General features: G+C 37.9%; 5 protein-coding genes, 1 long non-coding RNA gene, 1 other non-coding gene and 3 pseudogenes across 14 annotated transcripts; 9 read left to right on the forward strand and 1 right to left on the reverse strand.

Moving 5' to 3' along the window:
* The first annotated feature begins 1317 nt into the window (after positions 1–1317).
* Positions 1318–5122, forward strand: LOC137708658 (frataxin, mitochondrial). Of its 3 annotated transcripts, none has more exons than XM_068447780.2 (6): positions 1318–1612; positions 2023–2095; positions 2225–2272; positions 2361–2455; positions 3665–3811; positions 4715–5122. In XM_068447780.2, exons 1-5 carry the CDS (start codon positions 1371–1373, stop codon positions 3792–3794), a joined length of 588 nt encoding a protein of 195 aa, XP_068303881.2. In that variant the 5' UTR covers positions 1318–1370; the 3' UTR covers positions 3795–3811; positions 4715–5122. The 3 variants fall into 3 exon arrangements, with proteins under 3 accessions (XP_068303881.2, XP_088544757.1, XP_068303880.2); XM_088688631.1 differs by lacking the exon at positions 4715–5122 and adding an exon at positions 3952–3987; XM_068447779.2 differs by lacking the exon at positions 4715–5122 and having other exon boundaries at positions 1319–1612; positions 3665–3987.
* A 3721-nt stretch (positions 5123–8843) lies between these two features.
* Positions 8844–10115, reverse strand: LOC137708386 (uncharacterized). Its single transcript, XM_068447443.2, has 2 exons — positions 9421–10115; positions 8844–9338 (listed from the first exon to the last, which is right to left on the reverse strand). Exons 1-2 carry the CDS (start codon positions 9955–9957, stop codon positions 9129–9131), a joined length of 747 nt encoding a protein of 248 aa, XP_068303544.2. The 5' UTR covers positions 9958–10115; the 3' UTR covers positions 8844–9128.
* Positions 10116–18262: 8147 nt separating this feature from the next.
* On the forward strand, positions 18263–22451 carry LOC137708099 (G-type lectin S-receptor-like Serine/Threonine-kinase). 2 transcript variants are annotated; one of them, XM_088688817.1, is made up of 9 exons: positions 18349–18490; positions 18570–19753; positions 19890–20384; positions 20469–20621; positions 20708–20919; positions 21006–21216; positions 21333–21570; positions 21653–21803; positions 21891–22451. In XM_088688817.1, the coding sequence occupies exons 2-9, from the start codon at positions 18808–18810 to the stop codon at positions 22203–22205; spliced, it is 2721 nt and encodes a 906-aa protein (XP_088544943.1). In that variant the 5' UTR covers positions 18349–18490; positions 18570–18807; the 3' UTR covers positions 22206–22451. The 2 variants fall into 2 exon arrangements, with proteins under 2 accessions (XP_068303192.2, XP_088544943.1); XM_068447091.2 differs by having other exon boundaries at positions 18263–19753.
* A 7944-nt stretch (positions 22452–30395) lies between these two features.
* On the forward strand, positions 30396–30488 carry TRNAY-GUA (transfer RNA tyrosine (anticodon GUA)). The gene is made up of 2 exons: positions 30396–30432; positions 30453–30488. It is a non-coding gene; the product is annotated as a tRNA-Tyr (tRNA).
* A 623-nt stretch (positions 30489–31111) lies between these two features.
* On the forward strand, positions 31112–36864 carry LOC137709194 (G-type lectin S-receptor-like serine/threonine-protein kinase B120; annotated as a pseudogene). The gene is made up of 9 exons (XR_015958303.1): positions 31112–32638; positions 32758–32915; positions 32957–33007; positions 33038–33128; positions 33259–33450; positions 33567–33682; positions 35913–36033; positions 36113–36263; positions 36348–36864. The product of XR_015958303.1 is annotated as a G-type lectin S-receptor-like serine/threonine-protein kinase B120 (transcript).
* Positions 33802–35601, forward strand: LOC148689322 (uncharacterized). The gene is made up of 3 exons (XR_015958304.1): positions 33802–34080; positions 34161–34270; positions 34818–35601. It is a non-coding gene; the product is annotated as an uncharacterized LOC148689322 (long non-coding RNA).
* A 1432-nt stretch (positions 36865–38296) lies between the features above and the next one.
* Positions 38297–41770, forward strand: LOC137709193 (receptor-like serine/threonine-protein kinase SD1-8). 2 transcript variants are annotated; one of them, XM_088688818.1, is made up of 7 exons: positions 38297–39664; positions 39773–39889; positions 39989–40155; positions 40304–40514; positions 40631–40868; positions 40942–41092; positions 41183–41770. In XM_088688818.1, exons 1-7 carry the CDS (start codon positions 38410–38412, stop codon positions 41492–41494), a joined length of 2451 nt encoding a protein of 816 aa, XP_088544944.1. In that variant the 5' UTR covers positions 38297–38409; the 3' UTR covers positions 41495–41770. The 2 variants fall into 2 exon arrangements, 1 of the variants encoding a protein (XP_088544944.1); XR_015958302.1 differs by having other exon boundaries at positions 38308–39664; positions 40986–41092; positions 41183–41323.
* Positions 41771–44247: 2477 nt separating this feature from the next.
* LOC148689323 (uncharacterized) lies at positions 44248–48175 on the forward strand. Its single transcript, XM_088689455.1, has 2 exons — positions 44248–45483; positions 46574–48175. The coding sequence occupies exons 1-2, from the start codon at positions 44248–44250 to the stop codon at positions 48173–48175; spliced, it is 2838 nt and encodes a 945-aa protein (XP_088545581.1).
* Positions 48176–51741: 3566 nt separating this feature from the next.
* On the forward strand, positions 51742–59362 carry LOC137709191 (G-type lectin S-receptor-like serine/threonine-protein kinase At2g19130; annotated as a pseudogene). Its single transcript, XR_015958604.1, has 8 exons — positions 51742–51980; positions 55928–57240; positions 57337–57454; positions 57607–57778; positions 57916–58126; positions 58252–58489; positions 58581–58731; positions 59156–59362. The product of XR_015958604.1 is annotated as a G-type lectin S-receptor-like serine/threonine-protein kinase At2g19130 (transcript).
* Positions 59363–64320: 4958 nt separating this feature from the next.
* LOC137709481 (calcium-binding protein PBP1 pseudogene) lies at positions 64321–65265 on the forward strand (annotated as a pseudogene). Its single transcript, XR_015958292.1, has one exon. The product of XR_015958292.1 is annotated as a calcium-binding protein PBP1 pseudogene (transcript).
* Positions 65266–70302: the final 5037 nt, after the last annotated feature.

A 70302-nucleotide genomic window follows, 5' to 3' on the forward strand; every position in this document is an offset into this window, starting at 1 on the left:
AGACATAGCATGTGATTAACTTTTGCTTGTGTTTTCTAATGGTGATTCTAGCTTTTCCAGAAACATCTGTATATTAAATAAATAAATAAAAAGATAAATGCAGATACATTTTTTCGGCTTTCACGCATTCTTGTTTTTTAACGATCATAAATAAAAAATATGTGTAAGAAGTTAAAAATAGTGTGCGAAAATCATCTTTCAATGAATAAAGCCACATTGTAATCTCTTATTACATAGAAGTAAGTAGATGGAATGGGACATGGAAGGTGATGCTTCCAATTCATTCTTTAATATGATATGGTTGTTCTCTCATTTTCGGTAGTTGATGTCGCCGGCCTTAGGTTTATGGCCATTGAATCTTATGTTGCCAGCAGAAATTCAATTGGAATTTGGAATTTTAAACCAGACGGGTGCAATGTGGCAGCTCTTACTCCGCACAAACGGGTTGGATTAGAGAGGCGGTGGGAGCGGGCGTACAATACATGTGATTCATAGACTCATATCTAAAATTTTCTTTGAGTATAGGAAAAATTCTTCAGTGTGCATGGCATTTACACACTAACACGTAACATCTATGTTTAATAATATTATGTCATAAAGAGATAAACTTACCGCATAACAATATGTTATTGAATCAAAATATTATGTTGTTGGTAAACTCATTCTATATATATATATATATATATATATATATATTTATACTTTTTTGTTCAAATATAATCTTCATTGATAAAAGAAATTGTTACAAGAAATAAACTTAAAGAAAATGTGCTAGTAGGCCAAGTGGACAAAGAAGTCCAAGCAAAGCACACAATGGCCAATTAGACTCTATCTGCTAACACAAGTCATCTTCACCACAACCACCATGTACCTTACCAATCTTTTGTTCGGGTTAGCCGATACCCGGTCATCACCAACAAAACACAAGGGCCATAAAACAAAGCGCACATGCAAATAAGTCCCAAATGAAGAACAATCTAATCATTAATCTCACAACAACAAAAATGTACAAATTTTCCTCTAAAAAACTCAGCAAAAAAAAAAAGCACTCAACACCGGCAACTATATCCACCATCCGAGGACTAACAAGGGAAAACTTTCGATGCAACAAAGCAAGAAGATAGGATACCATCCAACCGTACAAAGAGGCAGCACACAAACCCACACCAGCTGCAAAGCAAATTGGTGCACCTCTACCTAAGAACATCAGATATTATCCACAAACCCAAGCAATACAATATATCGAGGCCCACAATAAGCCCAATAAACCGGGCCCACGTAATTAAGGAAGGTAGCGTTGTTCTGGGCCCATCGTTGTCCTCAACCTCGAGCTCGAGTTCGAGCTCGAGAGAGGCTGTCGGCTTTCCGCTATGGCTTCAAAGCTGCTTCCGCTGCGACGCCTCTCGAAGAGGCTTCTCAAACCTCCATCTTCTCCTTCTTCTTCTTCCACCGCCTCCAGGTCGTGCTTGCATATTCTAGAAGCTTCAAAATCTCCACATCTCTCCCAGAACAGCCACGACGGACCTTGTCATTGGATAGCTTCCAGAAGCTTCTGTTCTAGCCCTTTGAATCTCAACGACGATACTCAAATTCCCGCCGCCATCGATTACCAGTAAGTCCCAATTTTCCATCAAAATTTTGTCTTCTGTTTGGCTACTGAGGAAATAAGGAAACAAAGTTTTGATCTTTCTCTCTAAGGCGTTGTTGTAGGAAGTATAAATGTTGCTTTAACTAAGTTCAAATATACAAACTTTATTGGGAACATGCGCTAAACAGACAATAAGTCGTACATATGTCACGGTTTATCACCCCTTATGACTGTTAGTGTCCCGCCAGTTCTATTTTTTATTGAAAGATTGTAACCGGTTCTATTTGCGCATATTTTCTGTATTTATTTAAGTTGTTCATCAACTGAGAAACTCTAAAGCTATTGATTTTGTGTTGGAAATGGAGTTTTAGTTGAAATTGTTGTTTGCTTCAAGGCGTAAAATGAATGTTGCTAATGAGTTGATGTGCATACAGTTCTGTACTGCCGGAGGATGAATTTCACAGGCTAGCTGATTCTACAATACAAGACCTTCAGGAGAAATTTGAGGTACCTCTTTCGTTCCGTTCCTTTTCATGCCGTGTAATATGAGTAAAAAACCTCGTTACGCATTGTTTTCTTGTTTTGGAACGTAACACATTAAGTATTATCTTTTCATTGATGGTTCTACTTGGACAGGAATATGGAGATTCTGTTCAAGTTGATGACTTTGACATAGACTATGGGGTGAGAATGGCTGATTGTTGTTTGAAATTGATTAACTAATTAGGATAGTAATGAATTTTTGGTGAATAATTGGGTTTGCATTTGGCAGAATGAGGTGCTGACCTTAAAACTCGGGGATCATGGCACCTATGTTTTGAATAAACAAACACCAAACAGACAAATTTGGTTGTCTTCCCCAGTGAGGTATGTTGTCCGCTGTTGCTCTTACTGGCTTCAGGTTTGCTTGTGTGTTTGTGTCTCAACGCTTTTGTGAGACCATATATAGGCTTTCCAAATGTCTGTGTGTCTTGTTGATACCTTTGCTTCACGCCATTGTTTGGACTGCATGTTAACTAAATGTACAATATCTGAATGAGTAGTTCTGTAACGTGGGAAACTCTTTCATTGTGTACTATGAATGAAACTGGATGTATCCTCAACAGTCAACACCAGACGAGCTGATCTGTCACTCTATACCATAGTGCACGCGTACATATTGAAATGTTTGAATGAACATATTTTTTATTGTCAAATGATGTATTACTGCATGTCCATGAGTTTGCTTTTGTGTCCATGGCTTCTTCATATTTCCTTGATAGCGGCGTTATTTTTGAGCAATATGCAGACAGCTTAGCACGTCCTTATGATCAGAAATTAATCCCTCAAACTTATGGATGGATTATAAATTAAAGAAATTTGAATACAATCTTACAATTTTCTAATACTGTCTAGGTTCTTAGTTGAAGCAAGAACAGGTATCAAATGACGCAGGCTTGAATTAAAAAGGTTCCCTTGAATGAAAATTCTCCTACAAGATTTTGGAATGGAAGCGCAAAGAATGAAATTGAAATTAATTCTTTTAGGAAATATAATCTGATTAATGACTAGAACCTTGAACGGTAGCCCTTCAACTGGAACCTATGCCCTTCCTTCTCCCATGTGGATGAATGTCTTGATGCCCTTAAACTCATGAAAGGAAGAGAGTTTAATGGGGCGGGGGGTCTTTATTTTTTACGCATCATGCACGTGCCCGTTATTGTTGGCACGTCGTTGATGTATATCATGTTTCCAATCTGTTGGCTATTGACATGTCTTTATGGAAGCTAATTACATTCATTGTTGTTTCGAGCCTCGTGTTCACAGAACTGGAATGCTTTATTATACTGCCCATCTCTTTCATGTAGAATGCCATGTTAAGTGTGATGTCAACATGGTCTCACGCACTCACCATCTTGACAAATACCTGTACTGATACTGTAAAACCAAGATAGACATTTTCGTGCTCATTCTCCTACCCCTGCATCTATCTTATGTAAAGTGTTAGATATTCACGGTCGCATTTGATCCTCACTATTTTGCATGACTTATTAATTTTTCTTTCGTTCTGCTAAAAGATCTATGTTCTTGATGCAGTGGTCCTCAGAGATTTGACTGGGATCGGAGTTCTCAAGCATGGGTTTATAGGAGGACCAAAGCTCATTTATTGAAAATTCTAGAGAGTGAGTTGGAGGAACTGTGTGGTGAACCCATCAGCCTCTCGTAAACCGCCTCAAAAGTTAGGTAATATAGTTTCACTTGGAAATTAATTTGCAGCACTCGTAGTTTTTCTTCCAGAACACATATTTGGTGTCCTCCACAGCTGAATATAATCTTATCTTGACTAGTTATTGTCTGAAAATTTGTTTTTTTGTGTGAATAAGCAACATGCTTAATGGGAAGGCAAGAACTTCATTTCATTTCGCCAATTTTCTTTCAATGCAATTGTCTTGTAATTTCCTTTTGTGTTCTTTAGTCTCGCTAGGAAAAATTTCACTGTGCAACTTATGACCTACTTTCGATTTGTCCACTCGACTTTTAATTTGTTATGAGCCCCTCTAAGCCTCTAAACCATGCCAATTTGCTTATTTTCTCTTGGTAATCATAACTGTTTTTATTATAAATAACTTTGTAAAGATTTTCTGCGAAAAGTTAATTAAAACTAAAATCATTTAGTCAATTGTAATAAATAAATAGATGGTTAGTAATGTTTTTATCGAATCCGTCCATTTGTTTTTATGCAGTTCAACAACTAAATGATCTTAGTTTTAAGGAGTTTTTTTGTAGAGATGATCTATATATAGTGACATATAATATAAATTTCGTAGAGATGATATTTAATATAGTGACTTATATATAACGGTTCTGATTATAAGCATGAAGTTCTGTGAATAATTTATTATGTATTTTAAGTAGGAGTTCGTACTCAATCTTTGAGGAGCCAAGTCTTTTTCATTTAGAAATCTTGCGGCAAATCAGAATAGAATACTAAAAATCGCTTTGCAAAAAATCAATTAAAATTAAGGTAATTTAGTCATCAAACTGTTTAAAAACAAACGAACAATATTGGTAAAAGTATTACGAACCGTTTCTGTATTTGCTGCAATAAATTGACTAAACAATCTTAGTTTTAATTTATTTTTGCATAGATGATCTTTACAGTGTGATTCATAGTATGAATGGTCCTGATCGTAAGCACAAAGTTCTGTGATTAAAACACTAAGAATTTTAAGTAGGAGTTCCTGCTCATCTTTGAGTAGCCAAGTATTATTCATACTAATAAGTTCAATGGCATTGTTAAAAGTAGGGTGGTGTTCTCCACACATTCATGTTTATCTCCCACGCTTCTTGTTAATTTTTGTCATTTGATTTTTTTTTAATTCATTCGATTCGACGGCCGAAAATTAAGAGAAGTGTGTACAAGGTAAAACAATGGTGGGTTGTATGTCCTTGAGGTACTAGGGCACTTTATACACCCCAACTCTATGGATGCGGATCCTTTGGATCTTCTTTGTAGAGATATGGATGATCAATCAATCGTGTTTGTTTATCGTACATTGTGCGGTTAGTTTTCATTAGAAACTGTTTGTGCTCAATTTTAAATAAATAATTTCAAAATAATTTCTTACAACACGATATATGATGAACGAATGCAATTGATTGTTCATTCGGATTCCTACAAAGAGGATCCAGATAGAATTATAATCCCAACTCTATGATCACAGCCACAAAACTTTAATTCGACTTCTAGGTACAAGTGCTTTTCCGCATGGTGCCTGGCTAGCACCAGCTGGTTTTATGTATTAAACAAATAATGGATATTTTACGGAAAAATAAACGCTGTGCGGTGTCTCTTCCGAGTTCCAAGGGATTAAGGATAGAATTAAGATTGAATAATCCTCGGATTGGTACTAATAAAATATTTTGGTTGACATAAAAGTCTCGATTCCCACTAGAATTGCGATCAGATGATCCCTCTCAATTTTTTACTCATTATATGACCCAACATACGTCACGTTTGAAACTACTTCTAAAATAATTAAAATACTTTTGAGTTAAAAGAAGCATTTGAAATATTTTTGGACAGAAGCACTTGTTGTGTGTTTTTTTCAAGAAGTACTTCAAGTTCTTTTTCAAAAAGTACTTACATCTTTATTAAAATTTTGACATGCTTCTAATAGAAGCACTTTTGGTGGAAGCATAATCATCTCCAATTGGGCAACATATCTATCTACAGCCTATAAAATTTACAAATTTGTACTATTATATCCACCTCAAATAATGACTGAAAATTGAGGATATAATATCCAGTTGTATACAAGAATATTCCGTTAGAATCAGATAAAAGCAGCAGTGCATGAGTTGCACTGATCTATTAGACAACTGATTTTGCATTGTTGAACTATTGCAATTTTAATCTAGCCTTTTAAACACTTGTGTATCGTAGAAAAACCAAATAATTCAACGAATTTCAACATAACACGTGTATTTTAGAAAGAAAAAAAACCCAAATAATTGAGCGGATTACAACGTGTTTATTATGCTTAGTTGCCATCAATGTCACACTCGTAGTGTTTAAGATCAACGGTCCCTGTTGATCCATTTAATTTTGGATACCAACTTAGTGGTTGCTATTAAACCATGGCACTATTAAGTTTCTGTCTGCAAGCTAAAAAGGGCAAGCATAATGCAAGTGTACTGATTCAGTACAAAGCTACTTTCGTAAACAGCTTACTTTCTGCAGTTGGTTTGTTCTCTCAAATATCCCCTCTACCAATTTGGGTGGCCAGAAACCAAGTGAAAATTTAGACGAACCTCCATCGTTCAAGGTGGGAAGGAAACAAACATTTCGCCAAAAATCATGTGAGAGTAAATTCTAATGGAGGAAGTTTATCTGCAAGTGATCGATTGTACCGGTGGATATGATTTCTCTTGTCAACCAACTGCATCAAGGGTTCGAATTTTCTGCATGCCTCTGTCCTTGATCTAATTTAGAGTAAACATATTATTTGTAATAGAATACAAAATGGAGGAAGTTTATAGAAAACATATTTCAGAAATGTTTGTGTTTGTAATTTAGTTGGAACATTGATTGGCTTCTTACATTACAGTCGCCCAAGCACGTGTTTAGCGATTGTTAATCATTAATGAATGTAAATTCCATAATCTGTCAATTTAGAAAATCTTAGATAGGATTGTCTGATTAGTTAAATGATCGTACTCTCACAAAGAATCGGATTCACTATATAACTAGGTACCATCAACTCCTTCAATGCATACAAGCCCATTTTTTGCGAGAGTGATCGAACCAGCTGGCCGATCTGGCTCTCTTACTAAAAATTTCCTTCGGTGAACAACTGATAATCGTCCATGCTAGTATCATTTATCCTCCAGTTTAAATAACATTTTACAAAGAATGGGATGAGACACAATCCTTTTGTCAATCCAAGTGCCAGGATCATAAAGCCTCATTTGTCACCATCATGGTGTCATATTTCATCAAGTCATGGTCGGTAGAAAAACCTAAGATAAATAAAAGCACCTACCATGCTTTTGCTTTGGCTGGCAGCAAACTCGTAGTACAATATCTTCCTGGTGGTTTAGAATTTTCAGGAAAGTACAACTGCAAACCACCACCACACACATACAACCATTCAAACCCTAAAAACTTTAAAACAAATTAATATCCACCACAAGAACCAAACTGCTCGATCGAGTTCAGATCTTTTGTGATATAAAAAATGTTAACGGGACTCTTTTAAAATGAGATTTTTTAAGAATTTTTTATTACAATTTAACGTTAATTTTCGTATTAATATTATAAAATATTATACCAAAAACAAGAATAATAAAGAGTTAACGGAGAATCTGGTTTTTGAGAAATTATTCTTAACAGTTCTCGCATGGTAATTTGCAAAGGTTATTATTATTCCTTCTTAACAATTAACCACCCTTAAAAACGAACCAAAACAAAAGTGATTAAGTAAATTAAGAAAATATGATTGGTTGATGAACTTGTGGTGTCTGCTGAGAGCCTCTCTCAACCACAACCTGGTTACGTGGGAGATTTATTCGTATTATTTTATGAGAATCTCTGATTAATGATTTGATGGCCGACCGAGGACCTTACAGTAATCAACAAATAAAGAGTACGGATAAGATGCTAATCTCATGTTCTTCGTTAATCAACTTTGTTTTAAGGGTCTTAAGCTAGATATTTGTTGAGAGAAAAGAATAAACAAACATACACAGATATCCAAACCAGACAATGTTAACAACAAAGAAAGATTAGAACAAATTAAAGTAAAGTACGTAACCTTCGACCTACTAACAAATAAAGGTATGACATGGGATGGGAGGGTGTCTTATATTATCATGCTTAAGCAATATTGTTGCTAAAACCCACTAGCAATATTGTTTCTTAGAGTGACGTAATTTGGGTGCTCCTACATAAGGGTGCATGAAAATGTCTAGGATATTAATCAAAGGTTGAGAATTTGGAGAACAGTTGCTATGCCTTGATTGTTGGTGCATATGATACCTACATGAGTGATCAAAATTTGTCTGATTGTCGATATGCACAAAAAATTAGAATTTGACAATGATATGATACAAACAACATATAAACGGTTAAATTTAACTGATTGTGATTCCAACACCAACAATATATCAACGATGAGAATTCTCCCACATGTGTGGTGCTTGTGACTTGCGTGAGGTTGTCATGGGTCATGACACAACGTTGGCTTTAAATCACAACACAATGTGTTCAAAGGACAAATAAATCATAGCACAAAGAGGTCCCAATCTAGTGTGTTGAACGATGACTTGATATGTATGGACTAGGGTTTACTTGCGCGCCACAGAAATTGGCCATGGCATATTCTGACAACTGCCACGACCATTCACGCCACCTTTAACTTCAATCCATCAACTCCACTCCTCTGAGGACTCGGTCGTTTCATCTCCACCGCACATTATGCGCTCCCTTCTACTGGAGTCTGGCGCCATGCCATTTCAGCACACTAAAATATACTAGAGTCGGGCGAAAGGCGTCTAAATAAATTCGACGTCAAAATATTCTAACATGTTATGTTCGATTATTATTCTATCATGTTATGTTGTCAGATTATTAATTCAGATCGTGCCGGATCATCCATGAACAAAGTTTTACTTGATTAATAATTCAGATTAACAGCCGGACTAAGATCATCCAACCCTACTTTAAAAAGGAAAAACATGATAAGGTACTTCAATTCAAGAAAAGAAAAAAAAAAAAAAGGAAAAAGCTACTCTTTCAAATTACAAAATAGTATTTTTACAAAATAATGGCACGACATAAACATGAAGAATCGGAGTTTTAAATTAGTAAAATAAAAAGAAAAAAATTTAAACAAATTGCGTGACTAATACGAAATTAACTACCGATCTAATCAGGAACTGCTGAGTTGAGACGGCTGTAAGTAAAAAGAAGTAAAAAGAATTATCCATCATCCCCACATCAGACGGCTACAAGCCTCCGAAGCGTAAAGATCGACGGCTTCAGAGCCTTCATTAAAGTTCACCGATTGTCTTGCCGGCGAAATCTCCTCGTGGACTCAATAACGGGCGAGGACGGGGAACCCGGCCGGTTTAGATCGATTCTCCGGTCTTTTCGAGGTCTCGATGAGTCAACCAAAGTTGCTCCGTCGTCGGGTTCGGTCCGACCCGCTCGAGCTGCCTTAGCCGAGCCACACCTCCGGTGAGGACATGAACGGTGGAGATCGTCGACCTGTGATACAAAACGCACGAATCTTAGCCGTTGAAAAACGAAAGACGATTCTGAAATCAACGGAAACAGATAAGTAACGTACCTGAGAGCGAAGATCCGACGCGGTTTCTCTGAATCGCTTCAACGACACGGCGGTGGCGTCTTCGGAACCATCTCCATCGCCATTGTTGGACGCAGTCGCAGACTGCTCGCTGCTCGATGCGCTCGAAGTCGGCGGAGGCGGCGTCGCCGTCGAAGACAACGGCACCACCTGCTTATCTCCGCCCTCATCGAAACCAACACCCTCATCATCATCGGCGTCATCGTCGTCGTCAATCTCATCGATGTCGGAATCGAATTCATCATCATTACCGTCCTGGCTCACCTCCTCCTCCTCCTCGTCTCTGCTTCCGTCTCGTACAACGCAGCTCTCGCAAACCGAAAAAGTGTGGCCGAGCTTTTCGCCGCAGGCATTCCACGGCGTCGGAGACTGGCACCCGTGGCAGAGGAGGCTCCTGGAGTGGCGAGCCACCAGAAAATTGGCGCCGTGTACCTTGGCGTCGCAGTCCCAGCACAGCATCGCCTGGTCCGATTCGCAGACGATTCTCGCGGGAAGCCGGCAGAGCTCGCAGTTCTTCATCTCTCTCTTGATTGCAAAGGACGCAGAGTCCGCCTTCAGTTTCTGGGAATTTTCTTTTCTCGCAGCTTCTTTGTGTTTCCTCGGAAAAAATTATTCTCTCTCTTCTGCAAGTTCGGGATGGGATGGGAAAGAAGGGAAAAGAAAGGAATTGGCCACTTGCAGTTATTTATAGCAACAACCCTGCATTTTATTTCATTTACGATTTTACCATTCTTGGAACTTGTTTTTGACACATCAACTACTCAAATAATTTATAATTTCAAGAGCAACCAATTGGCTACTCATGATTAAATAGGAACTCTTATTTAAAATTTTTGTGTTCGAGTACCAAGTTTTATGCTTATAACAATAATTGTTTGTATTATGAATCATTATATAAAAATTATTTTTATAAACATAAATTAAAATTAAAGTTGTTAAGTCAATTATTTTAACAAATATATAGACGGTTAGTAATGCTCACTGTTCTAAAAATCTCCACTTAGCGCCGCCTAGGCCTTGCCTAGGTGCTAGACGGTTGATCACCGTCCCGATTAAGAGTTTGAAAATTAAGAAATGACGTCTAAACATGCTGAGGTGACCGCCTAGGCACATGCCTAGCCCACCTAGACCTGCCTAGGTTGTGACTCACTTAAACATAAAATAGATAACTTTCATTTTGTATTTTATTTTTTTCCAATAAATTGTAAGAGACTTGTTGAATACTTGAATGAATACACATTATGTGCGTATGTTCCCATGTTTTCATTATGTTCTAATACTTCACAATAAATATGTCATTCTATTTTGTAGTTTATAATGAAATTATATATATTTTAAATATAAATAGCCATTTATTTACATGAAATAATAATAGATTTACTTAAATCTGCCTAAACCCACCTAGGCATTAAGCTCCAACTCGCCGCCCGACTAACATTTAGTGTCTTTTAGAACCTTGATAATGCTTTTACCAAAAGACATTAAATTTAATTAATTTTTTGCAGATACGATCTTTGTATAATGATTTATAATATAAAAGGTTCTATAGAGCAATAAATATAACAACCTATGTTCGTATTACTTTCACCTGTACCTATTATTTGTAATTGATGGTATATACTACGGTCTAATAGCATTCATTTTCACTTATAATGAGAAATTTTGAATTCTATTATCATTAAATATGAGTTTAAACAATATTATTGCTAATTCATGCTAATGCTAAATCTACACGTAATATCATATTTTAAAGAAAAAAAAAAGTTACTGACGAAGAAATCGGACCAAGTAAACAAAGGGCACGGAGGTCATTTCCAAGTGCAAAACGGTGCAGAAATTCTTTGGATGGCGTGTGAGGACAGCACCAAAGTAGTCCAAGGGTTTCAAGGGGAGGAGGACCAAGAGTTCGAGGCTGTGGTACTCCGCGGCGCCAGGTGTCGCCTTGTCAGGGAACAAAACCTATGTGTGGTCTGTATAGGAAGAGGGTCGTCTTCTGAGTTCAGGATAGGAATCATCCTAATCAGTTTATTTGGACCGTTTAAATTTAATACAACGACCCTAAACAGGGCAATCTTTTAAAATTATAATAATTACAATTATTGAATTAAATTTAAACGGTCCAGATAAGCTGGTTACGAGGATTTCCATTTATAAGCTGGTTAGGAGGATTTCCATTTATAAGCTTAGGAAAGGATCCTCTTCCGTCTGTATATATCTACGGGGGGCCCTTCAGTCTTTTGCCTCCTTGGTTGGTGCAGACTTGCGAGGATATTTTTAAAAATCTGGCGGAAAATGTCGTCCAGGTGGCATATTTTCAATGCAAGGGAGATTGTAGTGTGGCTTACGTGGCGGAATTTGAGCCAACGGACCACGTGGGTCTGCACCTGCAAACTGATTTGATTATCAATTACGTGTACTGTGGGCCCGCGCTCCTGCAATTTTCAGCCTTGCATTTCGCGGCTCCGAATCTTGTTCTCCGATCCCTCGAGTCTTGAGTCTTCCCACACGCGTTTATTAAATATTTTAATATTAAAATAATAATATAGAAAGATTTTTTTATTTATATTTTTATTTTGTAATAAAAAAATAGAAATCAACTATAAATAAACTGCCCACTATCTTAGAAAATAAATTATTTAAAACTTCAGGAAAATAATAACAAAAACAGGGGAGCACAAACTATCTTTATACTAATTGTTTTTTTATTAAAATATATGTAAACACTGCCATGATTTGCCTTCCGAGAATGTAAACACTCTCATAGCTTATAAGAGCAAGTCCAGCCTACTCCAGCCCCTCGGTCATGCGCAACCCAATTTCCCTTCCCTCCTCCCCCCACCCCCCACCCCCCACCCCCCAAAGATTGGGTGGAGTGACGTCTGGCTGACATCATGGTAGCGTCAGTAATGGTTTAATTTTTTTTCTTTTTGCTAGGCGTATGAAAAATGCGCGAGTGGAAACGTATCCCTGACAAGATTTCAGAAGGTAGAGCCTGCGTGCAGGCGCACTAGAAAGGCTCTGGATTTAGCTGCTACGTGGCTCTTTTTCAGCCGTTGGTCTAAGGTCCACCTAGTTTTAATCGGAACGTCCATCTTGTAACTAATGAGTAATGGTTTTCAAGTGTGTTTGCTAACAAATCACAAGTAACTTCACCGGTACAAAAATGCTGGGCCAAGCCCAAAGGAGATTTGCACACTTCCTTTTCCCTAAACAGCAGGATGGCGTTATCTGCGGCAACCAAATCCCAATACCAAACCCAGAGTTCCACCCTTTTTTTTTTTTTTTTTTTCAGAAAAGGGGACCCCATGGTGGCTTGCCACAACAGCTCATCATTATAGAGACTGGAAAGACCGATAGAGACATTTTAGTCTTTCTTTACTTGACATTGTGCGATTCACCAGCGTCAGGAATCGAAGCCAACGCCGATAAATACTTCCATTTCACTAACGCCTTTTTGAAACTGTGAATTACCCTATTGATGCTCACTGTATGAAAATGTTCTCAGCCCAGATCCCTAATTTCCTTTTCAGAGTTATAGGATGAAATTGGTGCGCACAGTCGAAATCGGAGTACTACATTTATCATCAATTTGTATCATTTTTGGTACCTTCTCTTTAATAGAGATAGAATCTTTCAACATATGTAGGTCACATCTTTATTAGAAAAATGATACAAATAGATTGTAAGAACATCATTTTTGATAAATAAATGAAATAAATAGATTATGTAACTGTTAATCGAATTGCATACTAAGCGGGGTTAATGTCAGCCATATGTAGGTCTATTATGTACTTCTACGCTTAAACGTAAATGTATATTATGCTCTAATAAGTTATAGTATTTAGTATAATTTGCATCAAAATACCTCAATTAGAAACCTAGATGGTGGCCAAACATCATTAATCAAGTTTATAAACACGGTGATTAAGAATCCAATATCAAAAGGCAATCGCAAAATAGGCAAAATAGGAAAACTAAATCATCATATTAGGGTTTCTTCATGCCCTTGCAAAGGTGTTTAGTTATGCATATCATAATAATAACAATAAAGGTCAACGATGGTGTGCTCCTAAGCTCTTTCTTAATTGACAAAAAAAAAAAAAAAAACCGTCTTTCTTTTGGACGAATTTATGCTTATGGTGACATGTAGAGAGCTTAATTAGAACATTTTATTTATACTAGAAAAACTTTAAAAAATCGGGTAAAAATTCTCATAAAAAGAAACAAAATCGACCACAAAATAAGAAAGAATCCTTCTTGATTTGAGAAACACATCACATTTTGCATGCCAAATTGGGGCCTTTCCACCATCTAGAAAATTCTGTAAAATACAAAACCTGGAGACCAATCTCTTAGATTACCAAGCACATATGGCACGACAATTGAAAAATGGGAAAGGCCTTTAAATCTTCATTCTTCCACAATTACGTGTTTTATTGAGAATTTAATTTTTGTGAGATTGATTTGCAAAACTGAAACGTCTGAATCCATTAAAAAATATGAAATTCGGACACAACGATCCTTCACATCTTAGCTTCCTTCTTGAGTTGGTCTTGCATCAAACACCTTCAGAAAGTCGATTTATCATAAGAAACGTCCCAAGTCCACAAATTGGCTGAAAGTAAAATAATAATAATAATAATAAGGCTCTTTTAAGAACCTTTCTTTAACAAAATATAGGGATAATTGACATGACAATACATGAAATAATGCACTTATCATACAGGAAAATGGCTTGTGGAACTGAAGTAGCAGTGTTAAAGAAAGCTAAATAAATACTGATGAAAAAGATCATGATCGGAAGAACAAGCTGCATGCATGGTAACATGGTTTGCAAATCCCACGCTATCTTCTGTTTCTTGGCGTATGCAATACTGCTGCTGTTGCTCTGCTAGGGATACACTAACATATGAGAATCTAATCAGCGATGGATCAGAAACTCCTGTTTCGGCCAAAGGAAAATTTGAACTTGGATTCTTTAATTACCCCCTTCAGCTTCACCTACAGGAAGCGCTGGCGCTGATAGCAGATATGTTGGCATAAGGAACCGCAAGCTGAGTCCGAGGACAGTGGTATCTGGTATGGGTTGCCAACAGAGAAAGAAACTCTCTTACAATTAATATATTTTCTATGTGGCATTACTGATGATATATATTTGTCGTAGACGTAAATAATACATCATTCGTCCATTATATAGTTGTCATGTAGGATTGCGCTACATGACATTGCATGTGCGTGTCAGAGCATTTTTAATCGATTGGGTGACGAAATGATCTTAGGTTAATAATGCATGGTAACATAGTTATTAAATTAGCTAAATTTTTTGTTCAGAAAACTTATCCTCCATTCGGGAATCGTTTTATGATTTACCCCTCTCGCTCTAATGCCACTTTGTACTAGAACAAAAGATGTTAAAACTGATAACATGTTTACTTACTTGAAATGAGAGAAGTCATGAATAAGGAAAGTCACGAAATAGCAGTTGGAGTAACTACTCTCTCTCTCTCATCAATCATATCTCTACTTATTCAGGTATTATATTATGAATTATAATGTCGGCATACAAATTCCAAAAAAAATTCAGATCTCATCATCATTCAAGTACGTAAACATGCTTAATCCAATGATGGCCAAATACTTGTAATTCTCATATATCAGATCAACTGAAGGTTCTCAATTCTCACGGATTTCAGGTTAGGTTTTATATGTGGCTGTAGCTGCCGCTGACTGGTTGCGCTGCGACCGCTGTCATTGGCAATTTCAGAGCACTTGGTTCGTCTTCACGAATGAGAGCATCCTCCAAATTAAAAAAAAAAAAAAGTAAATAAAAAAAACCCTCTAGTAAGCTTCTCTCTTTTCCCAAAATTAAAGGTTTTGGATGGATTCCTAAGAGCAACTCCAGCGTTGGAGCCCTCTCCCTGGCAATGCACTATTCAATCCACCTAATGAACAATAACTGCCCTTAATGAACAATAACTGCCCTTAATGAACAGTAAATAGCCCTGACAATAGAATTTGCATCTCCACCGTTACACTTCAATAGCCCTGGCAATAGGCAATAAAATATTAGTATTTTTTTTATTTATAAAATAATACAAAATAATTTTAATTGTAATATCGGATAAGATTTTTAATCGTTCTCGTTGCGCCACGTGTCATTATCCGAAGTATTATTAAATAATACAAAATAATACAATTATTGGTGATGGATTTCTGATAAGATTATTAACCAATCACGTCGCGCCACGTGTCATAATCTGTTCACAATCTTTGAGGATAGATTTCCATCAGATTTTTAACGAATGACGGCATGCCACGTGTCATAATCTGTTCACAATCTTTGAGGATAGATTTCCATCAGATTTGTAACGAATGACGGCATGCCACGTGGCATTATGCACAACCTAATCCTTTCTGAATCCTCTATATAATCCACCATCCATTAATTAATCTCTGCCGTTGGATATAAATTTTTTTTTTTAATCCACCATCCATAAATTTTTTTGAATTTTTTACAATTTTTTTAAAATTTTTATTCAATTAATTAATCTCTGCCGTTGGATATCAAAAATTTTGAATTCCAACACTCCAGATTGTGCCACGTGTCACAACGGTAACTTTTCAGATTTTTAAAACTATTTTTTCATTTATTTTTTTTATTTATAAAGCATTTTAATATCCACCGTTGATCTCAGATCGAACGGTGGATATTAAATCTGACTTAATTATTTTTTTTTTACCGTTGAGATTGAACGGTCCAAATTAAGTGACCGTTGAGATCTAACGCACCGTGGGAAGCCACGTGGCTTCCCAACGGTAACTGACAGCCTTTTTTTTTCTTCTGATTTTTGTGTCGGTGACGCGCCCCCACGCGCGGGTGGGGTGCATGCGCCTGACACAAAAAAAATTAAATATTGCGCTGACGCCACCCTGGCGTCAGCCTGACGTCACGCCCACCTCGGGCTGGCAATCCCCCACGGGCCCGGAGCTCGGGCCTCCACCTTCGGTCGGGCTAGCCCACGTTGGAGCCCTCCCACCGGCCCTCGGGCCCTTGTTTTCGAGCCTGTCCCCCAAGCCAAACCCAACGCTGGGCTTGCTCTAAAGCTTCACCTTTTTGTGTCATAATATTATTAAAATAACTAAGCGTAAACAGGAAAATGGATTTGGATCCTCGCCAGATTCCCTTTATGGGGATCATAGAGATCAACAAACACGGACCGTTAATAAAAAATCATGCGGCCATAATTTTTTCTTTTTTTATATTTTTCACGCAAAATGATGGTATTTTACTTTTAAAAATATAAAATACATTTAAATGGAACCACACGATTTTTATTTAACGATACGGGTTCGTTGATCCCTAAAATCTCCAAGGAGAGGTTCCGGCAAGTATTCAAATCCGAAGAAAATAATGCAGGTTGATTTTGGTCTTCATGGGTCTCTATCATCATATTATTATTAAAGTATAATTGGGAGAAAAACGAAAAAGTGGCAATCGTTTGTTTCTATAAAAAAAATCCTAGGTCCGGGCATCGAATACTCCGACCAGTATCGAGGTCAGGAAAAGGCATAAAATTTGAAAAAGTAAAAGGTTCTAGAAAAATGTTGACAATCATTCAAGGTCTATGTCTACAGTATGCAGAAAAATTAGACAATAATTCATTTAACTAAGTGACTTCGCTTTATGGAAAACTATCGAAATTATTCGGATTTTTACTAACCGGAATGTTCGAATGAGGATTTGGACCATCCGAAATATTCGAATGAGGATTTGAACTAAAAGAAATATTTGAAGGTGGATATAAGCATAATTTTTTTATAGTATAATTCTTTTACGGGATTGTATGATGAGCAAAGTTCTAAAAGACACAAGGTTCTGACATATAATATATAAAAAAAATTGATAGACTTTCCTTAATATTTTGGTGAATATGATAGTATGAGATAAATGTTCAATGATTACAAGCTTGTAGTACTTTATGAAATGCTTTTTTGAAACTTGTATTTATTTATAGTGAATTTTAAGAGGAATAATTGTGTCCAACATGTGACCTAAAAATTTAAAATAACCAAGCTGAAATATGAATATAGTGTGTGCAGTAGCAGCCCCAACAACCTTCATTCAAGCATTTTGTTGAACAACTTTCATACATGTTTAGAAGGGCGGATTCTCGATTTTCATGGGGATTTCGGACGACCGTAGGGCAACCGCCCCTCTTTGCTCCAGTGTAGCTTCGTCTATGACTCAAATGTATTAATATTTAAATTTAAATTTTTATATTTTTAAATAAAAACGATTTAAACATCAAGAACATCGAATACTTCAAAGCACTCAAAAAAATTCCTTGTTTTCATATTTCATACATAGAAACCCGCGTAAGCACATGTCTTAATTCTTCCTCACAAAAGGACGAAGAAAAAGTGAGGGTAAGGGGGCCAAATGAAAAAGAAGAAGATGACATGAGTGGGATTATACAATTTCTTTCTTACCCTCCTCCCTTGACTTTGCTTTTGCTTTCCCAATAATTCAATCTGGTCTCTGATTAAGAGCCTTTCAAATTACATTTTACTGTAGCACTGTGCTCTTAGTTACAGCAAAAACATTGTATTTTGCAGAGAAACTTACTTATAGCAGGATCTTGTTGTGCCAGATTGCCAGTATTCTAAGAAAATCTTACGTTGTTAGACATTTTAACTTTCTCACATGACAGTGAATGATTATCTCAAATACAAGCAAAATAATTTCCATTGCATGGAAGTCTCCTTAGAAATTTTCACTCAAATCAACCAATAATTTATTGGCACACTGCTCACAGCTTGCAAAGGTAACATGTAGCTATCTAGGGGTACTTTTGAGAATATGGAGAACAGCATCAGGACATGTGAATATCTAGAGCCAGACACTAATTAACTTAATCACTAGTTTTTCCACTGTATGCCTCCTAGAATTATGACAAATGATCTAGCTTAGGTACTTGTATCATTATGGTGATCCAAAGCAAGATCAGGAAGTTAATCATCATTAGCTGGTCTGCTAATCACATGTTCTTCTGTATGTTCTTTCTCTACTCTTTCTTGTTATGCACTTGTTTTCTGTGTTGCATTGCTAAAGATACCATGACAATTGGCAGCTTGATTAGTGATGATCAAGGTGATACTATAGTTTCATCAAGAGAGAAATTCGAACTCGGGTTTTTTACTCCTAATGGAAGCTCTCAGAGTAGAAGATATGTTGGAATATGGTACTATGGATCGAATCCGAAAACAGTTGTGTGGATTGCCAATAGGGACAAGCCGCTTTCAGATGCTCATGGTGTTTTTGGTATTGCAGAAGATGGAAACCTTAAGGTTTTGGATGGCGGCGGTAAAATGTACTGGTCTACAAGTCTTGAGAGATCATCTTCAGACAGGGCTGCGAAGCTCATGGACTCTGGGAATCTTGTTGTTGTGAGCAATGAAGATCAAGGGAGAATTCTTTGGCAGAGTTTCGAAAATCCAACCGACACATTTCTTCCTGGCATGAAAATGAATGAAAATTTAGTACTTACTTCATGGACAAGTAATGTTGATCCTGCAACCGGGAATTTCACATTTCAGCAGGATAAAGAGGGAACGAACCAATTTGTTATCTGGAAAAGATCGGTGAGGTACTGGAAAAGCGAAGTTTCTGGAAACTTCATTAGTTCAGATGAGATGGCTCCTGCAGTTCTTTATATGCTATCAAATTTCACCTCTACCCCGGTCCGTAATGACTTTTTGCCACATCTCAAGCCATCTCTATACAATGCTACGAGAGTAGTTATGAGTTCTTCGGGCCAAATTCGGTATCTGTTGTGGGATTATGAGAAGGTTTGGTCTTTGATCTGGTCAGATCCTAGAGATGGTTGCAGCGTGTATAATACATGCGGTAATTTTGGGAGTTGCAATAGCCAAAATGGTTTGGTTTGCAAGTGCTTACCTGGTTTTAAGCCTACTTCGCCGGATAATTGGAACAATGGAGATTATTCAGCTGGTTGTGTCAGGAAATCAACAATTTGCGGCAACAATGCTGTGAGTGACACGTTCTTGAGTTTAAAGATGATGAAGGTGGGAAACCCCGATTCGCAATTTAATGCCAAAAGTGAGATGGAATGCAAAATAGAGTGCCTTAACAACTGCCAGTGCCAAGCTTATTCATATGAGGAGGTTGACATCACACGAAAGGGTGGGAGTAGTGGTTCTACATGCTGGATTTGGTCAGAGGATGTTAGAAATCTTCAGGAGGAGTATGACACTGGCCAGAACCTCCAGGTTCGTGTAGCAGTTTCGGATATAGGTATGATTCTTATACAAAAATGCTGGAATTTCTATATGTTCATCTAGCAGTTCCAAAAGTTCTTTGTTAGACAATCATGAAAGCTCAACATTTTCTCTGTACTGTTTTTAAATTTCAAGGAATTATACTTTTGCAGAATCAACATCAAGGAATTGCGAAACTTGTGGTACAAACCTGATCCCTTATCCCCTGAGCACTGGACCAAAATGTGGTGATCTTGCATACTATAGTTTTAAATGCAACACCGCCGTGGGCCAGGTTAGCTTTGAGGCACCCAGTGGCACCTACAAAGTCACAAGCATCAATCCGGATACACGAAAATTTGTCATCCAAGCCAAAAATGCAGATAACTGCAGAAATCAAAATTTCCTACAGCTCAATCAATCATCTCCCTTTCATGTGATCAACAAGTGCAATGCTGAATCGTCCGAATTAAGTTCTGATTTCTCATTTAAAGGAGGACATGAAGTTGAAATTTCTTGGGATCCACCATTAGAACCACTTTGTTCTTCATATACTGACTGCAAGGACTGGCCCCGGTCTACTTGTAACACTACCAAAGAGGGGATGAAAAGGTGCCTCTGCACTGCGAACTCTAAATGGGATAGCTTGAGCTTGAATTGTACTCAAGGTAAAATATTTACATAATGTTTGATTGCAAGTTTTTAAATTTCAGAAGATAGCGATTTACCTTTTCTTGTCTATTTTTTCGCAGAAGTTGGTAACGGTAAGAAAATTGGTGAGCAACGAAAAAAGACCTTGGCTCTAATAGTTGTAGTATCTTTTATAAGTGTAGCTGTTCTGGCTATTCTCTCAAGTACCTTCATTTATGCTTACTTATGGAGAAGAAGACAGTTCAAGCGACAAGGTAACTAGAATATATCCACCACATGATTTACGTTATTTTCATTAGTATGAATTTTTGGATTTTGATGGAGTTGTGTTTGAATTCAGAAAGCAGGGAAAGCGTTCAAAAGAATTCGGTGCTTCACTTTTATGACAGTGGGAGAAAAGTTAAAAGTTTTATCGAATCAGGCCGATCTAAAGATGATGATACAGAAGGCTTTGATGTACCATTTTTTGATTTGGAAAGTATACTGGTTGCTACAAATTACTTCTCCAATGCGAACAAACTTGGACAAGGCGGCTTTGGCCCTGTTTACAAGGTACCATCCCTTTATTAGATACATGTCATGGTTTAAATCAACTGGTTTTTGGTAAACACTGGACTTTATCTGGATTGTACTATCAGGGTAATCTTCCCGGGGGACAAGAAATCGCGGTCAAGAGGCTCTCAAGATGTTCGGGACAAGGCTTAGAGGAATTCAAGAATGAGGTTTTGTTGATTGCCAAACTCCAACATCGAAACCTGGTTCAACTTTTGGGCTATTGTGTCGAGGGAGATGAAAAGATGTTAGTCTATGAATATATGGCTAACAAAAGCTTGGACTCATTCATATTTGGTTAGCCTCTAATTTTAATTCTCAGAGTTTTTCTTTTGCAAATCTCTATCTATACTGATTGACCGAAACTAACTTACATGTAATGCTTCTTGGATGGAAAATAATACCACGCAAAGATCGAAAACTATGTGTGTCGTTAAACTGGGATATGCGCTTCAATATCATTTTGGGAATTGCTCGGGGTCTGCTTTATCTTCACCAAGATTCTAGGTTAAGGATTATTCATAGAGACCTGAAAACCAGCAACATTCTTCTGGGCGAGGAGATGAATCCCAAAATCTCTGACTTTGGTTTGGCTAGGATCTTCGGAGGCAACGAAACTTCAGCAAACACCAACAGAGTAGTTGGAACATAGTAAGTTTAAGTATATGCTATTTAACCTTTTCATCACAAGTATATGAGTTCACTAAATCAATTTATATTTCTTGTATTGCAGTGGCTATATGTCTCCAGAGTATGCATTAGATGGATTATTTTCAGTAAAATCCGATGTTTTCAGCTTCGGTGTAGTTGTAATTGAGGTCATCAGTGGGAAAAGGAACACCGGGTTTTTTCAGCAGGAAAAATCTTTGAGTCTTCTAGGCTATGTGAGTGCTTGAAACATTTCATACACCAAATCTTATATTATCATCCTCAAAATATTACGCCTTACATTTTGTTAATTGATACACCAGGCATGGCACTTGTGGAAAGAAGAGAAGGCATTGGATTTACTCGAGCAGACACTGAGTCAAAGCTGCAACCAGGACGAGTACTTAAAATGTGTCAACGTAGGGCTCTTATGCGTACAAGAAGACCCGGGTGATCGCCCAACCATGTCACAAGTAGTTTTCATGCTAGGCAGTGAAACTGCAACGATTCCAATCCCTAAACAACCTGCCTTTATTGTTAGGCGGTGCCCTTCTAGAAGTAGCCCACCTTCTTCCTCAAGCAAACCAGAAACATTTTCTAACAATGAGTTAACCATCACTTTAGAAGATGGTCGGTAGCCAAAGCAGTTTCTGTGCGTCTTCTCTTTATGTTACGTTGTTATCATGTTATGACGAGTGCATCAACATTGGAATTCATGATGTTTTTCTTTTTGCCATCTTCAATGTATTCTTTGCTTATAATCCGGTTATGTGTATGTTGTCTGTGCTGTAATATCTATAAATTACAGCAATAACTTTTGGAGCTCCCAAACATTTGGTGATCTCAGATGTGTCGATATAAATAGCAGCGACTCATTATTTCAATGTGGAATCAGGTGGTAGAAGGGAGGCATTTATCCTTTCTCAGTTTCTGAATGGAGTGCCTCTTTCTCTGTCTAGTTTTGTTACTCATATATGTTGTCTTGCCACTTTGTACCAGCAAAGAAAATTTAGTACCCGGAAAATATATCGGTGCAAACCAGACCTTGGTTTCTCCCATGGGGACCTTTTCATTAGGCTTCTTCAGTCCTGAAAATTCTACCAAACACCTCCTTGGTATATGGTACAACAAAATCCCAAAGGCACCGATGGTATGGGTTGCTAACAGAGAATTCCCACTTAATTCACTGAGATTTTTCATGCTCCGCGGTGATGGGAATCTCGTGGTGTTGGATTCCATGGTGGGACTAGAAAATTTTTCTGGTCATCTAATACATCAGTACCTGCTTCTGCAGTGAATGCCACAACGGGTTCACTAATGAATACTGGAAATCTTGTTCTGAGATTCGGAGAAGACAGTCTGTGGCAGAGCTTTGATCATCCCTTCGATACATATTTGCTCAGCACGAAGCTTAATGATATTAGCTGCTACAAACAACTTGCTAATAAACTCAGGGAGGGAGGATTTGGCTCCATTTACAAGGTGAGAGTAATAAGGGTAAAACTGTAAACAGATATGTTTGTTAGAGGTTGTTATAAGGAGGTTATGGTAGTTTGTAATTAGTGAGTGATTAGTTGGATAAAGATGTGATTAGATAGTTAGCTAAAGCTAGTGAGTCACTAGTATATATATACATCAATGTGTAACTTTATTGTTTGATGAAATGAAAGAATAATTTCTTCATTATGGTATCTCTCACCTAGGTCCTACGACACTCGATCTTTCCCTTCTGCTTCCTGCTTCTCCTTTCTTCGAATCTTCAAACCCTAGAAACCACCATGGCTGGCTCTCCTTCTTCTGAATCTGCTTCCCTCGTTCATCCAATTCCGATGAATTCTTGCTCATTCTTCACTCTCCTCGGCAACATCGTTGATTACAATCCAGAATATTGGATCTATGGTGCCAATCAAGCTCACAACGACGAACTATCTCACCTGGAGTGCTCTGTTCGCTCCTATTTTTCGCTGGTATAATCTCACCAGAATCATTGGTGGCATGATGTCTGCTCTGTCGAAATATCTTCTTGACTCGTCTGGTAATCGAACCTTTACTCCGAATCCTCAGTATGTTACTTGGTTTGAAAATGATTAGAATATCTTGATTTGGATAAATTCTACACTATCGGATGCCCTAATTCCGTACACTGTTGGAGTCAATTCGGCCTGTGAGCTTTGGTCCAAATTGGAATCGCGACTTGTAACTGCATCGCATTCGCACATCCACGAGCTTCGCTCCCGTCTTCGTAGCATCACGAAGGGTGATTCTACGGCTGCGCTCTATCTTCAACAAATTGAAAAATCGCAGATGCTCTTGCAAATACCGGAGCTCTAATCGAAGATTATGAGTTGATTTCTATAATTTTACATGGTTTGCCTTCTGAGTATGAATTTTTCATTGATACAATCCAATTTCGCCTTGGTTCAACCACCATTGATGAACTTCATGGGTTGCTCGTAAGAAAACCTTATCGTTTGCCCTAATTCAAGCATTTAATTCCTCTGCTGATCTTTTTCCAATACTGCCTAGTGATTTTGGTGCTCAACCATTCTTTACTCAGAACGAATCTCATTCGCACTCTTATGGTTCTCAAAATCGTGGCAACTTCTCTCAACCTAGAAATTACAACAATCGTGGACCTCAGAGGAATAATCAAGGGTTTCAGGGCAATCAAAGATTCAATCGTGGCAATCAGGGTAATCATTGTTACAATTGTGGTTCCCGTTCTCAGTACAACAATTCTACTAGAAAGATCTCTTTTCAAATTTTCTGTCAATTGGATCATGAAGCTGTTGAGTGCCCTCATCGCATGAATCCTACCTTTGGTACCAAGAATTCTTAAATTGTCTATCATGCATCTACAACTCCTACTTGGCTTCTTGATTCTGGTGCTAGCTCACACATGACTCATTCCTACACGAGTTTGTAGAATCCTGATGCATACACTGGACTTGAGCAAGTGTATATTGGTGATGGCAAAGGTTTGCCTATACTCAATTCTGGTTCCTCTACACTTAATACTGGTTCTCATTGCTGTGATCTTAAAAATGTCTTGCATGTTCATCATCTTAAGCAAGATTTGATTTTTGCCAATCGTTTTATACTTGATAATTGGTGTTTTATTCATTTGTATCATTTTCACTTCATTGTGAAGGACCTTTCTTCGAAGAAAACACTCTTTAAAGGTCCTGTGAGAGCTGGATTCTATCCATTGCATGCATCCTTTATTGTTGGTAATCAACAGGCATTTGCAGCATATGCTAAAGCCTTACAGCTTAATTGGCATCAAAGATTGGGTCACCCTGCACTCAAAATACTAAATAAACTAGTCTCCAAATCCTGTATTTTAGTTTCAAGTGCTTTAAATAAATCTGTGCGCTCTAGTTGTGCTCTAGGCAAATGTTTAAAACTGTCTTTTGCTTATGTTCCTTGTGCATCAAGTAGGCTTCTAGAGCTTTTGCACACTGATGTATGGGATCCTGCACCACTCATTTCTGTTAATGGATATCGATATTACTCATTTTTGTTGATAACTACACAAAGTATACTTGGTTATTTCCTCTTAAATCCAAATCTGATGTCTTTGATACATTTGTGCAATTCAAAGTATTGGTGGAAAATTTACTCAATGCTAAAATTGTTACTTTGAGATATGATTATGGTGGGGAATTTCTTGGTCTCAAGTTTATCAAGTTTCTTCAAGAGCATGGCATTTCACATCAGTTAAGCTGCCTTTATATACCTGAGCAAAATGTTTGTGCTGAGCGTAAACACATGCATTTAGTTGAAACTGCTAGAACTCTCCTAACAGCCTCCAAGGTTCCTCATTCATATTGGGTTGATGCTTTTGCCACAGCTATCTATCTCATCAATACGGTGCCAACCACCAGATTATCTCCTTGGGAATTACTGTTTCACAAATCTCCAGATTACACCTTTTTGAAAATCTTGGGATATAGATGTTTCCCATGGTTGAAATCTTATGCAACTTCCAAGCTTGATCCCAAAAGCAAGGAATGTGTCTTTTTGGGGTACAATTTGAATCACAAAGGCTATAAATGCCTTGATTCTTACACTGGCATAGTGTATCTTTCGAGGCATGTGATTTTTGGTGAAGATACATTTCCCTTTGCTCAAAAGGATCATCTTCAACAATCAAGTTCTAGTTCTAGTTTTTCTCAATTGCAGCAATCCAATCCCTTTCCAACCATATTGATTTTTCCCATTATATCTCAGCCTTCTCAATCTACATCTCTTACCTTACCTATAACTCTACCTTCACCCTCTTCTATTCATACATCATCATCTCTTCCTGTACCCTTCTTTACTACTTTACCTACCTGTCCTCTCACTTCTGTCACTAATACACTTTCTGAACCCTCAATACTCTCAATACTCATCCCATGCAAACCAGATCCAAATCTGGTATTTTTAAACCTAAACCACTCTTGGCAACCAAGCATCCTATCTCTTCTGATTTATCTTCAGATTATGCACTATCCACCTATCTTTAAGCATCAAAACACTCACATTGGAGACAAGCAATGCAGGAAGAGTTCAATGCTCTCATTCAAACTGGCACTTGGTTTCTAGTTCCTGCCAATCCCACTTAGAACTTAGTTGGTGCAAATGGGTGTTTAGAATCAAAAGAACACTAGATGGTACCATTGATAGGTACAAAGTTAGGCTTGTAGCCAAAGGTTTCAATCAACAGCAAGGTCTGGATTATATTGAGACATTTAGTCCAATTGCTAAGCCTGTCACTATTAGGCTTCTTCTCACTTTGGCTGCTAAATTTGATTGGTTTCTCAATCAACTTGATGTTAGCAATGCCTTTCTGCATGGTAACTTGACAGAATATGTGTTCATGATCTAACCACCAGGATTTGAAGACCCTACCAAGCAAAATTATGTCTGTCATCTTGACATGTCTTTGTATAGACTAAAGCAAGCCCTTAGGGCTTGGTATGAGAAGTTGACCACTGCATTGAAGTTTTTGGGTTTCTCAAGTTCACCAAATGACCATTCCTTATTTGTAAAGAAGGCTCCTGCATTGGTTTTAATTTTGGTCTATGTTGATGATATTATTGTTACTGGACCAAATGCTCAACTCTGTCAAACAATTATTTTTCTGCTCAGTTCTTTATTTCTTGTCGAAGATCTCGGTCCTCTTCATTACTTTCTTGGTATTGAAGTCAAGAGGTCATCATCTTGTATACTTCTCTCTCATACCAAGTATATTCTTGATATACTTTCCAAGGCACATATGGAAGGTTCAAAACCTTGTGTTACCCTACCCAGTACAACCAAATTGGATCATGAATCTTATATGCTTGATAATCCTGTAGAATATAGGTCCTTGGTTGGTGGTTTGCAATACTTAACCTGGACAAGGCCAGATTTATCTTAGGCAGTGAATTTGGTCTGTCAATTCATGCAAAGCCTAAGACAAGCTCATTTTCAGGCAGTCAAACGCATTCTCAGATATCTAAAGGGCATTATGTCCATTGGTTTGTGGTTTCCCAAGTGTTCTAAGTTTCTTACTCTCACTGCTTTCTCTGATGCCAATTGGGCAGGTTGTAGTATTGATCGACGTTTCATTGTGGGGTTTTGTGTCTATTTGGGAGACTCACTTATCAGCTGGTGTGCAAAGAAACAACATATTGAGGCTTGGTCATTGACAGAAGCTGAATATCGATTACTTGCTAACCTGCAGCTGAACTGACATGGATATGCAAATTATTGGTTGATGTTGGTCTTGTTCTTCCTTTTTCCCCTTAGATTTGGTGTGATAACATTTCTGCCATTTCTTTGGCTAGAAATTCAATCTTCCATAACAGAACTAAGCATGTGGAAATTGATTATCACTACATTTGGGAAAAGGTACTTGCTAATCAAGTGCAAGTTCTCTTTGTGTGCACTCAAGGTCAGGTTGCAGATATCTGCACCAAGGCACTGTCGAAGCACATATTTCATATTCTCAGGGACAAACTCTCCCTTCGGTTACCTCAGTTAGGTTTGAAGGGGGATAATAAGGGTAAAACTGTAAGCAGTTAAGTTTGTTAGAGGTTGTTATAAGGAGGTTATGGTAGTTTGTAATTAGTGAGTGATTAGTTGGATAAAGATGTAATTAGCTAGTTAGGTAAAGCTAGTGAGTCACTAGTATATATATACATCAATGTGTAACTTTATTGTTTGATGAAATGAAAGAATAATTTCTTCATTAGTTCCGCTATGTTCTTGATAATAAATACGATAATTTATGTTGTAAGTTTTCTTAATACTTTCCCTGTACGTTTGATTGTCAAGGAATATTTCTCTTTGCTTGGGATCTTTTAACCTCTATAGAGGACTTTGCTGGAAAATGAAGAAGTAGCGATAAAAATGCTATCAAAGAAGTCAGAATAAGGACATGAGGAGTTCATGAATGAATTAAAGCTTATAGCCAAGCTCTAGCACCCTAATCTTGTTAGGCTCTTGCGTTGCTGGAAAATTGAGAGGTACTAGAAATGATCTTGATCTACTAGTACATGCCCCATCAAAGTTTAGACAAAAAAAAAAAAAAAAAATCGGTATATATGCCCCCCACTTCTAACATTGATGGTTTCATACTATTCATTTCTAAGACATCACATTTGATTTCCTTTATTTATTCTACTTCATGTTTTGTCCAATCAGATGCATCTGAAAAATCAAAACGAATTGGGGCAAACACTTTCGAATTATAGAAGACGTTGCTCAAGGACTGCTTTATATTCACAAGTTTTTTGGATTGAAGATCATTCACAGGGACCTAAAAGCAAGTAATATATTGTTGGATGGAGCAATGAACCCCAAAATTTTAGACTTTGGAATGGCGAGGATGTTGGGATGAACTAAACCGAAGCAGACAACAATAGGGTTGTTGGTACATGGTAAGTACAAAGAGAAGATGTTATCATTCATGTGAAACCTTGTGCAATTGTTTCTGTTGCTCATTTCTACCTTCATTTCATGCAGCAATTACATGTTATCAAAGTGTATACCCTCTATGGCCATTTTTCGGAGAAATTGGATCTATTTAGCTTCAGAGTGTTATTGTTGGAGATTGTTAGTGGATAGAAGACTGCTGATGTTAATCGCTTTGGATCGTTCACTAATTTTTGCTGGATGGGTAAGTACTAAAGTTTTCTTACTTTTTAGTCCAGTGCAAGTAACTGAATGGTCATGTCAGACTAATGGGTTTGAAACTTCATTAGGCATGGGAGTTATGGAAAGAAGGCAGAGTATTAGAGGTGTTTGATGAATCGGTAAGGGAAACATGTCGACCCGATGAAGCTTTAAGGTGTATCCATAGCTTTTATGTGTGCAAGATTATCCATCTGATCGACCAACAATGTCCTTATAGGAATTTTGGTGATGTTAGCTATTCCTGCAATGTAGACACCACCATTACTTTACTAGAAACCCGATAGTGATTCAATATGGGGAGGGGTCCAGGTTCGACTTTCTCTTCCTGTAGCTAAAAAATAACATGGTTATTAATCTACGCTGCTAACACAAAAAATTTTGTAGTTACCCATTTTCGAGAAAGTTGTGTGAATGCAATAGTTTGTGATCTAATATGATGATATACAATTGGACCAAAAGGAATGGAATTAATTTTGCTCAACCTCTTACGTGGTGGTAAGCTCACCACCTCATTAATTGCCATTAAATGTTTGTAAATTTCGAAATTTGTGTAATAGATAGATTAAAAAATCTATAGAAAACTTCATTTTAATCATTGGTAAATATGACTTTTAGATTAAAACCATTAGTACGATTAAAATCTAATTTTAGTCCCTTGATACATTAATAACCTCATTTATTAATTATATTTTGATTTTTTTAATTATTTCTCTTTTTCTTCTTAATTTTTAATGTTTTAATTTTATTTCATTATAATTATAATTTTCATTTCATTTATTGTAATATATTTTGTTGTAAACATTTAGATAAATTAATTTTTGTTATACAATATATTTCGATGTACTTTGTCCTCTTCATTTAGGTACATTAAATTTATTATAATACATTTCGATGTATAGATTTAAGTACACACATTTTGGTACATACACTTCAATACAAACATTTAGGTACATTAATTCAATGTAATACATTTTGGTACTAACATTTAAATACATTAGTTCAATATAATACATTTCGGTACTAACATTTAGGTACATTAATTAAGTACTTCAAGTTTGAAGAATGTTAAATAAAATTAATAAATTAAAAAACTCTTTTTTGGTCAAAAAATAAATAAAATTTTTTATATTAATAAATTTAATTATTTAATGGGAGACATTAAATACAAAGCAAATTAATTATTTTGAATTAAGGATATAATTATAATCAATATGTAATCTAACCCAAGTTTATTTTAAATTTCAATTTTCTTGAATGATTAAAGTTAAAAAACCCTTTAAATCTAACTCATCTAACTATGACGTTTAGCAAATAAACCTACACATTATTTTTGATAAAACGACGAAATGTAAGAAATTTTCGCGGTGATAATCAAATAATTATTTGATAGAAACCTAACATTCAACCTTGACTCGTATGCTCAAGAAGTCAATCAACTCACAGTTTATTTCTCATCTGAATTCATACAGTACGTTTCCATCTTATAAAGCTGAAATCACTATCTAACACATCTGTTAATGACCCTTAACAACTTGTTAGTTAATAGATTCCACCAAAACAAGAAAAAAAACACTTTGTTAGTTAATAGAAGACAACTGTACACGATGCCACATGACACAATATCCCATCATTATTTGATTTCCCAACCAATCAGCAGCCATCCGACCTTAGCTCAGTTGGTAGAGCGGAGGACTGTAGTGGGTAATATTCTCTCAGCCATCCTTAGGTCGCTGGTTCGAATCCGGCAGGTCGGATATAACTTTTGGCACATTCAACTTTTTTTTTTCTTTCAGTTTATTTTTTCTTTCAATCTAATAAAATATTTCTGTACCGTCCAAAAGTCTGCAGAACAAATCCAATTACCCTTTTTTCTTTTGGTGTCAAATTTTCCAATTTTCCTGATCATTGAATCAACATGCTTACTCCAGCAACGTTTCTACAAAAACTCGCGTTCGTCGCGGCCATGGTCGTTCAAGTTGCAGTGTGTACATGTCCAATGTTCATGTCTGTCTAGACGACTTTGTTACGTTTCCGTATCTCTCTTTGACAGAAAAAGAAGAGAGGACGCTTGTTTCTTCTTCGGATACTTTTCTGATGATTGCAACATTTTACCATATGTAGCAGTTAATAATTGTGAGGATCGTGTCTGAAGCCTAACGATCACACCCATGTGCTCCACTTTACCCCTATTGTTATGTACACATGTTAGCCTTAATGGTTTTGCTCAAAATTTCACATTGGGGTGTTTTTTTTTTTTTTTTTTTTTTTCTCTGAAGCCTAACGATCACACCCATGTGCTCCACTTTACCCCTATTGTTATGTACATGTGTTAGCCTTAATGATTTTGCTCACAATTTCACACTGGTGTTTTTTTTTGGTCTTAATTTGTCCCAGAAATAAAATATGCACATCGTCTGTTTGCTTCAACATTTTGGCAATGGGGAAATGCATTGTATCTTTGACATTGGAAGAAATTAAGATCTAACACGCTTCTTCTGTTGTTGGGTCCAATTTTCCCTAGGTAATGTGGAAGAAGGTCATATGATCCTTCATATTTTGGACCTGTTAAACGACCAAATTAAGATTGAAACGCGCTTTTTTTCTGTTATTGCTCGTTTATACCTACTCCAACCCTTGGGTTAGAACCTAAGGCGGTATTATGCTTCTCCATCTGTCTCTCTGTAGCTGAATGGGGTGCATCCTTTGTGTTTTTATGTTTCTCCCATCTATTTGTACAAGCCTATACACCTTGGTACCAGAAGAATCTCTCGGTGCAGACCAGACCTTGATTTCTTACAGGGGAACACTTGCATTAGGCTTCTTCAGTCCTGAAAATTTTAAGAAATTCTTCCTTGGAATATGGTACAACACAATCCCAAAGAAACCGAAAGTATGGGTTGCCAACAGAGGATCCCCACTTGATTCTCCGGGTGTTTTGATGCTTAGCGCTGATGGAAATCTTGTGGTGTTGGATGGGATGACTAGAAAACGAGTTGTCTGGTCGTCTAATGCGTCAATACCAGCTTCTGCAATTAATGCCACAACTGCTGTAATGACGGATAGTGGAAACCTTCAACTAATATTTGAACAAGACATTTTGTGGCAGAGCTTCGATCATCCCTCTGACACATTGTTGCCTAGTATGAAGCTTAGCCTGAACAAAATAACAGGTCAACAAGCGTGTCTTACATCGTGGGCAGCACTTGATGATCCACAACCCGGATTGTTCAGCGTACGCATTGATCCGAAACTTCCCAGCCAGCTAATTACCTGGAAGGGAAATGCTACATATTGGACAAGTGCTATTTGCTTCGGCAAGGATGCAAACCCATCCTTTAGAAATCAAAGTGGAGAATTCTTTTACGTTGCTCACAATTTTGATGCTAATTAGATTCATTTTACTTTTGGTGCGTCAGATAGCTCTGTAAAAATGAGGGCCGTTTTGAGTCCAACAGGCTTGAAGTGTGCAGAGAGCCTCTTAATAAATGTGATTTTTATGCTGAATGCGGTCCATATAGCGCCTGTGATAAAAACGGTGATACCCTCTCGTCACAATGCAAGTGTTTGAAAGGTTTTAGGACCGAATTACATAAACAATGGGCTATGGGGGACTGGCCCGGTGGTTGTGTTCGGGAAAAGGCATTGACATGTGATAGAGGGGAAGGGTTTGAGAAGTTTGAGAAGATGAAACTGCCGGATCATGCTATTATTTTAGAAAATATGAGTACGAGTGAGCGTGAATCTGAATGCCTACGGAACTGCTCTTGCACAGTTTATGCCTATTCAAATGTGATAGAAGGAGGTACTGTAAAATGCTTGACATGGCTTGATGACTTGACGGATCTTGTAGAGAATCATGGGCTTGGGCAAACCATATATATTCGTGTTCACCGCTCTGATCAAGGTATGTCAGTTTAGTTTCTTTTGCTGTTTTCTGTGTCAATTTATATCCTTAGCAGACAAGAGACAACAAAATTCAGCCAGAAAATGATCATTAGTTGGAGCCTTTTTTGTTACTTGCAGGCGGTAAGGCCCGTAAGGGTCATGTTGGTAAGTTGTCCCTTGTAATCTCAATAGTCTCAACTACAGCAGGATTGCTTACAATAATTTTTGGCTATTTATTGTGGAAGAAAACATTGAGAAATGAAGGTAGTACTACCACACGCCACTGTTGTGCTATTGTTAGCATATTCTAACAGCTATAGAAATTAGACTCAAACAGGGAGCGTAGGAAGGAGCGTAAGCGAGGCTACAAGAAATTTTAGCCTTAGAGGTGCGACCTACCACTCTTTAGGTTAAGGAGTATATAGTAGCTGCTACAAACAACTTCTCTGAAGCTAATAAACTCGGAGAAGGAGGATTTGGTCCTGTTTATAAGGTGACCCTTCCACTGTGTGCACTACATGGTAGCACTTTAATAGTTCTTCATCATTACTTTTGAATATTTCTTATCGATGTCCCAAATTAAGTTTCATTGTTAGAGTTTAGGGGTTCCTTTCTTCTGGAATTTTTCATCCTCTACAGGGTCTTTTGACATAAAAAGGTTGTCAAAGAAGTCAGGGCAAGGACATGAGGAGTTCATGAATGAGTTAAAGCTTATAGCGAAGCTCCAACATGCCAATCTTGTTAGGCTTTTGTGTTGCTGTATTGAAGATGAGGAAATGATATTGATCTACGAATACATGCCCAATCGAAGTTTGGACAGATTTTTGTTTGGTGTATGCTCATCACTTCTACCATTAATTCTTTCATATTGTTGACTTCCAGAGCATCACATTTTATTACCTTTTTGCAACATTAAAATCATTCTTCTTTACGGTTTGTGTAATCAGATTCATCTGAAAAGACAAAATTGGATCGGGGTCACGTTTTCAAATTATAGAAGGTGTTGCTCAAGGAGTACTTTATATTCACAAGTATTCTAGATTGAAAATCATTCACAGGGACCTAAAATGACACGCAATCCTGATGTCCCATGAACATCGGGATGGTTAGCCGATATCCGAGGATAACAAAAATCATTTATTGAATATAAATGCCGAAAACAAGAAATAAATGACTTTTGTCACCATCAGCATGTGACCATCTCGATGTCGGTGGTCGGGGCGTGTCAGATTCAACTCTCTTTCTCTCCGTCACCTTCCCTCTGTGCTCTCTCCACCCAGAGCTCACACACACACACACACACATTCTTGCACACTCGCACACCAACTCTCTCTCGGATCTCCCTCACCTCTCTTGTCCCTCTCCCATCTCTACGCGTGACAACCCCAGATACTGGAGACCTCGAGCACTGGTACAAATGCAGGAGGGAACTCCGGCGAGTCTCCATCACCCTCGGTATGGGTAAGTCTCGAAAAACACTCCTAACCCTTTCATTTTGGTTCCCTTATGTCTCTGCTGATCGTTTTTGGGCATTGTGGTAGTCGGGATTTTGAGAAACACCTCGGAGGAGCTAAACCCAGATTCCGGCGTGAATGCCGTGGCTTCCAGGTCACTTTCCGGCCAACTCAGGCCGTTTCACAGCCTCCAATAGGTATAATTCGACTCCCTATTCTTCTGGGTTTCATTTTGGTCATTTGAATTGCGTGAAATGATGTTGTTTCGAGCTCCGTAGAAGTTACGGAAGTTCCCGGCCGTGTTCCGGCCTTCTTCTTCTTGAGGTCCGGCGACCCACCTAACTAACGGGCCAAAAACCGGCCCAAGTTACCCAGCCCTTTTAGGCAGCCCAAACCCTAAACCATTTTAGGCCCAAACCCGTGCCCCTTTAATCCCTATAACCCTAGAGCTGGGCCTGTGCCCATACCCCATTTGCTCGGCCCAGAGATCCTTTAACCCTTTAAACCCAAAACCAAAACCTAAAACTGTAGGCCCAAACCCATAGGGCCTTAACCGGACCCAAGCCCAACTCGGTGGAATATTTTCTAGAATATTCCCCTGTTGAGTTTTTGTTGACTTTTTTCGAAATTTACCTGGGACCTTTCTTAGGGTAATTTGACGTTCTGAATCTGTTTTTGATGTCTGTTTTCCTAAATTCAATCGTTTTAATATAGTTGTATTAATTGGATCCTTTATGTGCTTAGGTGCATATATCGTAATGATTCCGTCTTCGCTAGTTTGCGTGGCTCTTCGGTAGCGACGTATCTGTGAGTAGACCCCTTCTAAAATGCATGTTTTGATAGTAGAAATGCATACATGAAAAGCATGATTTACTGAATACGTTTTGTGAACGGTTTATGAGAAATTGATTATCATGCTATATTAAACTTATTTTGGAATACCATATTTTCTATCGAACCCATGTTCTTGTAGGGTATCTGATGGATGACGATATACTATTTAGAACATGTTTTTACACACTTCTTTATAGTATAGATAATGGATGACTTTATAGTATTAAGATGATTTTGAGATATATGTACCTATGTTTGGAAAGATTATGTTCAATGTTTTGTGCGTATTTAGTGGTCACATATTGACCTTCGGGTAGGGTGCTGTAAGAGCCTTCGGGCGATGATACTTATGTTGACCTTCGGGTTGAGTGCTGTAGGAGCCTTCAAGCGATTGATACTTATATTGACCTTCGGGTTGGGGTGCTGTAGGAGCCTGCGGGCGAAATATTTATGAAGGAAGTTTCTAAAGGAAGAGTTCTTTATGCCTTCGGGCAACACTGATACCACTAGTTAGCAAACATTACGAGATATACTTTATGAGATGTTTTATGACATGCTAGAGTTTTCGGAAAAACCTACTATATATTACGCTATTAGTTTTCATAAAAATTCTAGGGGTTAGTATCTTGATAACTGTTTCAGTATATACATATATATATATATATATATATCAACTTGGTCCACTCATGTTTGTTTTGCGCCCCTTCAGGATTTAGATTCGAGGCATACGATCCTGGAGTCAAGGCACTTCTACATCTACATCTTCGAGTCCTCTAGGTGTAGGATGCATTTTTTTATTTTTTCAATTTTATATTATTTTTTTAGTGTTCTAGTTAGTTGTACGCTTTGAACACGTTCCTCATTCGTATATTAATTATATTTAAATTTGTAAGTCTTATTTATTCTTGTTCTAATGCATTCAATAAATAGCTTTTGTCACCCTCGGGTGTCGGCCAACATGTGCCTATCCTGATGTTCTGCGAATGTCGGAATTGGGGCGTGTCATAAAAGCAAGCAACGTTATGTTGGATGGCAAAATGAAACCCAAAATTTCAGACTTTGGGATGGCAAAAATTTTCAGGATGGATCAAACTGAGGCAACTACAAACATGGTTGTTGTGACATAGTAAGTTACAATGTTTCCTTCATATATAATTGTAAACCTTACGTACTCCTTATTGCTGACTTCTCTACCATTCATGCAGCAGTTACATATCGTCTGAATATGCCCTCTATGACCTTTTGTAAGAAAAAATGGATATGTTTAGCTTTGGAGTATTACTCTTAGAGATTGTGAGCAGAAAGCGGAATTCTGCTTTTCATCGTTTTGAAGATCGGCTTACACTTGCTGGATGGGTAAGTACTAGAAATCCTAGTTCGTCTCTTTTTTTTTTTTTAAGCCTCAGACTGATGAGTTTATATACATGTTATTTCCCTTAGGCGTGGAAGTTATGGAATGAAGGAAGAGGAATCGAGGTTATTGATGAATTGTTAAGGAAAAAGTGCCAGCTTGATGAAGCATTGAGGTGTATCCATTTTGGGTTTTTGTGTGTTCAAGAAGCTCCGGCTGATTTACCAACAATGTCTTCAGTAATTTGTATGCTACAGAGCAATGAAGCTACATCACTTCCACCCTCCAAAGAACCTGCTTTCTCAATACATAGGGGTGCCGGTGCTGTTGGTTGTTCTTCTCAAACACCTGCCAGTTTTTTGAACAATGAACTCACTGTTAGTTTGCCAGAAGGTCGATAGAGGTTCATATTTCGTTTTGTGAACGTCAAAATTAAATATGTCAACCTCAAGAATAAGATTATGACATTCAACTCTTCCTTTCCATATCAGAAACTGTAGATCCTTGATTTTGTTATAATGTATATCTATTTAAAACAGAAACAGGAAGATTTTTGGGATGAATCAGACTATCAAACTGATGCAAATACCAAAAAGATTGTTGGCACACGGTAAGTGTTATACTGCACATGTTTTTGTTATGTACTAAACGTTATGCAACAAAGATTTCGAAGCAGACAAAGGGAGGATTTGATTTTTCTGGCGAAAATGATCCATCATCAAATGGAAACGCTTATACCGTTGCTTACAAGTTTAACGATGATGAGGAGTATGTTTCTTATGATGTCTCAGGTAGTTCAATAAAATTGAGGCTTAAGGTGAATCCAACTGGGCGGATTGATCTACTTAAGTGGACAGATCACATAGTACACGGTTTTCAGGGTGGAGCATGCCTCTTAGTCGATGTGATTTTTATGCTCCTTGTGGTCCAAACGGTGCCTGCAGTACAGGAAAAATGAACCTCTCGCATCACCATGCAAGTGTTTGATAGGTTTTAGTCCAAAATTTCAAGAACAATGGAATATGGGGGATTGGTCCGGTGGTTGTGTTCCAGAAAAGGTACTGGTGTGCGAACGGAGAAGTGTTCTCAAAGTTGGAGGATGTGAAACTACCAGGATCATGCTATTATGCTAGAAAATAAAGTTACGAGCTAGTGTAAATCTGAATGCCTCCATAACCGCTCTTGCACAGCTTATGCATATGTAAGTGCGAGAACGAAACAGATATGGTACGGTGACTTGATGGATCTTGTAGACAATCAAATTGTCGGGCAACGAGATATTTATATTCGTGTTCATGGCTCCCAACTAAGTTTGATCAGGAGGTAAACACACAAAATCCTAATCAACCAAGTTACCAAGGTCCTAAATCCTAATCACAAAAAAATCACACTGATCAAATTAAAACTCCGAATTAAAACATACCCAATTATAAAACTATCGTTAAAAATGAATATTTCATCATTTTGGTATAGCAGCATAAAGCCTCATTAAAAGGAGAAAAAGAAAAAAAATGCAGAGAGAGAATACAGCAGCATAATCAATCAAGTTGATGCATATTTCAATCGAGCCTGCAATTAGGTTTCTTCAGAAGCAAAAATGGCAGAACGGAACCCAGAATCAGAGAGAGAGAGAGAGAGTGGAGTGAGTTGGTCTGAGCTAAAATAAAGAAAATGAGCTTTAGAAGGTAGGAAAGGATGTTGTTTAACAAACTAAACAGTCAAGAAACCATTTTTAAATTTGAGTCAGAGGATACGCCAAGGCTGGACTTTTCCGCCGGGCAAAACAATAAACTGCTGATGAATTAAACAATCAGCAGGTCACCCCCTGCTATCTGTCGGTGATTCGGTGCCCAAACCCCATCCCCATCCGCCAAAAACAATTGTAGCCAACCAAAACAAACCCCACCCGGAGCCCAAACCCACAAAGACCATTCTTTAAAGCAATGGCATGGCCGTAAATAAAACGAAATTCGGATCCAAACACTATTCATTTGAACAGTGCAATTTGAGACTAAAGTAATGACGCCCATTCGCAATAGGGTGTGTACTTTCACTAGTTGTGGTGACAAATTATTGCTGATCACTTCTTCTTCTTCTTTTCTTCTTCTTCTTCTTCTTCTGCCTCCTCCTCCTCTGTCTCGCTGTAGCTGAATGGGGTGGATCCTTTGTGTTTTTATGTTTCTCCCATCTGTTTGTACAAGCCTAGACACCTTGGTACCAGAAGAATCTCTCAGCGCAGACCAGACCTTGATTTCTTCCGGTGGAACATTTGCATTAGGCTTCTTCAGTCCTGAAAATTCTAAGAAATTCTTCCTTGGAATATGGTACAACACAATCCCAAAGAAACCGAAAGTATGGGTTGCCAACAGAGGATCCCCACTTGATTCTCCGGGTGTTTTGATGCTTGGCGCTGATGGAAATCTTGTGGTGTTAGATGGGATGACTAGAAAACAAGTCTGGTCGTCTAATGCATCGATACCAGCTTCTGCAATGAATGCCACAACTGCTGTATTGATGGATAGTGGAAACCTTCGACTAATATTTGTACAAGACGTTTTGTGGCAGAGCTTCCATCATCCCTCTGACACATTGTTGCCCAGTATGAAGCTTAGCCTGAACAAAATAACAGGCCAACAATCGCGTCTTACTTCCTGGGCAGCACTTGATGATCCACAACCCGGAATGTTCAGCGCAGGCATTGATCCGAAAGTTCCCCTGCAGCTAATTATTTGGAAGGGAAATGCTACATATTGGAGAAGTGCTGTTCAGTTTGGCAAGGAGGTTAAAAGATACTTTAGAAATCAAAGTGGAGGGTTCCTTTCTTACAATTTCGATGCTAATGAGATTGATCTTACTTTTGGTGTGTCAAATAGCTCTCTAAAACCGAGGGTCGTTTTGAGCCCAACAGGTGAGTTAAATCTGCAGCTGTGGACTGAATTTGATACAATTAAGACATGGTCTAAAGCATGGGAAGAACCTATTAATAAATGTGATTTTTATGCTGCATGCGGTCCATATGGAGCCTGTGATAAGAACAGTGATCCCCTCTCGTCACAATGCAAGTGTTTGAAGGGTTTTAGGACCGAATTACATAAACAATCGGCTCAGGGGGACTGGCCCGGTGGTTGTGTTCGGGAAAAGGCATTGACATGTGATAAAGGGGAAGGGTTTGAAAAGTTAGAGAAAATGAAACTGCCGGATCATGCTATTATTTTAGGAAATATGAGTACAAGTGAGTGTGAATCTGAATGCCTACGGAACTGCTCTTGCACAGCTTATGCTTATTCAAATGTGATAGAAGGAGGTACTGTAAAATGCTTGACATGGCTTGATGACTTGACGGATCTCGTCGAGAATCATTGGCTTGGGCAAACCATGTATATTCGTGTTCACCGCTCTGATCAAGGTATGTTAGTTTTGTTTCTTTCGCTGCTTTCTGTGTCAATTTATATTCTTAGCAGACAAGAGACAACAAAATTTAGCCAGAAAATGAAGCCTTTTTTGTTGGTTGCAGGCGGTAAGGGTCATGTTGATAAGCTGTCCCTTGTAATCCGAATAGTCTCAACAACAGCAGGATTGCTTACAATAATTTTTGGCTATTTATTGTGGACGAAAATATTGAGAAATGAAGGTAGTACTACCACACGCCACCATCTTTCTCTCTCTCTCTCTCTCTCTCTCTCCAATTTACACACAAACGAATGGTGCTATAACAATTAGACTCAAACAGGGAGCATAGGAAGGAGCATAAGCGAGTCTATAAGAAATTTTAGCCTTAGAGGCGGAAAGAATGACCCCGAACTACCACTCTTCAGTTTAAGGAGTATAGCAGCTGCTACAAATAACTTCTCTGAAGCTAATAAACTCGGAGAGGGAGGATTTGGTCCTGTTTATAAGGTGACCCTTCCACTGTGTGCACTACATGCTAGCACAGTAATAGTTCTTCATCATTTCTTTTGAATATTTCTTATCGATGTCCCAAATTAAGTTTCATCGTTAAGGAGTTTAGCGGTTCCTTTATTCTGGAATTTTCCATCCTCTGCAGGGGATTTTGATTGCAAATGAAGAAGTAGCCATAAAAAGGTTGTCAAAGAAGTCAGGGCAAGGGCATCAGGAGTTCATGAATGAGTTAAAGCTTATAGCCAAACTCCAACATACCAATCTTGTTAGGCTGTTGGGTTGCTGTATTGAAGACGAGGAAATGATGTTGATCTACGAATACATGCCCAATCGAAGTTTGGACAAATTTTTGTTTGGTATATGCTCTCCACTTCTACCATTAATTCTTTCATATTGTCGACTTCCAGAGCATCACATTTTATTGCCTTTTTGCAACATTAAAATCATTCTTCTTTACGGTTTGTGCAATTAGATTCATCTGAAAAGACAAAACTGGATTGGCGTACACGCTTTCGAATTTTAGAAGGTGTTGCTCAAGGAGTACTTTATATCCACAAGTATTCTAGATTGAAAATCATTCACAGGGACCTAAAAGCAAGCAACGTTCTGTTGGATGGAACAATGAAACCCAAAATTTCAGACTTTGGGATGGCAAAAATTTTCGGGATGGATCAAACTGAGGCAAACACAAACAGGGTTGTTGGGACATTGTAAGTTACAATGTTTCCTTCATATGTAAATCTTATGCAGTCTTTAATGTTGACTTCTCTACTATTCATGCAGTGGTTACATGTCGCCTGAGTATGCCCTCTATGGCCGTTTTTCAGAAAAATTAGATGTGTTTAGCTTTGGAGTGTTACTCTTAGAGATTGTGAGCGGAAAGCGGAATTCTGCTTTTCATGGTTCTGAAGATCCGCTTACACTTGCTGGATGGGTAAGTACTAGAAATCCTAGTTTATATCCCTTCTTTTTTTAAGCCTTGCAAGAATGATGCGTTTATATACATGCATGTTATTTTCCTTAGGCATGGAAGTTATGGCAAGAAGGAAGAGGAATCGAGGTTATTGATGAATCGTTAAGGGAAACGTGCCAACTTGATGAAGCTTTGAGGTGTATCCATGTAGGGTTATTGTGTGTTCAAGAAGCTCCAGCTGATCGACCAACAATGTCTTCAGTAATTTGTATGATGCAAAGCAATGAAGCTACATCACTTCCACCCTTCAAAGAACCTGCTTTCTTAATACATAAGAGTGCCTGTGCTGTTGGTTCTTCTCGTCAAACACCTGCTAGTTTTTCGAACAATGAACTCACCGTTAGTTTGCCAGAAGGTCGATAGGGTTCAGTCATGTTTCGTTTTGTGAACGTAAAAATTAAATATATATATATATATATGTGTGTGTGTGTGTGTGTGTAAACCTTAAGAAAAACCTCGACATTCAACTCTTCTTTTCCATGTCGGAAGATCCTTGATTTTGCTATAATGTATCTGTTTTATACAAAGACGGAAGATCTTTGGAGATTCCGTGACGCTTGCTGGTCGGGTAAGTATTAGAAATCATAGTTTATATATTCCACATTTTTAAGCCTTGCAAGTTGCAAGCTACAAATTTCAGAGGTTGATGGTTTATATACATGTAATATTTTAGCATGGGAACTCAAGTATTTTGTTCTTCTTCTCAAACATAACAGTTACTCCAACAAAGCGTTGCTTTTGACAATCACTGAAGTCTCTCTTACCCATGTTCGCCATCAAGCTAACAGAGTTGCCCACCGACTCGCTCGTTATGGTCTTTCGCTTTCCCATGACTATAATTGGGTTGAATCCCCACCGGTATTTATTCTTGACTTACTGGTCGAGGAGACCCCCAGCCATAATTTGGCTCTCTTGTAACTTGCAACTTCTTGAAATACAATACTATTATCGTTTCTTTAAAATAAAAAAATAAAAAAAAATAAAAAAATAAAAAAAACAGACAAATGACTCGTTTGGATGAGCTTTTAAAATGATTGAAAACGTTTTTAGAGAAATTATTTTGGGTTTCAAAAACATTTAAAGTGTTTTCTGCAAGAAACACCAGTTATATGCTTCTTTAAGGAAGCACTTTAAGTGTTTTTTCAGAAGTTACTTGTATCTTTATTAATGATTGATTTTAAAAATATTTTCATCAAAAGTGTTTTAAGTCATTTCAAGAAATGATTAGAGATATGGAATGAATTGGGGAAAAAGTGATTCAGTTGTAAAACGAGGAAGGGGCGTAGGTAAATTTTTTGTGATGGTTCATGAAGCTCTTGATTAAGCCTTAATCTTAACAAAAATTATGTAAAGGAGGAGGAATGGAGGTTATTGATGAATCCATTAGGGAAATATGCTGGCTTGATGAAGCTTTGAGGTGTATCCATATAGGGTTTATGGGTGTTCAAGAAGCTCCAACGATCAACAATGTCTTTGGTAATTCTTGTGCTGCAGAGCAATGAAGCTACACTCACTTCCACCTTCAGATACCCGGTTCTTTCCAGGGCTCCCGTCCCTTCTTCTTCTTCCGCTTCCCTTTCTTTTTCCCTTTTGATTTTTTCGGTCCCAATCTTTCTGGTTCACAATAGAAACTCAATATTGGTTTATTATATTTGAAATACGGATTTGAGATTTTTTTTTTCTTTTAATTTTCTAGTTTTTTGGAAAATTGGGAGGATTTGAGTCTCCTCCACCTGCTTCGATTTGCATTTTCTGGGTTCACAAAGAGCAGACCCATACCTGAAAAATACCAGATTGCTGAACCCATTCGAACCAGAACGCTTTTGAATCAAAACCCAGTCAATTTAACCTTTAGAATTTGAAAAATATATCCCAAATCGTTGAGCCCACTCTCCTAATCGCCCAAATAATCAAGGAAGAGGATACCCATACCTGAATTCGCAAAGGTTAGAAGCAAAGACCTGCGATTCTTCTTGCTTCCTTGAAGTTGTGGCTGTGCGTGCGCCCCGTTCGCCAGGAAGAGCACGGAACAGAAAGAAAAAAGAAAAAGAAAAAAATACTAGGCCTAATCGGATAAATAATTTCTGTGATCATAAGGTATTCGGTCGCTTTGTGATAAAAAAATTAAGGAACATGAGTGTTACATGTGAGAATAAAATGGTGATTTCATCCTCCGTTCAGTACCCAAAATACACACCCAATGACATGGCCCAATAATATTAAAACACCTGTCATTTAGATCTCCGAACACTTGTTATCTTGTTAACCAGACACCCAACTTTATCTTCAACCCATATCCAAAAACCCATCTTCTTCCTTACATCTTTCCCAGGTCCAGACCGCTTCCCGCCAATCTCATCCCCACACCTTCTCCCTCAACCTCTCCTCCGTCCATCCCAACCGCATCTCCTTTCCCGTCGATACCACTCCACTCCCTTCCCGGTCGATCCCACTCCCACCCCCTCCTTCGTCGTCCCCACCGTTATCCCTTCTTCAACTCTCCTCCGTTAATCCCATTCCCAACCCACAAACATGGAGAAAAAAAGACTCGCCCCACTGATCTGGGATCATACGTTATTGATTGTGAATAAAAAATCTACCAATAGTACAGAAATCTAAGGCCATTGGGGTTGGTAAGAGGAGGATGGTGAATATTGTTGAGAGAACATGCCCACTAACCTGGACAAAAGGAATACTGCACATGCAGTACAATATTCCTTGTCAGCTACCATATGGTTTCAGCTCCAATCTCAGATGTGCTGCAGCATGGGCAGCAAGCACGCCACCTTTACATGCATTTGTTTATTACATGCATTTGTTTATTGCATGCGTGTGTGTAAGATGTATATATTAAACCAACTGCCATTGGAGCAGTAAATGAATAATACAACCGAAATATCAAACTCAATATGGTATCAGAGCTTGGGCAATCCTTTGCTCTGCTCTGCCTTCACTCTTCCGCTGCTATACTGTGAACAGCGACATTTGTAACTGCAGCAACCAGTGCACTGCAAGCTGCACACTCGCTGCCTTGTCGTCGCTGCTCTTCCTGTCACAGCCATTAAGCACAGCCGCAGAGCACAGCCAAGCACAGCCACTGCACACTGCCTGCCGACATGGTAACTGAATCTTCCAGCAAACACACCAAATACGAAGATCCCAACAATCCTCTTTATCTTCATCACTCTGATCAGCCTGGAGCGATCCTCGTCACACACCTTTTGAATGACGAAAATTACTCCACTTGGAGCCGAGCCATGGCCATGGCCCTCAATGCCAAGAACAAGGAAGGATTCATCAATGGATCCATTAAAAGGCCCGAGTCTGCATCCACAAGTGAATTCCAACAGTGGACTCGTTGCAACAACCTCGTGAAATCCTGGCTGCTCAACTCTGTCTCGAAAGATATCGGAGCAAGTGTCATCTACAACAATGTTGCAGCTGATATTTGGAATGAGTTGAAGGAACGTTTCTCTCACACAAACAGTGTACATCTCTTCCATATTGAACAAGAGATACATGGAAGTGTTCAAGGAAATTTGAACATTGGTGCATATTATACCAAACTGAAAAGTTTTTGGGATGAACGTGATGCCATATGCACTCTCCCAACCTGTACATGTGGAGCTGCAAAAGAATTAATGCAGTTTCACCAAAGTCAGAAAACCATGAAGTTTCTCATGGGCCTCAATGACTCCTACGCTGCGGTTCGTGGGCAACTTTTACTTATGGATCCCCTCCCTGTTGTCAACAAAGCTTTCTCACTTATTATTCAAGATGAGAAGCAAAGAACAGTTTCAATGCATGCTCCTGAAAGGTCCTCAGTCACCGATACCGCAGCTTTCGCCGTGCGGGATAACATGCGAAACTCTGGTAGGAATTTTTCTCCAAGAAATTCCCATCTAAAATGTGGTCGTTGTGATGCAACTGGACACACTTCAGATACCTGTCGTGCACACCTCAAGTGCGACTACTGTAATTGGAGAGGTCACACCATTGATCAATGCCGCAAACTGAAAAAAGGGAAAGACAACAGCAATATGGGAGATTATCAGGATCGCAGGGGTTCCAATTACAAGGCTAATCACGTTGATACCCAGCCAACGCCTCCAGCAACATCTCCTTCGTCCTACAGCCTCACTTCCGAGCAATATCACAATCTGCTTGCACTCATTGATAAGAGTCAATCCAACTCCACATCTAATCATGTCGGTACCACCTCTACTATGAATAACTTGTCAGGTAGAGTCTTTTGTGCTTCTGCTCTCAATAAGGGAAAGGACTGGATTTTCGATACAGGCGCCACAGATCACATGGTTTGCTCACCAAGCTTAATGACCACAAGTGTTCCGGTATACAATCGACAAGTGCACTTACCCAATCATGCACTTGCCGATGTCACACATATTGGCACAGTTCATCTCTCGAATGATCTCACCCTTCACAACGTGCTTTGTGTTCCATCATTTAAACTGAATTTAATTTCTGTCAGCAAACTCACTAATACCTCATCTTGTTTTGTCATCTTCACTGATAAAATGTGTCTACTTCAGGGCCAACGATCGGGGAAGATGATTGGGACGGGAACTGAACGAGAAGGACTCTACTACCTTGATAATGTGATGAAAACCAGGTGCAATTCAGCGTCAATTGTTGCCTCTTCTTCTTCTTAGCTTTGGCATCAACGCCTTGGCCACCTTTCCAACAAGACCTTACGACATCTCTCTACTTGCATTAAAAATTTGAATTTTTGTAGCATTGATGATTGTTTGATCTGTCCATTAGCCAAACAAACTCGCGCTCCTTTTCCTTTGAGTTCTATCACCACAAAGGCTCCTTTTGAGTTAATTCATGTTGACATTTGGGGAGGTTACCATGTTCCCACTATCACAGGGGCACAATATTTCTTAACTATTGTGGATGATTTCTCAAGATGCACATGGGTTTATTTAATGAATCACAAATCAGATGCACAATCTTATCTCAGCACTTTCATCCACCTTGTTGAAACACAATTTTCCAGACGAGTCAAGGTTCTTCGTAGTGATAACGGTCCAGAATTTTCTATGACCCATTTTTTTTTCAGATAAGGGGATTCTCCATCAAACAAGTTGTGTCTCTACTCCCCAACAAAACGGGGTAGCAGAGCGCAAACACCGCCACTTACTCAATGTTGCTAGAGCCTTACTTTTTCAATCTCATCTTCCTAAGAAATTTTGGGGTGATGCAATCCTCACTGCCACTTATCTCATAAATCGGACTCCCACTCCTCTTCTTCAAAGCAAATCACCCTATGAAATACTTCACCACAAACAGCCAGCGTATGCACATTTGCGAGTGTTTGGTTGCTTATGTTTTTCTTCCACCCACCACCATCGTCCCACAAAATTTGATGCAAGAGCCACACGGTGTCTTTTTCTTGGGTATCCATATGGCACAAAGGGATATCGAGTTTACGACCTTCACACGGGTAAAATCTTTATCTCCCGTGATGTTATTTTCCATGAACATGTGTTCCCTTTTTCATCTTCTGCTGCAGTTTCACCACTTGTGTTTCCACATACTCAAGATACTGCCTATGATGATCCCATCATTCATCCGTCCATTCTACTGGAGCAGGATTCCGTCGATCCATCCTCTTCTTCGCCGGTGAGTCCTGTTTCGGTTTCATCTCATTTTCTTTCCACCTCACCACCTTGTCTTAAACGACCCACTCATGCACTTGGTTATCTTCAACAATATCACATCGACATCAACCTCCCTTCTCGATCCGTCCCTTCATCTCACTCGGCGTTGACCAAAGTACCAGGTACTCCTTACCCTTTGTTTGATGTCCTCACATACGATCGTTTATCTGCTCGACATCGTGCTTTCACCACTTCCATTTCAGCTGCCATAGAACCCAGCTCATTCTCCCAGGCTATACGTGACCCTCACTGGCGTTTTGCTATGGAAGAAGAACTGGCAGCCCTTGCTGCGAATAGGACATGGTCTCTGCAACCATTGCCCCCTGGCAAGAAGTCGGTTGGATGTAAATGGGTTTACAAAATCAAATTTCGATCCGATGGATCCATTGAGAGATATAAAGCACGCTTGGTTGCCAAAGGTTATAGCCAAATTGAAGGCTTAGACTATCGAGAAACTTTTGCTCCGGTTGCAAAATTGACTATAGTTCGTCTACTCCTTGCTGTTGCCTTGGTCCAACAATGGCACCTCCACCAGCTTGATGTTAATAACGCTTTCCTCCATGGTGATCTTGAAGAAGATGTCTACATGTCCTTGCCTCCTGGTTTCGGACGAAAGGGGGAGACACGAGTTTGTAAACTTCATAAATCTTTGTATGGGCTTAAGCAAGCCTCTCGTCAATGGTTTATCAAACTCTCTTGTGCTCTTAGAAAGGCCGGTTATCAACAATCCAAGGCAGATTATTCATTGTTCGTCCGAAACCATGATGGTAAATTCACTGCCCTCCTTGTCTATGTTGATGATATTATCTTGGCAGGAAATAACATACAAGCAATTGAAGATACCAAGTCTTTTCTTATGAAGCAATTCAAGTTGAAAGACCTTGGCCAATTAAGATATTTCTTGGGCATTGAAATTGCTCGCTCTAGCAAGGGGATCACCCTCTCACAACGAAAATATGCCCTTGAAATACTTGAGGATGCAGGTCATCTTGGCGCAAAACCAGCCACCTCTCCTATGGAGCAAAACCTATCACTCAGAAAGGACGAAGGACAATGGGTTACTGATCTTTCCTCTTATCGACGACTTGTTGGGAGACTAATCTACCTGACAATCACGCGCCCTGATTTGGTGTATGCTGTCCATATTCTTAGTCAATTTATGGAGAAGCCTCGAACTCCACACTTGGAGGCAGCCCAGCGAGTCTTACGATACGTTAAGCACACACCAGGGCAAGGAATTTTTCTTTCTGCAAGAAGTCCAATTCAATTGAATGCTTTTTGTGATGCGGATTGGGCCAGATGTCGAGACACACGACGTTCTACCACCGGATACTGTGTATTTCTTGGAGAATCTTAATCTCCTGGAAAAGCAAGAAACAAAATACTGTGTCACGTTTTAGTGCAGAGGCGGAGTATCGTTCAATGGCAGCAACTTGTTGTGAAGTCACTTGGTTGAAATCTGTTCTACAAGACTTGGGTATCAAACATAAACGTCCAGTCAAGTTATATTGTGATAATCAAGCGGCACTTCACATTGCTTCGAATCCGGTCTTTCACGAAAGAACCAAAAACATAGAAATTGACTGCCATCTTGTACGAGAAAGGGTTCAAAGTGGAATGATCGAGACATCTCACATCTCAACCATGAAACAACCAGCCGACATCTTCACAAAGCCACTGAGCTTATACCAGTTTACGACTTTGCTTCGCAAGTTAGGAATAATCAACATTCATTCCAAACTTGAGGGGGAGTGTTGAGAGAACATGCCCACTAACCTGGACAGAAGGAATACTGCACATGCAGTACAATATTCCTTGTCAGCTACCACATGGTTTCAGCTCCAATCTCAGATGTGCTGCAGCATGGGCAGCAAGCACGCCACCTTTACATGCATTTGTTTATTACATGCATTTATCTTCAACCCATATCCAAAAACCCATCTTCTTCCTTACATCTTTCCCAGGCCCAGACCGCTTCCCGCCAATCTCATCCCCACACCTTCTCCCTCAACCTCTCCTCCGTCCATCCCAACCGCATCTCCTTTCCCGTCGATACCACTCCACTCCCTTCCCGGTCGATCCCACTCCCACCCCCTCCTTCGTCGTCCCCACCGTTATCCCTTCTTCAACTCTCCTCCGTTAATCCCATTCCCAACCCACAAACATGGAGAAAAAAAGACTCGCCCCACTGATCTGGGATCATACGTTATTGATTGTGAATGAAAAATCTACCAATAGTACAGAAATCTAAGGCCATTGGGGTTGGTAAGAGGAGGATGGTGAATATGGGCAACAAAGAGGAAGGTTCGAAACTTGGCTTCTGGGAGGAAGGCCATTAAAGTGGTCTGTGAAAATGGGAATGTGTTTCTCCATGGCTGAAGTCAGAGAGATGATAGTTGTTTGGTTGCAAGAATAGTCGGTATTGTAGAAAGATATACGTGTATGTCTGTTAGTGGGCCACGTCAGAGTCAGTATACTTGTGGTACTGAGGAGGCAGTACCCAAGTATTGTCCTTTTGTTTATTTATATTTTTTGCGATTTAAGTTGAATTACTTACTTATCCACCGCTAAATGAAATTTTGACTTGTTTTATTTTGTTTATATTTCTCTCTCCCTATTTGTAGAAGGAAATTTAAATTTAGAACCTCAGGAGCAAGCAATATTGTAAGCTTTGTTGTTTTTATTGAAGTTACAAATGTTTGTAAGTTTCTGCGCATATTACCTAGTTATAGTATATTTTAATACAATTATATATTTACATTAATTAAAAAGGGAGGAAAAAAAATTGGTATTCATGATAATCGAAATTCACTTATAAGTGAATATAAATATCACCAACTCAATGTATAAAGTGATTAGTTTTAGTAGTTATAATAATCAACTTCTTCATTCAATTTTTTTCTCATGCTCATATTCCCCTTGATGACCAAGAGTTAGGGTTCATTAATTTGTTTGTGTGCATAAATATTTTTTTAAGAAGCTAAATCTCTTCGACCACCTACCCTAGCAACCTTATGCATGCACAAAACATTAATCCTCTAGATGATTCTTGTTTCATTTGAATGGAATTAATGTATCAATCTCCAGGAATCATATTTTAGGGTTTACTTCACTGACATATATATTTGAGGTGCATGTCCAAATGAATCTATGTCTCCCACATCCCTCGTATGATAAAATAATATACAATCAAATTGAGAGTTTTCACCCCTAATATCATCGAGATTTTTTATGATAAAACCTAACACGTAATAATAGGTAGTTAATTTGGAATAAATCAGTAATTTGGTGGTAGACCTGCATGGCTTATAAAATTTTGCGGCTAGATCTGACTTTTAGATTCTCATATTTTTGTGTTTGACCAGCGAATTAATTCATTGAACTGTCTCTTTACATTGAACTGTTTGACAATCTGCAGAAGCCATGGCTGTTTTACATTGCCAAGTTCAAGGTTGGTCGAACATGTCTTCCCCTCTTTGCAACGACATAATCAAGGTCGCCTCAGCTCATCCTGTCCTAATAATGACAGCCCACCATATACTATTCTTCCCCTCATCGTTTCACTGCATATTTCTTCCTTTTCTCTTTCATCTTTTGCTCAGATTTCACGTGTATCTTGATCATTGTAATTTTCAGGTATAGCGAAACAAAGAAATTATACTTGCTAATATATATATATATATATATATGTATGTATATTATGCATTTGATTCCTAGAGAAAAAGAAATTAGGTATACTGATATATTTATTTATTATGCTTTTCCAATTAAGGGTGGGCAGGGCAGAAAATTGTACAACCCGACAAGACCAGTTCTCATCTCATGAAAACGCAAATCCTGTCTTAAAACTTTTTTTTATTGAATAAGATGCTTTATTAAACATTATACAATAGTACATAGAAAAATCCATCTAAAATCCAAACATGAATATTAAAAACTAAATCTGTATCTTAATTAAAACATACGCGGCCTGATTAATATAACAAGGTTTAACAAAATGTCGTACAAATGCGTACCAGTGCAGCTAATTATAAAGTACAAAGTCTTCCAAGAAAGAAGACATCAAGCTAGAAGTACGCTAGTGGCTTAATTTTTTTATCATATATTTTTATTTTTAGTTTTTACCTATTTTTAATTTACAAATATTTTTTAATTTGTACCAATTTTTTTTTCATTTTTAATTTGTACCCATGTATATACCGTCATGTAACATTGTATATTTAATCAATGATAGAAAAATTACATATGGTATATTTATGTTTTATGCCTAAACTTTGTATCATATATTTATATTTTTAGTTTGTACCCACTTTTAATTTGCAACATTTTTTTTTAATTTGTAGTATTTTCTTTTTAGTTTTATTTTGTGCCCATGTATTAATTTCTTTTAGCGCCTATATTTTTAAAAATTCATTTGTACTCATAATTTTTAATCTTTTATTTGTACCCTAATTTATTTATAATGTACCCAGTCTTCTTTATTAATGTACCACTTTGTTATATGTGAAATGTACCATTTTTTTTGTAAAATGTACCAATTTTTTAACACTATGGATACATTCTTTTGCCATTTATTATTTCTTATTTTTACATAGTTTTTATCCATTTATTCAATCAAAATGTTTGAATTTTTTTATTGTAACCGTTTCTAATAGTATTATAATGAGGGATTTTAAATTTATAGGATTATAAATCTCATAAAATATCAAACAATTAATGTCAAAACTATAAAAATATAAATATTAATAGTAATATAATGAGGTGTACAAAGTCAAGGGACCTTGATCAAACTTTGAATACTATTAAGGTTTTAATTAAAGAATGTTAAAGATTAGAGACTGCATCCAAAGTATCTCAAAGACAAATCTCTCTTCAAACAACAGGTTTGTATTAGTCAAAAAACGTGTATTATACTTGAAAAATACGGGCACAGACTTCTAGTTGGTTTGATTTTATCTTTATCAGATTCTTCAAAAAATGTAGGCAGGAATGGAACCATGACAAGTCCAAACTATTGAATAACCAAATAAAACTTAGAGACTCTTGTACGCTCTGAGAGTTAAAAGAAGGCTTTGGCCTTCATCTCTTACTATTGCTCTTCGACCGCTCCGCAGCCACTCTGCCGACAGACTCCCCTGGCACACGCACAAGCACCCTGCAAGGTATTCACTTTTTCTTAATTGTTTGATTTCTCTCTTTCTATTGTATGAATTAGGCTGTAATATTCTTTAGTTCGAAGGTTTTTCGTATCATATCCAAGATTCAATTTGGATAAATTAAATTAGAAATTGGGGGTGGGGTTTTAGTGTGAAATCAAATTCTCACATAGCGTTGAGATTTTTTGTAAATTTTGTTAGCTTAAAATCCAACTCAACCGAGTTTCAAGGAGTGAAGGATTTTTTGAGTGAATTAAGTGAACTAAAAAACTCCAGTGGTTGTCTTTCTTGATTATACACTACCTAAAAGCATATTGTGAGCATTAGTCAACCGAAAAATAAAACCAAATTAATCATTAATTAGTTCCCGTTTAAGGTTTAATTAACTTGTGCTCCTGCGTACACTTACATGTCCAGTGCTTCCGCCGTCACACCTAGTTCAACTCCAAACCTAAATCATTCACTCTGCTGATTTTTTTAATCAATATTGTCTCTACCACTTAATTCCTTATAAACTTGGCTTACTTGTGATTCCTAAGTAAGCACGAAATTGCTGGATCGGGATGTGCTGAGAGATATAGAATGAATTGGGAAATAAGTGATTCAGTTGTAAAACGAGGGGGTATGGTAAGTTTTTGTGATGTTTTATGGACCTTTTTGATTAAGCCTTAATCTTAACAAAAATTCTATGGTGGGGGTTTTTGAACCGTTTGAATTTTGTTCATTGTATCTTGACCAAGGATACCGTTAAATTTTGGAGTATAGAATGCACGTGAGTATAATAGAAAATCCCTAAAACTTAAAAACATGTGATAAAATTATGTGATCCACATTTTGATGTAATGTGAAACCTTCACTATTTGAGTGAGTAAATTATATTGTTGGCACCGCTTGTATTTTTTGTAATAAACAAGGATTAGCTGGTGGCTTTATGACAACAGTTCAATATCTCCCCTAACCATCATCGTGTGACTCATTAGCGCCAAAAATCAAATCTAGAACGTGCCATGTAAAATACGAGTTTGAAATTCGCACCCAACCACTTAGCCACCCTGCGGTGGTTTTTTGGGCACCGCCTGTTAAGTTGAAGGCATTCACTGAACTAATTTCTTGTTATTCCACTTCCTCTGACTGCTGGAGATGGAGATGAAATGGCTCAAATTTTCTCGTGTTACATTACTTTTGTTATCTCGTCTTGCCATTTTCTACAAGCCAAGAAAATGTAGTACCTTGAGAACCTATCGGTGCGAACCGGAACTTGACTTCTCCCATGGGGAACTTTCTACTAGGCTCAATTTTAAGCGTTATTAGTATTATTAATTTTTAATTTGTTAGAGACGGATTAGGCAAGATTAGCTCTTTGTCAACAGTCGTGTGTGTGACACCAACCCTCTCTTGAAGGAGAAAGGACCGTTGCACCATAAATTCCCCTCCTGTTCCCTCTCTACTAGATTTTATTAGGAGAATATGGAGAAAAAATAGGAAAAGTAATAAAAGCTGGGGGGAACTTGGCCAATACCCGCTAAAAACAACTTTTGAAGCCGAAAACAAGAAATACAAAACTGCTTGAAACAAGAAAACCCAATTACAAAAAAAAAAAGGAAAAAGAAAAAAAAAGGTAAAACCTATCCTAACAAAATCGAAAATTGGGGCGAAGAGAAAGATTATGATGATACGCAACAATAGCACAAGGAGGACAAGAGTCCCACCAATAAACCCCAGGATGGGTTCTCTCCAAAATTTGCTAAACATTTAGCCACCTGATTCCCTTCACAAAAAATATGTGTAATTCTTATGGACATAGAAGAAAGCAACGCTCAACAATTCAACCAACAAACCCTCAAACGCCAGGGAACACGATTATTAGAAGCAGAAATGAAAAGAACAACTAAGGACGAATCACACTCAATCCAAAGGAAACGCCAACTCTTTTCTCTAGCTAAGTTTACTGCATGAATTACAACATGTAATTCAGCTTCAAAAGAGGTAGCCACCCCTAAAGAAGTATCAAAACACCTTACACATGAACCAAAATGATCACGAAAGATATCGCCAATACAAGCCAATCCTGGTGATCCACGAGCTGCACCATTGGTATTCACCTTGTGTTAAGTGTTATTGGAAATACGGCTCGATACATTATGTGTAATAATATAATTAGTTGAAAACTTAAAAAATAATTCTAACCAATTGTATTATGACACTTGACGTGTTCCGGGTACATTGAAAATCTTTCTTCTTAAATTGAGCATTAGCATTGTATTATTTTTCATTAGATGAATTTAAATTTTGATATTCTTATCTTATTAATTTATAGGGTAATGCTAGGGAAGCCAACTATTTATACCAAGTTTTGTAAATCATATGACGTGATAATTGATTAGTGGCTTAATGTGTTGACTAATGTATTTAATTTCCATTGGTGACATATCACATTGTTTACAAATTGAGTCTAAAAATTTGGTCTACCTAATATTACTCTAAATTAAATCAAGCTCATCTAACAACCATTAAATATTGGTGATTCTACACACACACACCCAAAAAAAAAAAATAAAAAAAAAATAAAAAAATAAATAAAAGGAAGAAGAAAATCCCATTTATGTTTCCCCTAAGAAAACTCTCAAAGAGAGACTCTTCATGGATTATTTGCCACCTTATATTTTTTGCACAATGCTTTATAATATTGTCATGAAAATTATGCCAAAAATATGAAGTAGCGAAAAAATCGATGCAGAATCCCACTTTAGAGAGGGCCACCAATGCAAGTTTTGAATGAAAACTCTATGACTTACAATTTTATAGTAAATGCTTGTGGCCCACTTACACAACTAAACATTAAGGAACAAAGAAAATACAGCAATTAATCCTCAAATAGTCAAACAAATGAGATTTCAAAAAGATTTGCCGTTTTAAATACTTGAAATTAAGATGAGAGTCCCTTCTAATAGAAAATTTCATTTTAATCCTTAAAAAGGATGAGTTTTAGACTATAATCTTGTGTAAGAATAAAATTCAATTTTAGACCCTAGTACATTTAATCATCTCATTTATTAGTTTTATTTTGATGTTTTATTTATCTTTTTATTCCTATTTTAATGTATTAATTACATTTAAATTTAATTTTTATTTCATTTATCATAATTTATTTTAATATCTACATTTAGGAAACTAATTTTTTTATAATATATAGTCCGATAAATTTTTTTATATGTTCTTCATTTAGGTACATTAATACAAAATATTTCGGTATATCTATCGATACAAATATATAGGTACATTAATTCATCGATACAAACATATACATGCATTTTTGTACGTACCTTTTGACACACACATTTGAGTTTTTTTTTTTTTTAGTACAACGATATATTTTACACTAAGGCGAGGGGGTGTTCGGCTAAGCCACATAATGGACAACTTAATTTGGTATAGAATTCGCCATCCACGAGATTTGAACCTAATACCTCTCATTTGAGTATTGACTTTTAGGTACATTAATTCAATATACTATATTTCGGTACATACATTTCGGTACGTACATTTTGATACATGGTATTGACATTTAGGTACATTAATTCAATATAATACATTTAGTTTCATTCTAATGTATTTCGGTACAATCATGTAGGTACAAATATTTCGGTACAAAAAAGCCAATTTTATATATTTCGACACAGTCATTTTTGTATACTTATGTATTTATATATTTTCGTATCACAAATTTCTTTTAATATTTTCTCATTTATGTTCAGCTAAATATTTGCATATTAATAAAATTAAAATTTAATGCGGAGAGATTAAATAAAAGTACATATTAAGTAACAAAGTTGAATATAAATTTTGATAAATGTATACTTTAAGGGATTAAATTGAATATGTAATCTAACCAGATTTTTTTTAAATTTTAATCTTTTGCAATGACTAATGTTCAAAAACCCCCTTGTTTGCAGATTTGTTTTGTGCAGCCATGGATACCAAAACCAAGCAAAGTTTGGTGCTTTCAGCTATCTTTTTATGCCTATTTCTCAAGCTCCATGTTTCCAGTGCAACTGACTCCGTCACTGCAAACCAATCTCTCTCCGGTGATCAAACCATTGTCTCTGCAGGTGGGATTTTTGAGCTCGGTTTCTTCGAATTAGGTGGCCGCTACTACATCAGTGTATGGTACTCCAACCAAGTGGTATCTGCGAGTACCATAGTTTGGGTGGCGAATCGGGAGAAACCGGTCTTCGATAAATTTTCTTCAGTGTTGACGATCTTAGATAGTAATTTACTTCTCTCCAATGAGTCAAAAACTCCAGTTTGGTCTACTAATGTGACCTCCAACAACTTCTCTTCAGTAAAAGCAGTTCTATTGGATAGTGGGAATCTTGTATTATTAGAGAATCTATTTCATCCTCAGAGCCTTTATGGCAAAGCTTTGATCATCCGACTCATACATGGTTACCCGGAGCTAAAATTGGATTCAACAAAATTACCAACCAAACCCAAATTCTCACTTCATGGAAGAATTCCGAGGATCCTTCACCAGGTCTTTTCTCTCTTGAGATGAACCGAGATGGACGCAATTCATATCACATATTGTGGAATAGGTCTATAGAGTATTGGACCAGCGGATCGTGGAATGCAAGTTCGCGCATTTTCAGCTTGATTCCTGAGATGAGGATTAATTACAGTTATAATTTCAGCTATGTGACAAATGAAAACATAACTTACTTATCCTATTCTCTTTACGATCCTAAGATAGTATCTCGACTCGTGATGTCTGTCACGGGGCAGGTTCAGCAATTAACATGGTTGGAGAATATAAAACAATGGAATGTTTATTGGTCTCAACCAAGAAGACAATGTGAAGTTCATGCGACTTGTGGAGCATTCGGGAGTTGCAATGACATATCAGGGCTCCTCTGTAATTGCTTGATGGGTTTTGAGCCAAGGTCGCCGCCGGACTGGTATTTGCAGGACTATTCTGATGGGTGTTCAAGAAAAACGAGTTTGCAGTGTGGGACGGAAGACAGGTTCCTAGAAATGCATAACATGTTAATGCCTGAAAATAAACAGTCTGTGGAGGTTAGGAGTGCTGATAAATGTGGATCAGTCTGCTTAAGTAACTGCTCTTGCACTGCTCATGCTTATGATAGTAATACTGGATGTTCAATTTGGACCGGAGATCTCTTGGGCCTGGAACAACTTGCGGAAGATGACAGTCGTGGAAGAATTTTATTCATCAGACTTGCAGCTTCTGAGCTTATGTATCTAAAAAGTAATAATCGAACGATTGTTCGTGTTGTTTTGAGTGACCATTACTTGTAGAGTAATCATTTTTATTGCTTAACCGAAAATTTTATTTTATTTGCAGGCGGCAAGGGCCGTAATGAGAAGCGTTCCCTTATAATTGCAATGGTCTCAGCAGCAGCAGGATTGCTTGCTATAAATTTTGGCTATTTCTTATGGAAGAAAACATTGAGAAAGAGAAGGTACTGCAACCATATTGTCTGTCTTTCTTTATTTCTCATACACACAAACATACACGAATAGAAGTACGTACAGGAGCATGGATTCTAGAAGTCTTTCTTTGTTTCTCATATATACACGAATGATTGATGCTCTAACATTGAGATTGAAACAGGGAGCATAAGAGGAAGCATGTTGGGACTCAAATAAACTGTGGAGCTGGAGCTGGAGGTGGAACGAATGATACGGAACTACCAGTTTTCGGTTTAACGAGAACATTAGCTGCTACAGACAACTTCTCTGAAGCTAATAAACTCGGAGAGGGAGGCTTTGGCTCAGTTTATAAGGTGACCCTTCCAATTAATTTGTACTGCTAAAGTACATTGATTTTTCTTGATAAAAATGATAATTAGTAACCTTTTCCCTAATTAAGTAATATTAGTACTGCGATGGTTCTCTTTGTGGCATTTCCCTTCCTCTACAGGGGATTTTGCAAGAAAATCAAGATGTAGCAATAAAAAGACTGTCGAAGAATTCAAGGCAAGGACATCAAGAGTTTTTGAATGAGTTGGAGCTTATAGCCAAGCTTCAGCATACCAATCTTGTTAGGCTCTTGGGTTGCTGTATCGAAGAGGAGGAACTGCTATTGATCTACGAGTACATGCCCAATCGGAGTTTGGACAAACTTTTGTTTGGTATATCCTCATTATTTCTAAGATTTATGTTCTTTGATATTGTTGATTTGAGGGATTTCAAATTTGATTAGGTTTTTCCTTCGAAAACACACTCGCTTATTTTCCTTCATGGTTTATCCAATCAGATCCATGTGAAAAAACAGAATTAGATTGGGGAAAGCGTTTTCGAATTATTGAAGGTATCGCTCAAGGAGTACTTTACATCCACAAGTACTCTAGACTGAAAATCATTCACAGGGACCTAAAAGCAAGTAATGTTTTGTTGGATGGCTCGATGAACCCCAAAATATCAGACTTTGGAATGGCAAAAATTTTCGAGATACATCAGACTGAAGCAAATACCAATAGGGTTGTTGGCACATAGTAAGTCTATATGGCACATGGTTTCAATCGTCTAAACCTTATGCAACCGCTACTTTAGTGCTTTTGCTTATTCTACCATTAATTGATGCAGCGGATACATGTCACCCGAGTATGCAAGATATGGCCATTTCTCTGAGAAACTAGATGTATTTAGTTTTGGAGTGCTGTTGTTGGAGATTGTAAGTGGAAAGAAAAATACTGCTTTTTATCGCTTTGAACATTCACCGACTCTTGCTGGATGGGTAAGTACTAAAGTTGTCAACCCCCGACCGTCCTTCCTTTCTCCCTCCTTTCTCGGCCTTCACCCATATGTGCAAATCCGTACTCGCGAGCTTTCACTCACTCACTCTCTCTTTCTCTCTCTTTCTCTCTCCAGCAAACCTCCTTCGAGCTTTCTTCACATACCTTTTCCCAATTACCCAATTTTTCCCCAAATCACTTCCAGTTATGTAACCCCACTTTTCAATTTAATCTTCCTGTCGCCAATTCACCGTCGTCAATCTCTGTAATGGCATCCATCGCTTGCTAGGGTTTCCTAGATCCATCCTGTCATTCTCCGAAAGCACACTGCACCACTACCTCACCAACCTAATCAAACCTTCGTGTGGGGAACTGTTGAGGATTTCACGAATGCTGGGTTAGGTCTCGGGTATTTGATCCAACCAGAAGCCCAATATCGAACCCTTTGTCCTCGTCCGCAAATACCAGACCCAATTCTCCTGCTCGAAGCCTTCGTTGGCCGCCGTTAGGCCCTCGCCATCGCTATACACCGCCCTTGCTGAGGAGATTCTAGGCGAGAGCACAAGAGCCCGATTCAATCACGCCCTTTTTACAGGTATCGAAGTGGTTGCCCAGCAACGGGGAAGTGGATAAAGGTGGAACTTTGTGCGTAGATGAGGTTGCTGAGGCCTTGCAGCTGGGAGGGTGGGTATGAGTTGCAAATGAGAGAATGAAGCGTGGGTACGAGTTGTAGAGGAGATAAGGGAGGGTGATGTGGGTGCAGAAGAGGGAAGGGAGGGAAGGGGTGTGGGTTGCAGAAGAGAGAATGGAGGGAAATGGTGCAGAGGAGAAGGTAGGTACGGATTTGCTCATCTCTCATGGCAAAGATGGTCTACAGACAAGGAGAGAGATGAGGGTTAGAGAGAGAAAGTGGAGATGGTGTGCAGAGGATGAGAGAGAGAAGGGTTAGAGAAGGAAGTGAGAATAAAAAGAAGTTTGAAGGAGAAGAACATTTTTTTTTTTTTTTTGTAATTTTGTAATTTTTTAATACCCACACGGGACCCTTATTGACACGTGGCTCCCAGTCATTGTCCATATGGACGCCACGTCATCAGTTAATGGAAGACTTAATAGTTTGACTAACGGATGTATGAGACTGTCCCAAAATTTATACTTTAGGTATGACTCTGGGAGAAAAAAACTTGATGTACTAAATGTTGAAAACCACAAAACATGAGGGTAGTAAACTGATATTTACCCAAAAAAAAAAAAAAAAAACTTTTGTTTCTTATGTTTGAGGTCTTTTGGGCCCACACGGTTGATGTAAAAATGGTTATCGCTGAGCTTGGAAACTTCCTGGTTGCCCACCACGACGACAATCGCTTAAGTGCTTGAAATTGTGACCACTTAAATGATAATGTTTGTGTTTGTTCGTTCGTTGCTACAATTGATATATGGAAATCTCATCCATTTAGTGACGGGTTCTTTCTATACTCTCAACACTAGCTAGTTTGAATTAGAATCAATTTGCCAGCTAGAATCAGCTTGCCAGCAAGAATCAATTTGCCAGTCCAGTCAAGTCCAGTTCGCCAACTCGTCGCCAGTACGCCAGTCAGGTCAAGTTTGCATGTCTGCCAGTTTGCCTAACAGAGCCAGTCCGCATCTGCTTGTTTGTAAACTCACGTCATATACCGCGTTGAGTTTGACGGGGGGTGTTGGAAAATATTAGTATCTTATGATTATTTGGGTTTGCTAGTTAGTTTAGTATATGGGCTTAGCCCATTAGCATTAGGGTTTCGGTTTCTTATATTTTAGGGTTAGGGTTATTTTATTATAAATAACATGTTTGTTATTCATTTGAGAATATGTTAGTCACGATGTAGTCTTTTAGGGTTTTGTAGCCGTTTCGGCATTCTTCTCTATTAATAATAGTCTTGTTTGTTCTGCACTCTGATATTCAACTATCCACACATCGACAATTGAAACTCAGAGGTCGGCTCCAATGGAGTCCAAACTTGTTTTCAATCTTTTTTAGGAAGTGACTCTTAAGAACTCAGGGAATAGTTATGCGAGACTGATGAGTATATAATTTATGTGGTTAAACTTATATTGGCATGGGAATTATGGAAAGAAGGTAAAGGAATGAAAGTGATAGATGAAACAGTAAAGGAAACGTGTCGGCCTGATGAAGCTCTGAGGTGTATCAATGTAAGGTTTTTGTGTGTTGAAGAAGCTCCAGATGATGGACCAACAATGTCCTCGATAATTTGTCACATCCCAGGCTCGACCCCACCGTAACACGATATTGTCCTCTTCGGGCCCCGACCACGCCCTCATGGTTTTGTTTCTGAGAACTCACACGAGGCTTTTTGGGAGCTCACTGGCTTCAGGTTCTGTAGGAACTCCGAAAATAAGCGAGTTCGAGTGAGAGCAATCCAAGGATGGGTGACCCATATTGTTAGATTCCACATCGCTCTGGGGAGTGGATCCTCTATGCCTTATATGTACCTGCCCACCTCCATTTAGCATGAGGCTTTTTGGAAGCTTACTGGCTTCGGGTTCTGCAGGAACTCCGAAGTTAAGCGAGTTCGCGTAAGAACAATCTCAGGATGGGTGACCCACTGGGAAGTTCTCGTGTGAGTTCCCAAAAAAAAAAACCATGAGGGCGTGGTTGGGGGCCAAAGAGGACAATATTGTGCTACGGCGGAATGGAGCCAGGTCCGGGATGTGACAATTTGGTATCAGAGCCAATCCCTGACCAGAAGTGTGCCGACTAGGATGTTGGGCCCCTAAGGGGGGTGGATTCTTAAATCCCACATCGCCTAGGGGAGTGGATCCTCTATTCCTTATATGTACATGCCCACCTCCATTTAGCACGAGGCCTTTTGGGAGCTCACTGGCTTCGGATTCCGTAGGAACTCCGAAGTTAAGCAAGTTCGCGCGAGAGCAATCCCAGAATGCATGGGTGACCCATTGGAAAGTTCTCGTGTGAGTTCCCAAAAACAAAACCGTGACGACGTGGTCGGAACCCAAATCAGACAATATCATGCTACGACGGAGTGGAGCCGGGTCCAGGATGTGACATAATTCATATGCTTGCCAATGAAGCTACATCTCTGCCACCATCCAAAGCGCCTGCTTTTTCAACGCATAAAAATTCCAATAGTGAAGTTGTTGGTTCTTCTTCTCAAGCATCTATCAGTTTTTCTAATAATGCAGTCACCATTAGTTTGGCAGAAGTTTGATAAAGCTTCAACAATGTTACCTTTCCTAAACACATTTTAACATTTGGATTTGTAACGAAAAATAATAACACTGTGATCAGAGTAAAATCAAATGCACAAGAAATTGGCGATATCTGTTATATAACTTTAAAGAACTTCCTTCTTTAAATTTCACAATTCTTATCTGCAGATGTCCTAGCTTCAAGGCTTCAACTGTACTTCATTTACAACTATTATTATTTTGGCAAATGAGCGTGCTTCACAACTTATGTTGGTCTGATTCAAGTGCGTTCAACGGTAAAACACGTATTCCTCATGCCTCAGTTATTTGTCTAGGCTTCTTTTTAGCGTCGTATCTTTTACACATTGTAGAGGAATATGAATATGAACACATTGGAGAGCAATATGAATATGAACACATTCTAGATCGGATGCAATGAGGGTAGCGGTCACCAAGTACGTCATTGGTGGAGATAATGGGATTCTCATTTCACACATTACCAACTGTTTATCCCACCCAACCGTTATAATTTTAGTAGCCTACCAAGAAAGCTTAAGCCCCATCCCCTTTAAAAGATGGGATTTTTCAAATAGATTCGTGTTCATATAGAGGGATAGTCAATTAAATCTTTTAGCGGAAAACTTTGGATCGCATTCTAATCTCTCTGTCTCCTACACATATGTACACCACGAGATTACACCACAAAAAGGAGTATTCTATGGACGCTTTATGGGACTTGAAGGTCGTCAAGTTAGCTATATATTTGAGTTCGCCTCCTCGAGTCCTTGGTCGATAGTGATAACCCTAGAGGATGACCTAGTGTGCTCTTCTCCCTTTTCTGAAGCTCTCATAGACGTTATGCAGCTAATTCTCACATAACTAGCTGGTGTAGTTTTGAGCTATCTGCTCTAAGCTCTTTATGTAAATTCCAATTAGGCTCAGTTGCTTACCTAAAAACTTTAGTAGTGAAAGTTGAATAAATAGATTTGTAAACCTAAGGAAGAGTGAATTGGTATATATGTGCAAACAATCCCGTTATTTAGACTGCTAGAAGACAGGCCGAAAATGTGAAAGTGTGTGGAAAGTCATACCCACTTATACGACACGTATACACCAAAGACCAATGGGCTATTCAGCTTTTTTTTGTTTTTGTTTTTTGTTTTTTTTTGTTTTTTTGCTTTTCATTTCAATTATTGTTTTCTTGCAAAAACGGCAAACTGTGTACAAATTATACACGAGAACTGTTGAATATACTCTATTGAGGTATGGTGCAGATACAATTTTATATTTGTCAAAATAATAGTTCGTATAAGTGCTAGAATCAACATTGTCCTTCTTGCTCTTATCAGTACAGTACTAAACACTGTATAAATAATACAATAATTAGTTTGATGTTATACCAAACGTCAGATTAATTTAATCAGTACAATCCGTTGACTATTTATCCTATTCGACTGAAATAGCCAGTACAGTTCGAACTGCCAAACAAGGCCTAATAGATGACAAAAGGAAATGATGTAATCACAATCTCATTTTTATGAGGACTTCCATGGCACGTTATAACTATGTTAACTTGACATTACATGTCAATAATGTAAAAAAAATGTGGAAATTTTTATTCCTTTGACATTGTATTATTACTACAGAACATGACATATTCACAATAACAATATAGAGTGTCATGTAAATCGCTCTCTATTTCCACACATTACCTTTCAATATTTTATACTCATGCTGATAAAAAGTTGCACAACAAAGTGTGTTGAGCAACCTTCTAAACTAAGCAAAGTAGGATGAGATTCTTAATGCCAACGTGCGACCATTCCTTATGTGTGAAACAAATCAAAGCCTACTTCAATGGAATACATTTCATATCTATAAGTAACACTTTTTGGCACGTAAATATTCTTATTTCTAAAGAGTAATGCAGAACAGTTCCTATATTTTCCGGGAAAGAGAACGACGGACCCTAAGCCCAACCAGGAAAGGGGATTTTTTTTACCTTTGACCAACTTTTCATCTTCATTTCATGTGAACATGTTCAAAACTAGTTATGTAAACCAACTTCCATCCAATGCGGTGAAGGTCGAAAGGCAGGCTCATAATCTGAAGTCTTAAGGCATCTTAAAGTGACAATAATATCCTTCATCACAAGTGATGAAAGTCAAATTGGATGTGACTACCAAAGGAAATTACCCATGTCCATCATTTGAATGCTCTTCCATGTCCGTAGAAATGTGATCGACATATTTTAACCGCGCACATTTAATTATTATTTCTGTAAATATTCTATCTAATTATTTATTATTTAGTCAATTCAAACAAGTTAATGATTTACATGTTAATATTTTTATAATGAACCGTCCAATTTTCTAATACATATGAATAAGAAAAAGATCTGTATTCTGATTGATTAATTTTTGTCCAATTCCAGATACGATAACAATGGCCCTAAATTTTCTTCAAAAGAATAAAAAAAAGAAAAAAAAAAAAATGAAACAATGCCCCTTATAGGTGGGAGAGGAGACACCAACTTTGTAAAATGACATAATTAGCCTTGACAAGTTTCTGAGAAATAGAGGAGGCAACCGCTGGCCCTTGCAGCTGTATAGAATCAAAGCCGACCAGCAATTAATCCACTGTTCCATTTCTGTCATCCGAAGGGAGACCACAACCCTCCTCTTTCCAAGAACCCCGTTGCAGTTTCCGCCCCCCTTCCCTTTTCTTTTCTTCCATAATATAAATCCTCCACACCCCTTCCATGTTTTCCTCACACAGCCAGAAACCAACATCTAATTTCTCTCCAAAACCCAATACATATATCAGAGAAAGAGATTATCATTTTTAATCCCACAAGATCATCAATCATCACCTATGGCAGGAGTTGGAAAGAGGGCTGCTGACGATTTCGAAGACCTGCTGCCGCAGATGGCGCATAAGCTCGGCGGCGAGGGGCTGATAAGAGAGCTGTGCAACGGGTTTCAGCTGCTGATGGACAAGGACAAAGGGGTCATTACGCTGGAGAGCTTGAGGAGGAATTCTGCCTTGCTTGGTCTGCAGAACTTGAGAGAAGACGAGCTTGTGAGCATGGTGAGGGAAGGTGACTTGGACGGTGATGGCGCTCTGAACCAGATGGAGTTTTGCGTTTTGATGTTCAGACTGAGTCCTGAGCTGATGGAAGAGTCTTGGATTTGGCTTGAGCAAGCCATGCAAGAGGTGATTAGCGATAAAAATAAGAGACCCTAATTTCTTGATCCTTTGTTTTGATTTGTAAGTAGAATATTATTGGTAGTGAATTTGATCAAGGAAGAGTTTTACTTTTCCTTGGGTTATATGCATGGTTTTTTTTTTTTTTTTTTTTTGGGCCAATATATGCATTGTTATTTCTTCGTGGTTTTACTTTCAACGTTATTCGTCCTGAAATAGTCAAATTTGAAAAATACAGAGAAATAACAGGCACCTTCTTTTAGTTGTAATTCTTGGACGTGGTGTGTGTATATATATACATACATCGATTTCTTTTACAAAGAATTTATGCGGATCTTGAAATCATACGTATTAAAGTTAAGTCCAAGTATAACTTCTTTATAAAGATATGTAACTAATACATGCGTAATTATATTTCGGAAAATTGATTGGAATAGCTGTGGAGCCAAAAATAATAAAAAAGAATATAGAGGTGACACATAGATTCTAGGATGAAAATGACAAAATTACCCTCAATTAACACCGGAATTCCTACACGCTAGCAGTGGACAACCATCCATCAATCAAGTCATAAGTGCCCAAAATAGGTATTTATTCAAAACCTATTTAATCCAAGGTTCTAAAAAACGTTAGGTGCTAGTTGGGCGGCGGGTTAGAGCCTAGTGCCTAGGCAGCGCCTAGGAGGCCTAGGCGGATTTAGGTAAATTTCTTGTATATCTTGTAAATAAGTGCATATTGACACTTACAAAAAATTATACTTGTATGAAATCCAAGGATAAGATAATAAAAGAATGATAAAATGCAAAAAAAGTATCCAACAAGTCCAAAATTTAAAAACACATTAAGCATATATGCCATACACCATAGTGAGGAGTATTGTAGGATGACACATTTACAACAAGTTCACAATTTAAAACAACATAAAATGGAAAATAAGAGGAAAATAAGGAAATTTAGTAATGTAAGATACTTATCTTTAGCATCCCGGAATTTAAGTTGATACACAACACACCTTTTCTATAAAATTAACAAAATTTCAAGGTATAATTAGAACTTAAACTTTAAACTAATTTCACACAAAAAAAAATAAAAAATAAAAATAAAAATGAAAAAAAAAACCATTTAGCCGCCTAACCCCCTAGGGCTGCCTAGAGCCACCTCGATTTTTCCAGCCGTTTTGCACAAAATCGCCTCGGTTCCAAGGAGGCCGCCTAGTGCGTTTTTTAGAACACTGATTTAATCCATCCTCATCAAATATTCTCCACAAGTAATTCCCAAATCTTTCCTTTCAAATTATATTAATTAACTAATTAATTGATTTATTATTCAATTAATTATTAATTTGCTACAAATCATGAATCTCACCCAAAAAACCATCCAAGTGGCCGGTCTATCTCCTCCCAAATGGGCTGCCACACCCTTATATAAACACCCTCATTTTCTCTAAAACCTAAGTTCTACACTCTTGCTAAATTCTCTAAATTCTCCAAACACTTTTCCCTTAATTAAAATTCTAACTTTGGCATCGGAGGTTCTTCGGCCAAAGCCCCACCATTCATTGTGGGCACGTGAGGCTCTTGGCATTGACCTAAGATGTTATTTGTTTTGTAGGTGCAATTTTGTCCAAGAAGAAGAAGACGGAAATATTAAAATCTATGTCGCTTATAACCGACAGTAATTCCGACACCATGTTAAGTAGGTGTCGGAAATGTCTTATCCCCCACTATGTTGTATAAAACTGACACCAACCATCGACACAACAAGGCCCTTTTGTAGTAGTGTCATTTGAGAATAAGTTAGTCACGATGTAGCCTCTTAGGATTTTGTAGCCTTTCTGGCATTCTTCTCTATTAATAATATTCTTATTATTTTGTAGTGTTGTTTGTTCCGCACTCTAATATTCAACTATCCACACATCGACAATTGAAACTTAGAGATTGGCTCCAATGGAGTCCAAACTTGTTTTCAATCTTTTTTAGGAAGTGACTTTTAAGAACTCAGGGAATAGTCATGCGAGACTGATGAGTATATAATTTACGTGGTTAAACTTATATTGGCATGGGAATTATGGAAAGAAGGTAGAGGTTGAAATGGAAGTGATAGATGAATCAGTAAGGGAAACGTGTCAGCCTGATGAAGCTCTGAGGTGTATCAATGTAGGGTTTTTGTGTGTTGAAGAAGCTCCAGATGATGGACCAACAATGTCCTTGGTAATTTGTCACATCCCAGGCTCGACCCCATCGTAGCACGATATTGTCTACTTTAGGCCCCAACCACAACCTCACGGTTTTGTTTCTAGGAACTCACACGAGACCTTTTGGGAGCTCACTGGCTTCGGGTTTCGTAGGAACTCCGAAGTTGAGCGAGTTCACGCGAGAGCAATCCTAGGATGGGTGACCCACATTGTTAGATCCCACATCGCCCAGGGGAGTGGATCCTCTATGCCTTATATGTACATGGCCACCTCCATTTAGCAAAAGGCCTTTTAGGAGCTCATTGGCTTCGGGTTCTGTCGGAACTTCGAAGTTAAGCGAGTTCGCACGAGAGCAATCCCAGGATGGATGACCCACATTAGATCCCACATCGCCTAGGGGAGTGGATCCTCTATGCTTTATATGTACATGCCCACGTCCATTTAGTACGAGGCCTTTTGGAAGCTCACTGGCTTTGGGTTCCGTAGGAACTTCGAAGTTAAGCGAGTTCGCCCGAGAGCAATCCCAGGATGGGTGACCCACTGGGAAGTTCTTGTCTGAGTTCCCACAAAAAAAATCGTGAAGGTGTGGTCCCAAAGTGGACAATATCGTGCTACGGCGGAATGGAGCTAGGTCCAGGATGTGACATAATTCATATGCTTGCCAATGAAGCTACATCTCTGCCACCGTCCAAAGCGCTTGCTTTTTCAACGCATAAAAATTCCAATAGTGAAGTTGTTGGTTCTTCTTCTCAAGCATCTGTCAGTTTTTCTAATAATGCAGTCACCATTAGTTTGGCAGAAGTTCGATAAACCTTCAACAATGTTACCTTTCCTAAACACATTTTAACATTTGGATTTGTAACGAAAAATAATAACACTGTGATCAGAGTAAAATCAAATGCACAAGAAATTGGCGATGTCTGTTATATAACTTAAAAGAACTTCCTTCTTTGAATTTCACAATTCTTATCTGCAGATGTCCTAGCTTCAAGGCTTCAATTGTGCTTCATTTACAACTATTATTATTTTGGCAAATGAGCGTGCTTCACAACTTATGTTGGTCTGATTCAGGTGCATTCAACGGTAAAACACGTATTCCTCATGCCTCAGTTATTTGTCTAGGCTTCTTTTTGGCGTCGTATCTTTTACACATTGTAGAGCAATATGAATATGAACACATTGGAGAGCAATATGAATATGAACATACTGTAGATCAGTTCATATGTTAGAAGAAATTGTGAGTGCGAGATCGGATGCAATGAGGTTAGCAGTCACCAAGTACGTCATTGTTAATTAATTGATCTCATAATCTCTCATAAAGGGATGCCCGAAAAATCTAATAAAGCAAAATGTCTGATTAAAAAAAAGGAACAAGAAAATTTGGTTGGTGGAGATAATGGGATTCTCATTTTACACATTACCAACTGTTTATCCCACCCATTATAATTTTAGTAGCCCACCAAGAAAGCTTAAGCTCCATCCCCTTTAAAAGATGGGATTTTTCAAATAGATTCGTGTTCATATAGAGGGATAGTCAATTAAATCTTTTAGCGGAAAACTTTGGATCGAATTCTAATCTCTTTGTCTTCTACACATACGTACACCACGAGATTACACCACAAAAAGGAGTATTCTATGGACGCTTTATGGAACTTGAAGGTCGTCAAGTTAGCTATATATGTGAGTTCGCCTCCTCGAGTCCTTGGTCGATAGTGATAACCCTAGAGGATGACCTAGTGTGCTCTTCTCCCTTCTCTGAAGCTCTCGTAGACGTTATGCAGCTAATTCTCACATAACTAGATGGTGTAGTTTTGAGCCATCTTCTCTAAGCTCTTTATGTCAATTCAATTAGGCTCAGATGCTTACCTAAAAACTTTAGTAGTGAAAGTTGAATAAATAGATTTGTACACCTAAAGAAGAGTGAATTGGTATATATGTGCAAATAATCCCGTTATTTAGACTGCTAGAAGCTTTGTATGAGCAGTGAATAACGAGATGGGGAGGCTTCCCATGTTCTGAACTGGAAGAAGAAATGACAACTGTGACAGGCCAAAAATGTGAAAGTATGTGGAAAGTCATACCCACGTATACGACACGTATACACCAAAGACCAATGGGCTATTCAGCATTTTTTATTTTTTATTTTTTATTTTTTATTTTTGCTTTTTTGCTTTTCATTTCAATTATTTTTTTCTTGCAAAAACGTCAAACTGTGTACAAATTATACACGAGAACTGTTGAATATAATATATTGAGGTATGGTGCAGATACAATTTTATCTTTGTTAAAATAATAGTTCGTATAAGTGCTAGAATCAACCTTGTCCTTCTTGCTTTTATCAATACAGTACCAAACACTGTATAAATAATACGGTAATTAGTCTGATGTTATATCAAACATCCGATTAATTTAGTCAATATTATTCGATGACTATTTATTCTATTCGACTGAAATAATCAGTACAGTCTGAACTGCCAAACAAGGCCTAATAGATGACAAAAGGAAATGATGTAATCACAGTTTCATTTTTATGAGGACTTCCATGGCACGTTATAACTATGTTACTGTGACATTACATGTCAATAATGTAAAAAAATGTTGAGAATCTTATTCCTTTGATGTTGTATTATTACTATAGAACACGACATATTCACAATAACAATATAGAGTGTCATGTAAGTCGCTCTCTATTTCCATACATTACCTTTCAATATTTTATACTCATACTGATAAAAAGTTGCACAACAAAGTTTGTTGAGCAACCTTCTAAACTAAGCAAGGTAGGATGAGATTCTTAATGCCAACGTGCGACCATTCCTTATATGTGAAACAAATCAAAGCCTACTTCAATGGAATACATTTCATATCTATAAGTAACACTTTTTGGCACGTAAATATTCTTTTTTCTAAAGAGTAATGCAGAAGAGTTCCTATATTTTCCGGGAAAGAGAACGACTTTTCATCTTCA

Source organism: Pyrus communis, chromosome 17, assembly GCF_041283825.1.
Source record: "Pyrus communis isolate YQ-2024b chromosome 17, ASM4128382v1, whole genome shotgun sequence".
NCBI classification, from domain to species: domain Eukaryota; kingdom Viridiplantae; phylum Streptophyta; class Magnoliopsida; order Rosales; family Rosaceae; genus Pyrus; species Pyrus communis.

Excerpts from the sequence above, each read along its gene's own strand:
- LOC137708658 (XM_068447780.2), top strand. The coding sequence starts at position 1,371 with ATGGCTTCAAAGCTGCTTCCGCTGCGACGCCTCTCGAAGAGGCTTCTC. Across the intron at positions 2,096-2,224 it reads ACCTTCAGGAGAAATTTGAG|GAATATGGAGATTCTGTTCA; the intron begins GTACCTCTTTCG and ends CTACTTGGACAG. Across the intron at positions 2,273-2,360 it reads ACTTTGACATAGACTATGGG|AATGAGGTGCTGACCTTAAA; the intron begins GTGAGAATGGCT and ends TGCATTTGGCAG.
- LOC137708386 (XM_068447443.2), bottom strand. The coding sequence starts at position 9,957 with ATGAAGAACTGCGAGCTCTGCCGGCTTCCCGCGAGAATCGTCTGCGAA. Across the intron at positions 9,339-9,420 it reads CGTCGGATCTTCGCTCTCAG|GTCGACGATCTCCACCGTTC; the intron begins GTACGTTACTTA and ends TTTGTATCACAG.
- LOC137708099 (XM_068447091.2), top strand. The coding sequence starts at position 18,424 with ATGGTGATCCAAAGCAAGATCAGGAAGTTAATCATCATTAGCTGGTCT. Across the intron at positions 20,622-20,707 it reads AAGACAGTTCAAGCGACAAG|AAAGCAGGGAAAGCGTTCAA; the intron begins GTAACTAGAATA and ends GTTTGAATTCAG. Across the intron at positions 21,804-21,890 it reads CTTTGAGTCTTCTAGGCTAT|GCATGGCACTTGTGGAAAGA; the intron begins GTGAGTGCTTGA and ends TTGATACACCAG.
- LOC137709193 (XM_088688818.1), top strand. The coding sequence starts at position 38,410 with ATGGGGTGGATCCTTTGTGTTTTTATGTTTCTCCCATCTGTTTGTACA. Across the intron at positions 39,890-39,988 it reads GAAAATATTGAGAAATGAAG|GGAGCATAGGAAGGAGCATA; the intron begins GTAGTACTACCA and ends AGACTCAAACAG. Across the intron at positions 41,093-41,182 it reads CGCTTACACTTGCTGGATGG|GCATGGAAGTTATGGCAAGA; the intron begins GTAAGTACTAGA and ends TATTTTCCTTAG.
- LOC148689323 (XM_088689455.1), top strand. The coding sequence starts at position 44,248 with ATGGTAACTGAATCTTCCAGCAAACACACCAAATACGAAGATCCCAAC. Across the intron at positions 45,484-46,573 it reads TAATGACCACAAGTGTTCCG|GGATATCGAGTTTACGACCT; the intron begins GTATACAATCGA and ends TATGGCACAAAG.